Raw genomic sequence first — 72,089 nt, 5'->3', positions numbered from 1 at the left:
GCTTATTTTCTTGGCAAATGTTAGGATTTTACTTTTAAAATAACTGTAACATTCCTTAGCTTATGTGGGGTGCTGACTTTAAAAGTTAATACCTTGAAGCTTGATACTAACATTCAAAATTTTGTTTATATGGTGAAAAAGGTGTAGTGCCAATTGGTTGATTTTCTACTTTTTTCCCCCTGATGATTACTACAATAAAAGGAGCATTTTTATTAAAAAAAATCCTTAATTTAACTTCCTGGGAAAAAAATGTATGAGAACTAATCTAGATTGTTATACTCGCTTGTAACAGAAAATGTATTGGTGTCCTTGCTACATGGCATATAAAAAGTATTAAGATAAGGAAAATTCCGTGTGTTTTTCACTGAGTAGACGCAGTTTTGATTATAGGTCACACAGAAAAGAACTGTCCCCATCAATTCACTTTTTCATTTTGCATAGACTGTACATGAAATCCTGGACTGGTAGGAATAAAGGTAGAAATGCTGATTATTTGGCCGGTGATTAACTGTCATACTAACAAGAAACATCTAAAAACATTTCAAGAAAAATCTAGTAAATTCTTAAAGAGCATGCACACAGAACTACAAAGAATGAACAGCTTTCATAAGGTTCAGAAAATCTCCTTGCAGTAGCTACAAAAGAGGAGGACGGACATGAACTGAGGAATTTAACCACTTATCTCTGCTTCCCAAAAAACTACAAAAATCTTTGTAGCTGATCAAAACTTCTATCCTTCATGCACCCTCAGTAGAAGTCATTATAAAATATTACCACAAACATCCTTGTCTACAACTTGCTAACGTGCGACACTTCATACATCAGAAAGGCACATGGAAGTTGCTTTAACACCGGAGAAGATCAAGCCATAGACCTTGTGAACTCCAACCCTTTCTTCCTCTTGCCAGTATTTTCTGCATTAAGGTACAGCACTATGAAATCACATTTGGCAGTTTTCCTTGAACTGATTGGACTCAAGTGGCTCCAGGAGAATCTCCAATTTAACAAGTATTACCCTACTCAGTGATGGAGGTGAACCATGCACTTAAGAAAGCAGGAAATACATTAAAATAAACAAAAAAATAAATAAGACTTTTTGTTCTCACCATTCATAATATTGACTACTGACTGAATGCCTGATAGAGAGGATAAGATAAAGCAGTCTTTGATTGGATTTGAGTGGGGACAGCTCCTCCTTAGGTATTTCACACTGTTAGTGCAGGAGAGCAATGGAAAAGGACTGAATCATGCCCAATAAATACAAAAAAGCATGCTCAGGCAGGAGCCCTGGATTTGTCATAGGAGTGATTAGGAAAAAAAGCAGGCAGAAAATACATTCTAAGAAAAGCCAACAAGGATTTTCATCACTACTTCTCTGAGCACTTCAGCATTAAAATAGGTTTGCATAAGAGAATGGGAAATGGGAAAAAAAAAGGCTCCTGGGGTTACTAGGTAATGTTTAGATTGATAGAAGAGATTAGGTAGATATTCCTTGTATGGCAGTATTACCTCATCTCATATTTGATAGAGAGCAGTGGGAATATTTACTAAAACTACAAAAAGGCAAGGTGACTTTCTTGTCCGGAACTGAAAAAATGAAATTGAAAATGAAAAGAGAGAAACAAGATAAAACTTAATGGAAGCATTATTATGGCTTTGTCTAAATTGCAACTTTCATCAAATCTTGACATATTTGTAAAAACTGTAAAATATAGATCCAGACACAGTAGAATCAATAACAGAAATTCATCACTCTGTGCTATTCAAAGCACCATGCTGCAAGGTGTGTATTTATACACCATGACAGTACACACACGATAATTTCTGTAAATCAAATAGTTATATTCAAGCATAATTGAGTCAAACATGTCACCTCACATCTTTAATGCCCACTGAGTTGGCTTAGAGTTTTGCTGTTAGAGATAATTATTTATAAACCGATGTGTGTGTTGAGCATACAATGTGTAAAAATAGATACACTAACTGGAAACAATTCTAATTTACATTCTGTTCAATTATTTTGGTTTACATTTGCTGTGTTACAAATGGTCAACATATTTTTTTTCATTAATTAATTCAACTGGTCTTGCTTTTGTTTTCTGTTTTAACTAAACAAAGTCTAAAAAGTTTCCATTGTTGCTGTTGCTGTGTTTCCAAAACATCCCGTGGTATGTCCGATTCACTACATATTTGGCTATTTTTCATGTGCTTTCTTTCAATGTTCAGTCTGCATATCATGCAATGTTCTTTCTGGCATCAAATGTCTGAATTTCCTTCCTAGCCTCTCTGTTAATGGTTCATGGCACACTTAATTTGATCATGATACAAATATAAATATTAAATGTGTATATTACGCATACCAGATTAATCTTGCAGAAAAGTCTGGGGTAAATATGTTTCAGAAATGTTTACTTTCTTCAGCAATCTAATTGATTTAAAAACATATTTCTTTGGTTTTGTTTGTGCCTATTTGGTGTACGTGTTCCATAAATAGTTTTGTAAATGCTCTTCATTAGGTGAGTAGTTACAACTGCTAATTTTGATCAGATGTTCTTACAGTTGCCAGAAATGTAATGCATAATTCATATTCCATTATTAATCCCACCCTTCATTTTGCCATTCTTGCTGTTCTAGCTCGTGATCCTCTAAGATAACCCCCACTTATTTGTACTACAATGAAATGCCTCATGACCTAGACAGGACTAAAGTAGTGAGGCTAAGCAAATGAACCAATGTCTGCACAAACAGATCTTCTTTTGCTGCAAAAATTATCCAGTCAGAAAACAAAGCAGTGGAAAATGTAAATAATCATTCCATACCATTCGTAAACCATCTGCAGGTCAATTTCTTCAGTTATTCAGTGAAGAAATGAATGTATCCTTCAAGACAACAAGTATGAGAGACAAATATGATCTGCTCATACAATTCACATCAGGGGGGATTCAGCAGCAAACAAGACAGAATCAGGTAGGAATCTTGCAGGCTGATTTTTAATTCTTCAAATAGGGTTTAAATTAGATATAGGTAATTAATGTATTTTATACCTAGGACCAGAATTCACATAAACCAAGTTAAAAGTTAAAATAATCAATCAGTCTGTTGCAATGTTTTTCTGTTGTTCTATGTAGGACATAGACACTTGATGAACAATAATCTTTTTACAAAGAAATATGACATTCAGTTCAGAAAATAAGAATGCTTTGGAGTGTTCTTCTGATAGTGTTTACTGAAGCATCTGTGTTTTGTATAGTAAGTAATTTGTTACCTGTCTGTTTTTCAGGGCAACTTAGCAACAAAGTGCAGACATGAAAAATCCTGGCATTTTAAGTCAAGAAACAAATACACAATTTTTCAGGAATTAAATGTAAACACTTGTAAGGTCACTTTCAACAGAAGATACATTGATGAGACACAAAAAAAGAATGAAAAAGAACTTTAAAATATTACTAGGTCTGTAGCTAGCTTTCATAACAAACATTAGGGATTTCAGGGTTCCACTGTTACATAAAACTGCCTGTCTAGAATAATTTGCCCGTGTTTTTGGGAGAGCAGAGTGCTCCAGCACTCGTGTTGCTCAGTACATCACTTGTTTTGTTTTCCAAAAGTCATACAAACTGAAGGAAGTGACTGCATATATTCATATTAGAACTTTTTAAGTTTAAAACTTTAATGGGCGCATACCTTCTCAGCATCTACAAACCAAAAGAGATTTCTTCTCTATATGAAAGCTTATTGAAATTATTCAAAAACATATGTTGCAAACTTTTACTTCAACTGGAAAATGATACTTCTCTCCAACACTCCATTATCTCACAACTGAAGAAAATAAACCAAAGCAGGTGAAAAGTACATGGAAATTAAATATTAAAGACAAAAAATACATTTCTAATACAAAAATATAGTTGCCCTGAGGAGATGTTTCAAGAGTGAAAGTCAGTGTTTGAAAAGCACTGTGAAGAACAGCATGTTGTGAAGAGGGTTGTCAGAATGCAAATGTAGTGATAATTCAGGTAGTGTACGTGCTCTTCTGCCAACAAAGGGGGATATTTATGTTTTATCAGACATAAAAATACTCACTTGTCTGAACAGAAATTGGTTTTTTTGGTTGTTGTCTCTTTTTAATAGTGTCCTCTAGGCAACCTGGGAATGATAATATGTATTGCAATGTTCAATGGCAAACCTGTGATTTCACTGTTCAAGGGAAGCACTCTAGTTCAATAAAAAATGCTCAGAACCTGGAACAGCACACGCCACTGTACTGCAAAGCATAGTGTCACTTCTCCTAGAAGAGAAAGTAAACCCTACAACAGTTTCCTGTAGAAAAGAACAGTTCCCTAAATGACCACAACATTGCATTAATAAGGCTACTCGCTGCGAGGACTGCACATAACAGGTACAAATCAGGCTGACTTCCACAAGGGGAATTATCCAGCATTTCGTGGCAGCACGTCTCAGGCACCAATTACACGGAACAGAGATGCAGGAGCAATGCTTGACCCTCAAGCACCGTGCGAGCTGTTCACTGCTACCCTTACACAGCAAGAGAAAACTCAGCCCAAAGTGCTTGAAGGCATAACACAAGTGGTGGGTGGGAGAACAGAAACGATAAAGCTCTTTCTTCTTCATTCTTTATCCTGTCTCAAACACTCAGACTTAATGCTCCCAGCATACACCTGCTCCTCCCCTGGACTATACAGGAGTCGAGACATATCAGGGCAGCACTTCACCACAGTCAACTAGCGATGCTGCAGGGCACAGAGTTAATTTGGGGTAATCCTATACTAACAGGTTTATATGGCCTCTGGGACTGAAAGTAATAATATTGCAGTTTTACATGGTGTAGAGTGGATCTATCTTTCCTCTCCTGAGATTGAGAACCAGAATGTAAAGTCGGTCTCAAACCTTAAGTGACTAAAAAGTGGCTAATTAAGTTGACATTAACTTCTGATGACAAACTGATAAAGAAATTAAAAGTGCCTACTGTGAACTGTAATCTTCTCTTGCATGTATTCAGATTTGTTTTGGCAGCTATTTAATTGGAGAAACACTACCTTTTTTACCATATCATACACTTCTATCTCCTTCAGTAGAATTGTAAAATACGAATGTGTAAAAAGATGAATGTTCCTATATTTACTCTTTCCAAATGTTAGGTGCAGTTTGCCATGGAAAAGTAAATTAGCAATATATGAAGTTGTAGTATTTCAATAATAAACTAGAAGTGAATGAATAATTGTGATAGATTTTACATTAAATTGATTTATGTTGTCTGAAAAGCTAAATGCTAAATCATAAACAGGAAATTTTTAAAAAAATTATCCGCACCGACAACGTGAAATGTTATTTTAATTCTTCACTGAGATCCTATCTGCAATTACATAATTTTCAACAAAATCACATTTAAAAAATGTTTTCTACAGAAATCCATTCTTAAAATACGTCTTAGATGGAATTATAAAAATTAATCAAAATTTTTGTCTCTCAGTCTACATTTATAGGTTCTGTACTGAATTAATGGGCTGTGCAGAAAAAGTTATTAATTAACTTTCTTTAACATGGCTCATGAATAAGGGATGTGCTGCCTACAAAGTGCTGATGGAGGTGGCTAACTGGGGAAACATATAACTTACATAAATTCAATTCTTTGTTTTAAAATGTTCTAAAATTTCTGCACAGAGGAAAGGAAGGAAGGGAAATACAAGTGAAAATGATAAGTGAATACAAATACAAAGTGAAATCTTGTTATGAAAATATTCTATTAAAGTACTGTAACAAGTGCTGCTTTTTTTAAGAATTAAGGCTAAATCTTACTTATTCATAAAATCAGTTATAATGGTGTTCATGGGAATTCTACCATTGGATTCAGTGAAACTACAGGCTGTGACATTTCTGTTATTCTTAGGAACAAAAGTGCCATTTAACTCTGCACTACCATAGTCAGTGCCCTCATTGTTAAAGGACTAGTGAGAGGAGAAGAGAAAATCCTGAGAGGTTTGATGCATTAAGAACATTTTATCTGAAACAAAAAAAATGAACAAAAACCCATCCGAACTTTCTCTTACTATATGTCAGGAAGATTTGAATGATGAACCAGTGTTCACAGTCATTTCTATACTTTTCAACTTCAATATGTATAGATAAAGGAAGCGCACATGATCCCTTTGCCCCCAGAAATGTAAATTTGGAACTATCCTTGCACAAAAGATATTTGATCATCCACACTGTTTGTCTTCAGCAGATGCTTTTGTATCCAAGCCTGCTCCCATAGAAATCAACTGAAACTAGGCAGTGACTCAAATGAAGACAACATGGGTCTTCATTACATTGTTGGACAGACATTTTTTAATTAAATGAAGAATCTGTCTAGGGGTAATCTTAGTGATACGCATTTTTATTACATGACTCTGTACCAATATTCCTATTCTCAAATTAAAACTAAAATTTCTGTGAAAAGGAGGGTTTGCAATTTTTTTGCTTTTATTTACAATATTTAATCATTAACAGCATAGCAACAATTTTGCTAAAATCAACTTTATAACCCTTACTAGCTAATTACAGTCTGTCAATAAACACTGAAGAGCTTAAAATAGATAAAACTTGGTTTATATGCTGCTCATTGAGTATTTAGTGAGTTTTGTTCATTGAATTGATACCCACACCTTAGAGAATAAAAAGGTTAACAAATGGCACATTAGTCAAGTAATGTACAGCTCTTTCTGCACTTTTTAACATTTGTGTGTCCTCTTGATGACTTCAGCCTTTCTAAGACTAACAAGTGAATTTATAGTTGAGAAACAGCATGGTTGCTTCTGCTGTCAGTCTTTATTCATTACTCTAATAATAGGAGGTGTAATAAACAACATAGATTTACAACTGTACATTTTAATTATTGTTTCTGAAGGTTTGTGTATCAGGAGAGGTGATCACTGCTCCTTTCTGATTTGGAATTTTCTCCTTCAGTGCCAGACACTACCAAGTTATTCAGTAAGCAGACAGCTTTGCTCTTTTCATCAGTGATTCATGAAAGAGTTGACGGTGTGTTAAGGCCATCTGAGCTTCAGTCTAACAGTCTGATTTGTTGGCTAGATTTACTGCATCTTGATTTTCTTGATAAATTTCATGTGAAACCTAACACCATTTGCCCTGACAACATCTTTATCTACACAAATAAGTTCATACTGGTCCAGCTGCAAAGATAAGAAGATTTATATAAACCTGAGAATTTTGTAATGAAAACTTAAAAGTTTCACACGCAGAATTTTTCAATCCACAGATAAACTGTAGTTACATTTAGAAGTGATATTTTGTTTTTGGACAGTCTGTGTTAATCTTACACAAAGATATTAGATAATTGTATCTTGTTAGCATGTGTTACATACAAGAAGAAATGGAAAGTCCCTGCTTATTATACATAACCACTGTGACTGTAATTGCAAAAGACTGAAAAGAGATAATTTAACGATAAACTATTAAAAAATAAAAAGCAAGCACAGACTTGGATTATACAACAGATACAAAAGAAATGTTGTGTAGAAAACAGCTTGATTTCCTGGAGTGGACAGTGTATTAGATTGTTACCCTAAAAAAAATTTGTCACTTTTACAGCTAGTTCCTAAATTTAAAATGTGAATCTCTTGTTTATTTACTGAAAGTTCATGCTTTCCTGCACTCTGATTGAATATCATAATTGCATTTCTTCTTACACTTTATACAGAACAACAATATACTGTACAGCAACTGCAAATCTTTGAGATATTTTGTCCATATTATCCTGCCTTCATGTTTCATATTTATGATTTTAACAAATTCTGGACAACAGCATGCCTCATGATGTAACCTGTACATATACTGCACTTTCCTACACAAGAACATATGCAACACAATTTACATATAATTGGGAACCTAGAAACCATTTTCTAATTTACTTCAAATGCACATTTCTGAGGAAATTATGGTATATAGTACGATTTCACTTGGATAAAAAAATGTAAGCTTACTGTAAAATCAATCAATAAATAAACCTAGAAGTAGTTACCCCTCCTATCAATTAGTTTAAGTCATTTACTGTTTGGACGAGTGTATTAAGGGAAGGGTCCACCTGTGGAATATAAACCACAGAACAAAATTTTGTGGACCTATTAATGATAATCAGAAGTGACTGAAGTAACTAACAGACTGAACTGACTGAAGAAATCTGTTAAATGGATTTCAATAATGATATCAGAAGGAATCTTCGAATGCTGGGCATACCCATTCTAAGAGTTCTGTTGCCTTGTAACATAAAGCAGAGAGTGGAATGTCATTCTCTTGCTGATTTCACGAACAGCATCGCTGTGATGGTGAGACAAATGGCTATTTCTTTCCAGTTTCATAAAACATTGCAGATGACCTTGAAGAGGATGCAGGTTTATACTGGGATGACTGGTGTACAAAATTTTGAGGCCAATCTTCATTATGTTGGTGGGTTTCCTTGGATTTTAAGTTTAATGATAAGGTGCTCTGGAATTCCTGGGAAGAAAATGCCTCAGAGCTCTTGAATTGAAAAAGACTTGTGAAGAGAAGATATCGTGCATAGTAATTTTTAATAACCTATGCCTCTCAGGATGTCTGATGCTTGCTAATCTTTTTGATCATCAAGAATTAATTTCAAGGCTTTCAGGGAGAAAGCAGCAAGAACCATAACTGTGGTATAACTTATCTGAGGCACCCTAAATCTCAGAAGGATTTTATTCATTTTTTAAAATACAACATTGACAGAGATAACAAGCAGGGATAAGCAAATTCAAAGAAACCAACTTATTCAGCAGTTGCCTGGAGATACAGAATATAGACCGACCAATCTGAGTTGGTTATTTCACATGGTGAGGGAACTGCAGCTGGATTCCCAGAGAATTAGGCCATGTTCCGATATGGCAGGAAGTATGGGAATTTTTGGAAACTGTTAAATTTGGACGGATTTCAGAAACTAAGGGAGTTAAAGTCACAGTTCTAAGGCTCAGGTGGCCAGTTTAAATGAGCAACTATACCTCAGTTCTGATTTGGTTATAAACACTGAAAATTCTTCATGGCCCACAGCCTAGGATGGATTTGCCTCCTTTCAGAGCCCTAGAATATGTATCAGGAAGGACATATATCAGTAAGATGCATGGGATAAAGAGATTTAAAGATGCTAACAAAGACAGAATATTAATTAGTTCCCAGGGAAAAATGGAAGTTTGAAGCACCATACTATAACAGTGAAGTTGGCTACTTTACACATAAGCAGGGAAGATTTTCCTGGTGTTGGTCCTATCTTACCACTTGCCCTTAGTATCAGTGATCTCTGACAATATAATAAAGACCATGTAATTCCCTGCCGCAGGCAAGGGACATCTGTAAGACCCCAAGTCTTGAGATATGAGTCCACCAAGGGAGTTTTACTTGCACTTTAAAAATATACAAGACTCTGAAAATTTGCCTGCTGAATTATTAGAAGAGCCTTTGGTTCTTTTAACATCTTAAGAGAGAGCGTAAAGGAGAAGACACAACACACGTTTTCTCAGGAAGTACTTTACTGGTAAACTGCAGAAAAAATAAGAGTACTTGGCAAAAGTTTAAAGGGTAGCATACAACCAAAACAAAGCATTCCACAAACTATTGACTTAGCACATGCTAACACATACAACTTAGCTAAATCCAACCCATCTGGTATCCAGCTACCCAAAATATTAAGAAAAGAGATTGGAAGAAGAAAAAGAAGAAAAGAAAGAGAGATAAAAAGAGATATATAGCCACCATTCCTAGATCCAGTGTAGGTCCAGCTACAGGAGTCTAGAAAATGGTGGGTTCAAACACGTGGAGATCATGTGTCTTTGGTTTATCTACTCTGGCCCCTGTGGCCACCCTTTCCAGGTGGGACTTCTGGCCCACTGGCCACTCTGGGAGTCCGGGGTGAGGGGTGGTGCTCCCGCTGTGCCAGACAATCTGAGGCTGGGCCAGGGGCTCCTAGGGCTGCTATAGGCAGTGCTCCCGGGCTGCCTCATGGGTGTCGCAGGGCTGCTGTGTGTGTTAGACACCAGATCAGTGATTATTGGGTCAGAACCACCTTGTGGGGAGCATGTGTGTGTGTGGAGGGGGATGGGATGGGTCGAACCTCATGGAGGTGGGGTGATGTCATATCCCTCATGGCAGGCCCCTGGAGCCCACATGGGGAAGCCCCGGAACAGCTTTATACTAAAGTAAAAGTCCTAGCCAAGCTGGTGAGCTGGCAGCTCCCAGAGCTTGGAGTCTTACAGTGTGGGACAAGGCGTGACCTCACCTCTGTGAGATTCGACTTATTCCCTCCCCCCCTCCTGCACACACACACTTGAGTTGCTCCAAGCCAATATAATAATCCAGTGTGTCACATCACCTTTCACTAGACCAGATTACTCAGAGCCCCATCCAGCCCGGCCTTGAACAATCCTGGGATGGGGAGTCCACAACTTTTCCAGGCAACCTGTTCCAGTGCCTCACTGTTTCTTCTTAATATCTAATCTAAACCTACCCTTCTTCAGCTTAAGACCATTCTTCTTTGTCCTTCTCCCCAGTGTTCTTCTCATTCCATTCTCTGCCCAGACTATATTTGTGCTTGGGATTGCCACAAAACAAGCAAAGGACCTTGCACTTGCCTTGTTGAATTTCATCAGGATTACACAGGCCCAACTCTCAAGCCTGTCTAGGTCCCTCTGGATGGCATCCCTTCCCTCCAGCGTGTTGACTGCACCATGCAGCTGAGTGTCATTGAAAAACTTGCTGAGGGTGCACCTGATCCCACTGTCCATGTCACTGACAAAGATGTTAAACACTGCCAGCCCCAATACTGACCCCTGAGGAACAACACTAGATCTGCAGAATTAAAAGTTTGTTGTGAAAAAAGCAGGCTTGGAGATCTTAGGGTTAAAACATGTGTGTTGCACACACACCTTGCATATACTCTTGTTCCTCCATCTAAGAACAGGTTTCAGCCCTGTGGCAGTTTGAGCCACATTAGAAATCCAAAATCCAATTTCCAGGCTTCCCCACCACCCCTTCCCACATTTATCCCATCACCAGAGAGAAACTTTCAGGCCAGAGGCTTCTATAGGGGAAAGGGAAGCATATACATTTATTTACACAAATAAATATACTGTACAAACTAAAAGCAACTATATATATATATATATATTTTTACATTTCTATCAGTCCTTTAAGCCCTTCCTTTTAACTTTAGTCCAGGAAGAAGCCTTTCAAGGCTGATATGTAACCAGTCTCTCCCTCGTGGGAGTGTTCGGGGCCCGAACGCTCCCCCGTCACCAAGCTCCAGCTGTTTGTTATAGTTTTTCTTCTCACAAAGTCCAAGAAAGTAGCTTTGAGTCCTTTCTCTCCTGCTGCTGTGTGATCTTTCTCTCTCAGTCACATACCTCGGTTCGTAGGCTGTTGCAGTGTAGTTCAGCTTATCAAGCATCTGTGCCCTGGAATGTTGATTCCTCCTCGGGTTTTCGGCTGTCCTCCGTTTAGATCACAGCAGAGACATCCTCCGGGCCTCTCTTCGGTCCGTCTCCAATTTTGCCTGGGATTCCTTTCCCTAGCTCCGAGCTACTTTGTCAGCAGCCCGTCCACTTGGCTCTGCTTAAATGCTGAGCCTTAAAATCCATCCCCCACCAGTCTTAAATGCAGTGGGGGGGGAAAAGCCCCCTAGCCTTGGCCACAGGCAGCTCGGTCCAGCTATACACCATCTCAAGCGTCCCGCAGCTGCAGGGGTGGGGGGGAAGAAGGCCTAGCCTCCTCCCTCTTACCTCTCAGGTGCTGTGAAATCTCTTCCTTCACAGCACACACTCCAAAGGCTGCCTCTAACTCCGGCCCAGGCAGAGTTGGGGGGCCGCAGGGCTCCCCTCTCCCCTCCAGCTTCTGGTGCTGTGTATATATGATTCTGAGCAGAAGCGAACAACATGGACGGTGACTGGCTCTCCAGGGAACACTGCCCTGGCACCCAATCACCTCTGAGCCCCCCCGAATTCTCGGGGGGGGGGCAATTTCAACCCATGACAAGTCCTAAGAAAAATAAATAAAATATTCCAAATCTGCTGCAGAATGCATAGCCGTGCCACGAACAGAACCAGGCAAACACCTGATGGGAAACAGGTATATCCTCTGTTCCTTAGGCAGCATATCAACACAGACAGCAGTGTGTCACCCTGAAAGAAAATGGAGATTCTTTCCTATCAAAAGACTTCATCATATTTAGGGTACAGTTTTCATTATGGAAGAACTTCTGGCAATAACCATGAAGGAAAATGTTTTTATTCATCCTGATTACTGTCAGGGATTTTTCCATTGTGTAAATAGTAACCCATAGGTATTCAGGCATCCAAAGCTTTGAAACAGCTTTGAGAGCAGACAGCAACTGACTACTTGAATGCAAACTCATCATATAAACCTCTTGATAGTTATTATTCTAAGAAGCACATTGCCTCTGTCTTTGCCTGCATAGACTACAAAGTGCATGAAAAGTACTGAAAGAGCTTGAGAAGCTGATGGGGGAGGGAATGCAAATTTATTCAGAACTTTTTGAATCAGCAGAAAAGCACTGTGCTAATCCTAGAGATGTGCTTGTTTTTCTAAACTGTTGTAAATTTCCTCTTAAGATAGTAATAAAAATTTAACTTTGAATTTATCTAGCATTACACACAAAATTAGCAATAGTCTGTATACCCTTTGCAATTTTGACTGTGTTCAGATTAAACCAGATGGGACTTGCTGAAATGAATATTTTTGGGCCATAACAGGGTACTTTTTAAGCCCTTGCTTTCAGTGAGAAACTGTGCTTTCTTTGTTTGGACATCATATATGCCCAGTTTTTGTATTTGGTCTGAAAAAGTGGAAGAATCAATTAATTAAAAAAAAAAAAGGCAATTTCTTCCCCAAGTACATTTTTCCAGCAGCACATAAGATAGGGATGGCAACACTATAACATTTCACTAATAATTAGTCGTCATGTTTTAGCAGAACATAATGTAATAAACCCTATTTTTCTAAGGGTTTTTTTCATCTTTTTTCTTTTTAACATCATGTACTTTAGACTCCCCTTTTATTTCAGATATTTTATTTCAGATATTCTTTTCCTTCCAGATGCCTAGCGGTTAGGAAAGGATTTTCTTTCTTTTGATTCCTCTTCTGGGAAAAGAATTCAGCAGCTTGTTAGTTTCCTTGGTACTCTATATATAACAAAAGGTGCATATATGGAAGGCCTCATTTTTCTCTTCTTAGCTCTACTGCAAAGATGTTGGGAGCACCTGCAGTTCTGTTAATTTTCTTGGGTACTGAAGGTGTTCAGTAGCTCTAAGGATTGAAGGTACTGGGACCAAACAAATGTGAGAAGCTCATACTGGAACCATGGAGCTAATAAGGACTGGGAGTTCCAAAATAGATAGCAGAGAACTTACACACAAAAAAAGAAGTATTTCTTCCAAGTGAATACATCAATAAAGATGTGACTTGTTAGAAAATACCTTACTTCTCTTTTCTTGAATGGCCATGTTCACAAGCTCTCATTATATTTTGCAAACTGCAACATAAAAAGATTCTTTCCTACTCACATCTCTATCTCAGTCTGACTCCCATCACTATTACTGTTGCTAAACAATTAGTATAAAAATATTTTCTATTATTCTCATCTTCTAGGTGTATTCTCCCCTTTTCTTCTTCAATGCTGTATTTTATTATTTACTTGTCCTTTTTTTTTTCTGTGCACTAGTAGTTAATTATATTTTATATATGCTGGAAAATTCTATTAAAAGCACTAGGACTTAAAATAGAAACTTTTCTCTTTTTTATTTCATGGAAAATCTGCAAGTTTAATTAGGCAACCCATTGAGATAAACACATCAACAAATAAATTTCCCACTCATGAATGCAGCACAGACAACAAGAAACTGGCTAGGAAGTTTCAATTCACCCAGGTACCAAAGTATTTATACCCAACAGATTTTGGCTAGATAATAGCTTTCCAATAGAACCCAAGGATTACAGAGTGAACCCCAGCAGGGCAGCTGATTCTTTAGCACTGGGAAATCTCCCACTGGATTAGAACACATACATTTTTTCTTCAGAGTGACAGGCAAACAAGTGCATGCCAGAAAAATGCCTGAAGGAGGAAAGGGTTAATACAAAACTGTCCTCTGCAGGTAGTCATTATCTAGGCTCTTTTACACTGGTCTGTAAATAAGCTGGTCCTGATAACCTGCAGAATAGGAAGCACAAAAATTCTATTTAGTCTATAAGCCTCTTGTTTACAGTGCAGGTTATTTTTCTGTTTATACTTTGCAGCATCTGGACCCAGAAAAGAAAAAAAGTGAGCCTTGTCTGAGACTGCTGATACCAGGTATAATCTTGAGATTAGAAATATCAAGAGAAAGGGTATTGATACATAAGCATAGTACCTTAGAAAGAAGGAACATAAAAACTATTTTAAATAGCAATCACACAGTATAGGTCATAACTTTTTTAATAAAGTCAGATGTTCAACATTGTTTAATAACTGACATAAGGAAGCCATCATATTTATAAAGGAGATACTTATTTCTGAAGATTCAGAGGTATTGCAGTTTTTTCTCTTGCAGCTGAAAAGCAAACAGTGTACTTAAGGAATCAATTAAAGAGAGGAAACAACAGTATCAGTTCAGAATTTTCAACCTCTCTGCAATTTGCTTCCACTTAAGAACATGACTCTTCCTTCAGAGCAATAACTGCATAGCATCTGGGAGATTTCACAGGATCAAATAACTTCACAAGTCCAGACCAGGCAATGTTTTCCTGTAAAATGATGGATGATTGAAGTACATCAAAATGTGTTTGACTTAAAAGCTAAGATATGATAATAGGTTCACATTTTGAAATACAAAATTGAAAATAAAAATAAATATCCTTAATGCAAAGCAGGAAAAACACTTATCTAACAAGAAAATCAGGGAAAGTTTGTTTGGAAAAAACAGACACCCATAACAGGATGCATTTTCAAGTCATTTAGTTATTTCTGGCACTACCAAATGATAGCTTCCCCCCCTCCTTCATCAATAAGGATTTGTTCTTTGACTGAACTAGAGCAAAGAAATTAAGGATCACGACATACTCATTTTAGGCAGCACATTCTACTCCTGAAGCTAATTAACTGACTTTTCAAATGAATCAGGCCAGCTGGATCTGGCCATCATGTTGCATATGGCTTTTATAATCTCTATTTTAAATCCTAAACATATTTTATGAATCAACCAGTACAAGATTAAATTAATGCATATATTACATTTAGAAAAGGCAAATTAGTGCTAAATGCAGCAAGTTTCATCTCCCATCTTGGAAATCATAGAGATCTCTATGGAACTTGGGAAAATACATTGTTATTTAAATATTTCAAATTGCCTCTCTGTAAAAATACCAGTTAGAACAAAAGCTTACATTTACTACAGCTCAGTAGCTGGCAGAGAATAAAGTGAGTTTTCACTTAATATAAAATGGAGCTGTTAAAAAGTAAGGTTTATGGTGGGAAAACATAGCTATTCATATGAATGAGTTTAAACTTTATTTAAAAAATTTATTTTGACCATGGTTCAGAGTAGAAGCTGGAAGATGCTATGATTTTCTCCTAGCAAATTATTATTTGTGTGAAAAATGTTTATTGGTGCAGAAAAAGTATTACTGCTGCTTCTGAGTTAAACAGGCTAAGCTCAAAATTAGTGTTAGAAGAAAGAGTGTAATATAAATCATCATGGAGTAAATGTAGTAGCATTTCCTTGTTATATCCTAGGTCTATACTTGTAAAATATATCCAGACTGTATGTTAGTCAAATGTACCTCAGTTGAGCCATACAGTTGGAAAAAGTGCACCCTCTCTCATCATTGATCTTAATTAAGAAACAGTAAAGGGAAATAATAAACATTTTGGATCTAATTAAAAATTTCTTGAATTATATGTTCTAAAGCATATTAATTGGAAATTGTAGCATAAACAGCACAATGTTTGTTTAGCATTTCTAATATTCTTTTTAATTAATAAATAACTCAATGTTGTATAAAATGAGATTTGTTGCATATTTAATTAATTTATTTTTTACTGCCTATTGACTAGTAATTACCATACAATTAAAAGAACATAAAATTTACTGTTGCTGCTTTTCTGAAAATAAAAACATCTGCTGGGCATATGTTTATACTAAACGGAATGAATGCTTATACTTTTGCAAATATGATGAGAATAATAATTCCGCAACAGAGACTTTTGGTCTGCACTGTAATAAATAGACTGAAATAGCTTCATTTCACTGATGTAGCCTTTAGGTATCATAAAATATAATGCAAAAATACCTGCTCCTTGAGATAGCAAAGACGATCCAGAAGTATCAAAACTTCTATGCAAGGAGCCAGAACAACCTTCAGCTGAAAGAAAGATTAGATACTACAATCCCTTTGGGAAAGACAGGCAATACACTTCCAAATGGCTACACTTCCTCAGAACAAGTCCAGGAAGGTCAATAATTTTTTAGGGGTTCTGTTGTACAAACGTCAGTTTGCTAATTTTACCTATGGGATGGACATCTTCAAAACAGATTATATTAGAGACAAAAATATATGGAATGCTCTAAAGTCAGGGAACGATGTTGTTTAGTTGGTTTTCAGACATTTGTCCAATAAGAAAATGATACTATCTGTAGCAGAACAATTTTAAAGAGGGAAATAATGAATTTTAATAAAAAGAACTTTTATGAAATAACTGCATGGAGACCAGTCTAGATTTAAAAGGAGACTGACATGCCATTTTCCAGTGTAATAGTCTCTCTTGAAAAAGAATCTTCCATGTATTTGCTTTATTATTTTACTTACACCTAATATAGTTTTGGAAAAGGATATGCTCCAAAGTTTGGAAGGGCTGGCTGCTTTGTTTTTTGAGATTGCATACCAATGTAAGACAGTCCACCTCCACATAAAACTTAACAGGGCTTTGTTCTAGACTAGCACATATATACAAGGTAATAGTATTAATGCTATAACTTTTACCATATTAAATGCTTCTAGCTCATTCATTCTGTGCTTGTATTTTTCATAGTAATCCATTATACAGCTGTCTGGGAGCTGCAAGAGATTTAAGAAAAAAAGATATCAGAGTTCTTCTAGTTACTTTTTTTGAGAGAGAACTTTACAATTAAATATTTTTTCCTGATTGAAACTCACACTACAAAATGAAATCCGTGTTTTGTTTGTAAAATTAGCCCTTTTCTAAGGTTTATAATTACTTTCCAATAGCAGTTTCTCAGTTCTAATTTACAATAACTGTTCTTCAGACAGCATTTTGCACTGACATGAAATTCTGAGATACATTAATTATTCAGAAAGCTCCAGTCATTCCTAAATGACAATTACACAGTAACTGGAGATAACATTCTCATTTCCTTTCCCATATATCTTAACCCCTCCTCAACAGTAGTATATCTATTCTTTTGTGGCTGTGGAATGAGCTAGACCACAACTTAGCAGAAAAGAACGGCACTGACAGACATGTAGATGTGGCTCCGAGGGACAAGGGTTAGCGATGGACATGGCAGTGCTGAGTTAACAGTTGCTGCTCTTAAAAGTCCTTTCCAACCTAAATGATTCTATGACTCTATGACAAAAGACTACAAAAGCCAAATTGTTTAATACATTTTTGAACACTTTATTAGAAGAATCATCTGAGAGCATGTGGCTAATCCAGCTGCAAAGATGTAAAATCTCTGCCTAAATAGGAAAACAAACTAGGGAACACTTAAAAAACCTGTAAGTTTTCAAATGAGGTGTGTATTATGAACTTCATCCTAAGATAGCCAAGAAGGGACTAAAGGGACCTCAGAACTATTACTCATTGTCACTGAGAAGTTCTCAAAGAGGGTATGTCAGAAGGTATGTCTTTTGTTACAGAACACACAGTTCAAATTAAATGCACTGAAAAAATGGAACAAATAAAGAATTTAAAACCACTACAAGATAAGCAGATGAATTCGTCCACGTGAATTCGTCAAGAACAAATCACAAGTTGGTCTACTTCACTTGTAAGGAGGGCAAAAGGATTCACAACAGAGAAAAATAGCTGGTTATAATATATTTCAATTTCAGAAAGATTTTTGACAACATTTCACATAATAATTTTACAAGCAAATTTAAGAAACAAGTTTAATATTAAAGTACCATATGGTGAGTGAAAATTATTTGAATGACCATAACCAGACAGTAGTTACTAATGAGTCTTTGAACAACTGAAAGACCTTCTGACTGGAGGTCTATTATGGAATGCAGTATTTTCATTAAGAACTCAGACAACAGAATAGAAATCAGATTAATTAAGTCTGCTAATGTGCAACAAAAAGGCATTGCCAGAACTTAAAATAATTTTCAGAAATTGGAGCATTGCTTAGAAAAGAAGTCTGAAATGCTGCACAGAAAAGCAGAAGGGATTAGACTCAGGCAGAAATAATCAGCTGTTCAGGATGGGGAACACCAAATGACAGTCTGCGAGACATAGCAGATCATAAGCTGAGCAGGAGTCACAGTTGTGCTACTGCAAAAAACCAGCAATCACCATTCTATGATGTGTATGGGAGAGCAGCCTGCAAAGTGCAGGAAGTAATCCTTCAACTCTGGCAGTGGAAAAGCTCTAGCTGGAATACTGCATCCATTTTTGGGCATCAGATTTCAAAGAAAGAAATGAACTGTCTGAAAAAGCCCTGAGAGAGAAAAGAGATCAGAAATCTAGAAAACATGATCTAAGAAGAAAGACTCAGAAAACTGGAACTGACCAGGCTAAATTAGACAAAATTGAGAGTGGGCATAATAAAAGTGTTTACAAGGCTATCACCAGGAAGCAGAGAACACTTCGTTCACTATGTCTGCAGTGGATAGGGCTTGTATTGCAGCAAAAAAAAAAAAGCCAAAACCTTGAAGAAATCTTTTTCTTAGAGGTTAATTAAGGACTGGCAACATTGTTAGTCTCCATTACAGGAAGCTTTTGCAAGATCTGACAAATATTTTTCAGGGATGATGCAAAATTCTAACTCTGCCTTAAAACAACAGGGCTTAGAAAAACTTTCGTAGTATTTCAATCATATTTTTTTAATTAAGAAAGTACTTTTTCCCAATTGCAGATGCAAGGTCGAGTAGCTGATCTGGCAGTACAAATGTGGACTAACAAGAATTTTTTTTTATCTTATTGCTATTTTATTTTCTGTAGAGCTGTGCAAATATTTTAGAGGTTCTTTTTTTTCTCTCTTCCCCTCTAAAGAGTCAAACCAACTAAAATATATCAGTCATGAAATAAACAAAATAGTTTATTTAACCTCTGACCTATAAGCTTTCCATTTCAACTGCATATTAATAGGGTTTTAGTATAATGGATTTTTGAAATTACAGGCTATTTGGAATTAAAATACAAAGATCTATATTTGGAAAAATGTGATCATGAAACCTTTCTGCTTTTGCTTCCTTTATGTTCTTCATTTTTCAAGATGAAGCATTCAAATTGAAAGAAAACAAGCTGTGAAATGTTTGACAAATAAAAAGGGGGTCAAAAATGTCTCTTGGACATTGCCATACTCAAGTATGTCCTTTTCCATTCCCTCCTTGTTTATTACACATTTTGAGTGAATGCATCCTGCTGTCACAGATAGATTAGGTAGTATTCCAAACTGTGTCTCAGATAAAAGTTTGGTGAACTGGAAAAAAGAAAAACTGTCCACCAAAAAGCATTAATAGAGACGGGCATGAAAAGGGTAGTTAGCCATGTGGCCAATTTCTTGGAAGAAGACTAAAACCCAGATAACACTGGTTTTGGCTGATACTGCAACAGCTTGCTACCTGCCTTTGGTTCCTAAAAGGTACCCGACACAACCATCTGCTATCCTTCCAAGGTGAAGTAGGAGTAGATTACTGTTTGCATTTTCAGGAGAAGAACTGAACTTCCACATGCAAAGCAAGCCTCATTCATTCACTCAAGTTGTCCATGCAACTGTTCTTTGGGTTGCCATGCATTTGTGTAGCCAAAAAAAAATTTCCACATATATGCACTGAACTTTTTTCTTTCATTATGATGTTGAAACTATGAACATGAAAAAACTCAAATACATCTATCATGTATTTGTCTTAAGATTGATTCTGCACTCAAAGATCTAGCTTATGCTACTGACGCTCAAGATGTTACTGACACTCAAGTAACCTACATTTCATACGGAGAATTTTTGGTTAGTATTTCTTCCCTTATGTAGCTACAATGTCTCTGGGTGTTTATCAGGTTGTGAACAAAAACACCTCTTTGCACTGTAATGGTGGTATAATCTTCTTTTAAACTGATTTCTTTGGTTGCTCAAACAGCTGAAACAACCAAGCGAACCTAGCAAGGTCTCTGCTAAGTTAGTTATAACTATACCATATGCTGGAAATGGCACTAAAACTGTGCCATAGGACTGACTCATCTACGAGACTGTCAACAGAGCCCTGAGAGCACATGAGATACCATGTGCCTGAGCACACCCAGCTTGGACTGCAGTCCCACAGATATGCTGATTGAGCTGAAAAGAAAGCACTCAGGTACAAGGTATGGGACAATTAGTAATACCACACTTAACATCTCTTCAGAAAGCATTTTTTCAGAGCTCTGCCTTTTCCTAGACTGAACATTTTGACTGAATGAAAGTCTCTTTTACTGTCCAATGCTGTACACGCCCTACAGAGGAGAGACAGCCTAAGGATGCTATTCCACAGTCTGTTTAAACAGATGCAAATCCTCTGCTGCCTCAGAGGGACTGCTTTCCACTGCACTGACTGCACAATTCCATGTTTCCTCTTTCTTCTTGTACAAGCATTATCAGGAACAGTAAAAGAGTACATGAAAGCAGTAAGACAACCCTTTTAGCAGAGCAATGTCTTAGATCAGTTCAAAACACTTGGGAAATCATACCTTACAACAAATTTTACAACTTTTCCACGACTAAGGTAGTTAAAAATAATGCAATGTAATATAGTGTAAAATAACATAAAACAGATAATGAAATTACAGAATCACGGAATCACAGAATCAAGTAGGTTGGAAAAGACCTCTGAGATCATCAAGTCCAACCTTTGACCTAACACCACCTTGTCTACTAGACCATGGCACTAAGTGCCACATCCAGTCTCTTCTTAGATACCTCCAGGGACAGTGAATCCATCACCTCCCTGGGCAGCCCATTTCAATGCCTGATCACTCTCTCCATAAAGAATTTCTTCCTAATGTCTAAACTAAACCTCCCCTGGCACAGCTTAAGACTGTGCCCTCTTGTCCTACTGCTGGTTGCCTGGGAGAAGAGGTTGATACCCACCTCACTACAACCTCCTTTCAGGCAGCTGTAGAGAGCAATAAGGTCCCCCCTGAGCCTACTCTTTTCCAGGCTGAACAACCCCAGCTCCCTCAGCCACTTCTTATAGGACTTGTGCTCCAGATCCTTCACCAGCCTTGCTGCCCTTCTTTGGACCTGCTCCAGCACCTCAATGTCCTTCCTAAATTGAGGGGCCCAGAAGTGGACACAGCACTTGAGCAGCCTCACCAGTGCTGAGTACAGAGGGAAGGATCACTTCCCTGGTCCTGCTGGCCACACTATTCCTGATACAGGCCAGGATGCCATTGCCCTTCTTGGCCACTTAGGCACACTGCTGGCTCATGTTCAGTCTGCTGTCAATCAGTACCCACAGGTTCCTTTCTGCTTGGCTGCTCTTCAGCCAGTCTGTCCCCAGCCGGTAGTGCTGTATGGGGTTGTTGTGGCCAAAGTGCAGGATGCAGCACTTGGTCTTGTTGAACACCATACCACTGGATTCAGCCCGTTTATCCAGCCTGTTCAGGTTCCTCTGCAGAGCCCTCCTACCGTCCAGTAGACTGACACTCCCCCCCCAGCTTGGTGTCATCTGCAAATTTGCTAATGGTACACTCAATCCCCTCATCCAGGTCATCAGTAAAGATATTAAATAAGACTGGACCCAACATTGATCCCTGGAGGACACCACTAGTGATCGGCAGCCAACTGGATGCAGCACCGTTCACCACCACTCTCTGGGCCCGGCCATCCAGCCAGTTCTCAACCTAGGAGAGAGCACACCTGTCCAAGCTGTACGTTGCAGCTTTTCCAGGAGAATGGTGTGGAAGACAGTGTTAAAGGCTTTCCTGAAGTCCTGGTAGACTACATCCACAGCTGTATATATTCAGGTTAGTTCATGTCTTAATGTACTATACAATTTCACTACTGACAGTTCCCCAGTCTTAAGTATGAGGCTTTTTAACACTTTTTAAAACAACAGTAAAGTTAAACCACACAGTAAGATTCTTAATCATATGTCTCTTCCTTTGCAAACTGCATTTTATGATATTCCACTAGTCACTGCTAAGGAGAATTTACAACCCAAGGATAGTCAATGGTAAGCTAAGAGAAGCACATCTTCATCTACCCAGTGTTAAAAAAAAAACCTCGTCTGACAAAAAATAACCAATTAGTAAAAAAGAAAATTGTACTTTGCATAAACTCTGATTTCACTATTGTCTACCAGCTTTAAAACTCAAAATTAAATAGTCTGGAGTTTGCAAAAGCACAAAGTCAATGTAGCAAAGAGAAGTAATTTAGGAATTCCAATACAATTGAACTAATAGCACAATGTCTATCAAATATCTTTGGATTTATTTAACAGCACCTGTCAACCAAGGGAGATGGGAGAACATGTCCTGCTGCTTGACAGAGTACCATGTGATAAATCCCTGAAGGGAAGAGAGGCCCAAGAAAGGTGGTCAATATTCAAGGGTCATCTTCTCCAAGCTCAAAGAAACCAAGCAAAACCACCAGGGATCTCCTGGACAAAATCAAAAACAAAAAGGAAGACTATCAAAAGTGGAAGCAAGGACAGATAGCCTGGGAGGAATACAGACATATTGTCCAAGCATCCAGGGATCAAGTTAGGAAAGCTAAAGACCTCTTAGAATTAAATCTGTCTGACATCAAGAACAACAAGGAAGGCTTCTATAGGTACATCAGTGATAAAAGGAAGACTAGGGAAAATGTGGGCCCTCTCCAGAAGAAAACAGGAGACCTGGCTACATGAGTTATGGAGAATGTTGAGCTACTCAACAATTTTTTTGCCTCAGTCTTCACCAGCAAGTTCCAGCCACACCACTCAAGTCGCAGAAGGGGACAGGGACTGACTGAATGAAGAACCACTCACTGTAGGAGAAGATCAGGTTCAAGAACATCTTAGGAGCCTGAAGATGCACAGTGCCATGGGACCTGATGAGATGCATCTGCAGGTTCTGAGGGAACTGGCAGACTAAGTTGCTAAGCCACTATCCAGAATATTTGAGAAGTCATGTCAGCCTGGTGAAGTTCCCATGGATTGGAAAAGGGGAAACATAACCCATTTTCAAAAACAGAAAAAGGGAAGACGCAGGGAACTACAGGTTAGTCAGTCTCACCTTGGTGCCTGACAAGATCATGGAGGAGATCCTGCTGGAAACTATGGTAAGGCCCATGGAAAATAAGGAGGTGGTAGGTGACAGATAACATGGCTTCACTAAAAGCAAATTGTGCCTTCAAATCTGGTAGTCTTCTACAGCGAGGTTACAGCACTGGTAGGTAAGGGTATAGCAACTGACTTCTGGTTTTTAGAAAACTTTTTGCACATGTAAAACAGAGACTCATATGGAAACAATTTTTTCTCATACTTCTCTGGTTGTATTACACAGTGTCACCAAGTTTTAGCTGCTTTTTAAATATAACCTAAATAAATTTATGTATTAAAACAGTGATTGCCTTCTTTTTTTTTTTTTTTTTTGTGAATGACAAGGACATTTTGGATTATTCTGGAAATAAGCTTCCTATATGCTTACTCCCACCTTATATTTTTCCCAAGGCATCCGTTTTTGGCCTCTGCCAGAGACAAAGTAGACTTTTGGTCTGTGCAGAACAGCTGCTCTTTTACTCATTTCTAAACAGAGCTAGAAAACAAATTGTACATAAATTTCTCTGATTTTTGTTGTCTTTGAGAGCAAATGTTTAGACTTCATCACATTTTTAGCTATGTAAGTGGTTTTTTTTCTGAAGAGAGGAATTTAACACATTCTCCAGTATTGTGTAGGTATAGTCCTGACTCCACCGTGAAAACTGCAGGGTCAGAACCACTGATGAGGGCGCAGTTACAATTTTCCTCTCAGTAGTATCAGAATAGCATTATTTTTGTGCTGCTGCAGATTTCAACATAGCTGGGAAATAAAAAATAATATTGTTTACATCAGCATAAAATCCAGTCTTCAGTATGCAGCCAGCTGCACATAAAACGAGGAGAAACATAAGCAAAAGTGAGCATTGACTTGAATCAGGTCTTTAGCAATCACACAAATGTGCAGTTTGAAGCAGTGTTGACAGACATCTTTCTCTCAGGGCAACTTGCATTTGTCCAGACTCTTTCTAGCAAAAGGCAGCATGTCTAAAATCAGACCTCTTAACACAAAGTTTCTATGCCTATTGGTTTTAAAAAAAAACAGTGAATAAATTTCCACCAGCAGAGTTTAATCAATGATTTTGTAAACTGAGTATTGCACAAAAAATGCACTATTGCTTTTGGGTGACTGTACACACAGAGAGAAAGACATATTTTACTTTCAGCTGGGGTGAATGCATGATGTTGGTGCCTATTTATACAGAAGAGCAAACAAGTAACTATGTTTGCAAACAGAATTAAATATAATCCTTTTAAAATATTGCAAACTTAAGGCATAAGTCTTTTTCTTAATGTTGTAAGAATGTCATTTGAATTTATTTGCTTATTTGGTTTTGCTTTTTTCTCATAGTTCATGCTTGATGTGCCCGGCAAATTTTAAGTGATTTGACGTTTTGACTACAGATTTTAAACGCTAATTTAAGAAAGACTACGACAACATTTACCTTAAATATTTTACATACTTGCCACTCCTACTTCTTCTTTGATGGTACTGAATTTGTTAACCATCTGCCTAGTACTCTCTAGTGTCTCCATTGCACAACTTGTTCTCACAGCATGGTTGTGATCTTTACACATTGGTATTCCATGCCTAATGTTATGTTGCCATCTGTTGACCAATTAAGCAGTTGTAGTACTACGACAAGACACTCAAGAACATAAATAAGATCTCCAAAAGATTTGATAAGTTTAAAACTCAATTTTGAATTTACTTATTTTTCTCTATCTAGGAAAGTTATTTTAATACTTCTCCTTGACATTTATTAATTTAAAGGAAAAAAGAGGTATTAGGCCTTCAAAGGTCTTCAAAGGCAGCTTAGGAAGACTGTCTAAAGGCTAAACTAAACTGGAAATACATTGGAAACTAAGTTGTAAGAGAAACATACTGCACAGACTGAAATGCCTATCTTGCTATAATGTTACATTTTCAGTTTCAAAAGGTGTCCAAAAGGATCACGATAATATTGAAAAAACAACAAAAAAAAAGAAAATCAAAAGGGGTCAAAGTATTTACTACGTGATTCATGATTCATAATTTTTTGGATCTCTTTCAGTTTAAACTTAAATAAAAGATAAATAGGGAACATGCTTGTATAGTATAGTATTTCAGCTGGTCTAAAAGGATGCATGAGTTACTTTTACTGGGATGTATAGTATCAGCACAGGCAAAAAGTTCTTCATGCCTGCTTCACTTGGCATCTGAAAAGTATATTCACCTCTAAATGACAACATGTATAAAATACTGTATTATATTTTTAGCCTTAAAGGAGATTTGTAGGATTTATTTCAGAAATAACAGAAAGCCTTAAAAAAATCATGATTATGAGCACCATGTAGAAAAAAGGATTGGTTTTATATAAAGTCATTAGAATAAGGTAATTTTAAATCACAATATTTTAAAGAATTTAAACATGGAAGTCTGTTTCAAAAAAAACCCCATAAAACCCTGTCAACTTTGATGTTGTTTTTTTTTAATATATATAAACAAGCATGGACTTGCTCTATTAATATTAATATTAATAAAAATGATAATGCTTTATATTCACACAGCAATATAGGAAGTAAATCAAGTCAGTGGCTTAAACATTCCATTGTGGTGCTGACTTCAAGAACTTACAGGGATATAAGTATTTCATTTAGTCTCTATTTAGTGACTCACCTTCGAATCATCCAGTTCCAGCTTTTTCAGAGACCTTCTGACATAATCTATGAAGGAGGATGATTTGGAGAAAGTTTTTCCAACATGTCGATCGCTGAAAATACAGCATTGAGATGTAGGCTTTTATATATCCAACAACAGAAATTCATGTATTTTTAACTTAATTTTTAACTCGGGAGAAATAAATCAGTTGGACGGTTACTACTGCGAAGTTAGTAACAACTGCCCATTTTCCTCCTTCCACTTAAAACAATCAAGCTAATACTTGAAGTAATTTCTAGACACAGCAATTTTATAATTGTGTTACAGTTGTAGTAAGGTTATTATGTAAAAATTTGAAAGTTAGTTGAAGCTTGTTTTTAATTTCTTCACTAATATCTTTATTTCCCTATATGAATGACAAAATTCTTATTTCTGCTGACAGATGTTTCCTTCCATACTTCTATAATTTATTATAATGCTGCTGTAATTTATTTATCATTAACCGCTGGACTGAGCAAATGCCACTTTGCTTGTTACCTTGTGTTCTTATCCCTGCAATTTTTATTTCACTAAATGATGCCAGAATTTTCTCCTGCTTACAACTGAATAGTCTGCTTTTGTCGGCAGCCCAAAATGTGGTTTTTTTTTTTCAGAAAACATGTTAAAATAATGCATAAAAACTGGAAAAAAAATTACATAGGAAGAATCCCAACAGGCCACTCGAGTTTTTTTTCTCTTCTCTGTGTTTAAAATATCTTGGAGAAACAACATGCAAAGTTTTTGTTAGTCTGAATTCATTTTCTTGACTGTGTCCTAACATAATTCCTCTTCCAGCTGTGCAGTGTAGGAGTTAAATTTTCAGATATAGAATTTTCAGCTACTGAATAACTTAACAAGAAATACACTCCTCCCCACCCTCCCAGTGAAATATTGGATAGAAATATCTTAGTTTGAAACCTTTCCTTTTCTTTATTCTTAGTAAAACCCTACCTCCTTATCTAAAAACCAGAACTAACATCTACTGAGGTCAACAGAAAGACTTCACTCAGTGGCAGTTCTAATGTGTTTAGCTGTCAAAGACCCCCACTCACTGAGAATCTTTTCTGTTGTCATATTTAATATTGAGATACACCTGAACATTTGGGCTGATGCAGTCTGGAAATCAGTTAATGGTTATGCTGTTATGTCATTCTTATGAAGACGGGCATCTGACTCTTATAACAAGCTACTGGGGAAGAGATGTTTTCTGGATCTGTCTGGGATAGAACTTCACAGTAGCCCATACAGTGCTTGTGATTAGCTTTGTGATTAAAACAGTGCTGGTAACACACCAATGTTTCAGCTACTGCCAAACAGTGATTGCACAGTATCAAGGCCTTTTCTGTTTCTCTCTCTGCCTCTCAGTGAGTAGGCTGAAGGTGCACAAGAAGTGCAGAGGGAACACAACCAGGACAGCTGAACAGAACAGGCCATAGGGATATTCCATGCCATATAACATCATGCTCAAAAACAAAACTGGGGGTGGGGGAGGTCTTTCCAAGGTAGCCATTGCTTTAATTTCAAAAGTATAATCTTAATTACTTCCTTTAACAAATAAAACATCTATCTCACACTTTTTCTTTTCTCTACAATTTAGCAGCCGTGATTTTTTGTGTGATATTTTACGTAATTTTAAAATAAAGAAGTATTTCTTCTTTCAGGAATTTGACCTTTTGAAGGGTAAGTTGTCTGACTCTACATTTAGCATAAGTTTTGCGGGTATCAGCATTAGCATTTATTTTAGATCTGGAGTATATTGCTGAAGTGAATTTTTCCCCACCTCTCATGCCTTGGTTCACACTGTGGAATAGTATCAGAGCTCAAAAAATGGGTTATTTTCAAATTAAATTAAACTGGAAGGTGTGCTTCTGGACATGTTTCAAGTGTCAACAGGCATACATCCCCCAGAATTAGATAAAATCTAATCCAGCTACAACCACAAGAAAGAGTACAATGGAGATGTCAGATCCTCAGCAGCAAGCTTTCCAAATCCCATTCTACAAGGAGGCAGCACTTGCCAGGGTAGGCACAGGCAGTGAGTAGCTCTTTACAGCCATCATGGCCATTGAGCTTTCAGCATTTTTTCTCAGGACAAATAGAAATGCCTTTTCCCTTCTGCAGTATTAAAGCTGCCAGGACCTCTGCATGACAGGGTAGCCCAGGATTACACTGACTTTTTAGTAAATTTGCTGAGTGTTCTCTGGTGAAGATATGTTTCACCCATCTATCCAGTACTAAAGAGGACCTACTTCAGCTACAGGTAAAGGAAGGGCAATAAATTTGTGATATAGATTTAGGATGAGTAAATCTTTCCTGCATTTTAATACTAATGTCTATATACAAAATACTTTCTCTATAGAATAGAGGTGGAAGAGAATCAGATCTGTGGTTGGCATTCTGTGAATTCAGAGCTTCCTACCTTTTCGTAACACCATACATTTCTTCTATAATAACCTGAAGAACAGCTCGATAAAACAATGATTCTGTAGGCAGCTGCAAAAAAATTTACAACAGCAAGGATTTAAAATTGGCACTGAAATAAGGATTAGAGTAACAAAATCAGTATTGGCTTCCTTAATGACTTATTGACTTGAGTTCTTTACAGTCAGTCAGAACAGATTTAAGAGGACAATTTACTAACATTCTTGCATCCAGTCAAAATTATGTATTTGGGTCAGATTCTAAAATAACCATAAATGCAAGAAAAAAAAAGAAACTCAAACTCTGAAGATCAAAGGTTGATGGAGGGAAAAAGAACAGAGGAAAGCATACTGATCATGATCCAAATTCTAATATGCAAAATAAATAAAAATTTAGCTAAGCTGTTTTGAATACAAAAGGCATAATTCTCTAGCTGAATCATCATACACTGTAGTCTGAACCATGCAGAAAGTACTATGTTAAAAAAAAAAGAACATACTGAAAACTTCATATCTTTGTGCATGGAAGATCTGTTTGCATAAAAATAGCTAAAGATTGTCAATTAAAAATTTACAGGAAAAAACTACTAGGGTCAGTGGGCTTACATTTGGAAAGAAGTCTCTCAGGCTTTCCTTTTAAATACTTGCACAGTTGGTGTCCACCATCCCCTAAAGGATAACTTGCACAACAATAATTCAAAATATTCACAGGGAAAAAATATACAGGGATAAAAATGAGAATGATGATGTTTCTAACAGGTTCAAGCTTTTGTCATAACAATGTCTATTTTTACATTAGTTGATAAAACATTGGGATAGAGTGATCCAAACCGGGGTTATCAGAAGGACACTTGCACTGAATTTATTTACTAGCTGAAAGACAGTGAAGGAAGTTAGGAATGGTATTTTAATGCCTTAAATTTTAAGCTGTGCTTTTTTTCCTCAGACTCTTAATTGTCAAAAGAAAACAGATTCACTAAGTACAACCACAGCAATAAAAATGTGATTTCATGATGACACATGCTATCTATCAGGATTTGACGTAGTATATGCCAGTATTTTAGATTCCAGATATGCAGGAGTTCAATAAAAGGCCATGGATTAAGAACATTAAAAGGGGGAGAACACATTTTATCTTAGAATGGCTAAAATAAACAATATTACTTACCATTTGGCCAACTGCAACTCGCTCCAAAGCCTTTAAGAGTCAAGGAATTAAATTGCTGATATGTTTATTCTTTATCATAACATTTTATAAACACGTTGTATAAAAGTCAGAGGAGATGACATGTTGAAAGACTAATGGTGTGACATAACACAAGCTTGCACACTTTAAAGTGTTAATACCTTTAGGTACTCTTAATCAGCTACTCCTGTTATTTTGGTTTATTTACAGGAGAACTAACAACATCTGACTGTGTGGAACTAGATACACACAAAATTTGTTTGTTTTTCTTTGTCTTGTACCAGAATTTCAGAGGATTACTTTCAGTGAAAATACTACAAAGAAATGCATTTTTCTTGAGTCTGTTCCTACTGAAATACAAATAATTCACTTTGCATATTTGACTATTTAAAAGTAAACACTCATTCAATGTACAATATTAGTTTTAATCCCTAGTACTCAGATAAATTGAACTGTTGTATATAAAGTTAAATCAAATAAAACTTCAGAAAGACTGCAGTTTAAAATACTGTGCATTATTTTCCACTAGATTCTTCATACTATAAACGCTGATGTAGGTGCTAAAGACTACTTGATTTTTATGATCTATAGTGACAAAAAATGAAAAATAATTAGAAGCATGGAATATCCCTTTACAGTTGAAAAGATACTGTACCTATAAAATTTTAAACAAGTTTTAAAGATTGTAGTAGAAATAAAGACAAAAAACTCAGTAAATTATTTGATATTACATCAAATTAGACAGCAAACCAGAAATGCCTCACCACTTATGGGTCATTTTCCTTTAGTCCCCAAACTTCACTACACTAAATAAGATTCCTTGTTACTCAATCATCCACTCCTCCTTCTCCTAGTTATAGAACTAACCTTGTATTTCGGACTGTTCTTTAAACACAGTCCAAGTAGATGCAGTTCATTCGTGACTTTGGCCAACTATGATATTTGTCTTTTGCTGTGTAAGCTATAGCTCTCATACCAGCATGAATATGCTGCTGCTTAGGAGGTGGATGTGGGTTCTAACATGTATTGTATGGGTCTGAAAATCAAACTCTCACCCAACACCTTTGACCCTTGGCACATGAATGAATTTGAATGCTGAGTGTCACTGCTCAGCAGACTGAGTCTCTGCTGGCCAGCCTTTACCCCTAGAAAGATCGTGCCTAGAAGGCAAGGAAAATCCTAGTCATGAAAAATGCATATACAGAATTACACTCTTAACAGTAGAAGTATCTAGTGACACAAGAGAACTCTTTGCCTTTTGTGAATATTTAAACAAAAAAAGCTTTTAACTGCCAAATTTCTGTGATTTCTGAGAAATCTAAAATAGATATATATGGCATGAACAGTACCGTCTCCTGGGGGTCATTTGGTTACAAAATTTATCTTCCTAACATTGTTGAAAAACAGCCCAAACTTTTTCCAAAAGAAATGGAATAGGAGAGGAAACGGGTAATGTGTCAACTGAGGAAGGTATTGTATGACACAAGAAAAAGAGAAAAGGCAAATCTCTTTAGAAAGCAATTTTTTGTGATGTTTTATAGCAACATCTCTAAAATGAACAATTCTTTTCTTTTACTTTCCAAGGGTAACACATTTAAGCCTTATGAATACTAAACAACTGTCCTCCTATACTTTCTTCTGATAGCATTTAATTATCATGCTAGTTCAAGTTTCTGTAACCTCAATACATTAGCCTATACTCAGTCTTTAGTCTACACTGTTCTCTGTAACAGAGGTACAGAGCAAGCAGCAGAGGCTAGCCATAACCTGATGTGATTCATTATGATACCAGAAATGAAAAATTAATAAAGGGAAGGAATAGTGATCTTCTAACTAAAAGTGGTTAAAATTTTCAGTACCTATCTGTTTTTTTCAAATTAGACAACAGTTCATCAATCTATCTTGATGAGGCTAGGTCTTTAAAAGTATTTAATCTCTCGGTGCTCTGTTAAAAAAAATGTTTCCAGATTCTTAAGCCTCATGGATTTTAGAGCTCTTCTAGTTTTTGGAATGGGCAGGTTTGTTCAAGTTTTAAACAGTCAGAACATTCAATATTATGAATCATGAAGGCATTGGGGGAGTTACTGATTGCAATCCTTCGACAATTACCTTGTTTCCCCCTAAGTCCTTGGCTAGGAACTGTTATCCTGAGAGGTTACCTTGTTTAGGTTTCAGCAAAGGTTTGGCCTTTCCGTACAATCTTAAAATGCACTTCTGTCACTACTCATTTTTTCATGCCTTTAGCAAGCATAAAATATATAAAGCTGAAAGGTCAATACTATTTTTTTAGATATAATTTATCATGCTTACAACATTAATGATGTTAGTCTGTATAGTCTTGGATTAAAGTCATGGCTTTAGGATTAGAAGCCAAAAACAATGAATTCTATAACATCTGGACAAAGCTCTCAATAGGAAAAAGAGAAGAAGGGGAATCATACCAAGCATGCTGACATTCTAGCATTGCGTCCACACCACCAGCCTTTGTCCTTCAAGTACTGACACATGGGAAATCCCCACACTTTGTCGCAGCATTCTGCAAAATGGAGGAAAAAAAAAGGCACAACTTTTTCTCTTACTTTACAGAATGCACAATGGATTGGGCAAGAAGAACAGTAGTTAATGGTAGCAGAAACACTTAATTGTTCTCATCCAGTACAAAAACCTGTGGTGGTGCTATAAAAAACATGTTTTGCTGTAACACATGTTTTTGGTTTATGCTGACTTTCTGATAATTTCACATTTTCCAAAACAATTTTAAGTGAATGTAATGTCCTTTACAAAAATCCACTGAAAAAAACAAAGGGACAAGAGAAAAGTTTGCAAATCCTCCTGGCACCTCATGCTACAGCATGAGTCACAAGATATAGGCCAGGCAGTCACTCCATGCAGCAGGACTTCTCATTGTGTTCTTATTCTATCATAAACATCTTTTAAGCATCACACAGAACAATGTGTATTTGTTTATTCCAATTTCGAAAGACTGTTCTGCTTCAAGGCAGAATGTTTGTTTTCCAGAAAAGAGCAGCTGCAAAGGCTCTTGCTGTTTCTTCAAAACATCAAGAAGCATTTGCATCACAATCTGTGCTCAGTTTGTTTCAGTATCATTTATATTTTAAATAACAACACAATTCTTCATGTTTAACACTAATGCAAATGTGGGGAAACTAAAGTACAGAGATTACTTTATAGATGTTCTTAATACTCAGCTTTAAATGTAGTCAAACTCTAAATGTTTAGAGTTTTCATTAGCACATTTGTCAGCTGATTTTTTAGAATGCTGAATAAGAATTACTACTTTCTTAAAAAAACCCTACAAATTGGCTGGGATCCTGGCTTTTTAGCACAGGAAGGTGACTGGGGCATATTTAAGAATAAATCATGTAATGGGGTTAAAAAGAGGACAGCAGAAATAGAACTTCAAATTTACCAACAGTCTGAGATACATTTAAGTAGAATTCATTTAATAAAAGTTAAGCAAAGAAAAAGAAAAAGAACTATAAAGAACCCTCCCCCCCGCAAAGTCCTTGGTTTTCTAGTGCCCAGTCTCAGCTGATCTCTAGAGAGTAACAGCAAGCTGGTAATCTTCTGCACACAACCTCACACTTTGCTCCCTTTTTAGCCCTGAGGAATGTCAGAGGCTCATAGCAGGTGAATACTGATTTGAGTACCATGATTTAAGAACAGGATTTTAATTCTGAATGATTAGCAGAAGGAGAAAGAAAATTCTTTAGAAATAAATATGTAATTTGATAAAACAACTTACAATTGATTTCAGCACTAGGAATGTGCTAAGATTTGTAGGTGCCTCATGACAAGCTCTAAAACATTAATTAACTTTAAGTCTAATTATGAGTACATGAGTACATGGGTATTTCTATTGCAGGGATGGCAGTAGGAACTTATTAAGTATATTATTTTTCTTCAAAGAAAACAATGACTGCCATGGTTGCTATTGTATGATTCACACTAAAAATCCTTTCTAATACAAATGTTAAAATATTTCAAAATAAAAATTTGAAAACTGGGTTAGAAAGATGAAATCATTGATCTTTTCAAGCAAATCCCTTCTAATTTACACCGTCCTCCAGGCAAATTAATCATTTATGCAAGTTAAAGTTACTACCCTCTCAGCTACAATCCCAATATCAGTGCAGTGTACTCATGCATAATACTGAGGAATTTATGACACCTTTGAAAAAGATAATCAGGCAAAGCACCATCTTCATTTAAATTACTGAAACTGTAAAGTAGGAGAAAAAGCAAGAGAAACTCATGCTTCAAGTGAATTTTTTGTGTATATTCAAAGTTGACCACGCATCTACAATATTGCCTTAAGTTCTATTTAGTTTTTCATATCCAATCCACTCTCAAGCATACTGATGAAAACTGTAGGATTAATACATCACTATAAAGTTCATATATTTACAAGCTACATTTTAAACCCCTGGAAATTCTTTTAATGCCTGCAACTACTTTCAGATATACTTAATATTATATAGCTCACTAAATACCTTACTGTGCTTCCATCTGAGAACACAACAGCTGTTCTAAACTGTATAAATCTCCAAAAACACTCGAGAAACATCTAAAGTACAGGTATTCCATGGAAGATTTCACAGTAAACAGCTCGAGTGTCAACAGCGCATGAAGCAATCATGTTATAATTCAGTACAGAATCAGACAGAACTCCTTCCATGAACACTTAACAAAATGGGGAATTTTAGGTAATCATTTTATGAGCTGAACTGAAGCTATGCTGGGGTATAATCCTAGAATGTATTAGTTAAATTGCTATAAATTTACCTCCAAGCTAAATCCTAAAAAAGACTAAATCACACAAAATATTTCCAGGTACCTCTGCAGAACTCACCCAGAAAAAAGACTAAATCACACATCTAATAAAATAACTGCTGCAAATATTGTAATAAAACATCAGCAATTTTATATTGATGTTTCTATTTTTTAATAGTTATAGAAAAAATATATGACAGTAGAAGTAAGATAAAGGTAAAACCCTTTTAACAGCTAATAATTCTGTATGTTCACAGATGATTACAAGGAAATCCAAGAGAATAGGACAAGCTTCTATAATACCTTTAATACTAGCCCATCTATAGATTTTCATCTAAGAATAATACTACAACTTCTAGGGCGTTAACATGTAAATTTTACTTCACAAAGCTTTACAGTAAAATATGGTCTTTATAACACAACAGACCAACAGTTTTACTGTTACTAGAAAAATAAGCTTGACTCGAGTTCCATGAGACGACCCCATTCAGAAAGGTGTGGAGGTAGTGATGTTGGTGCAATGTCGTGCATGCCTTCTCCAGCCCTGGTGTCCCTAGAGGCTTTGTGGCTCTCTGAATCCCAACCCTAAACGTAATTGCTTTTGACTGATGATGTAAATCAGTGGGTTGAAAAGTCATTTTTCTTCTGAGACTTTTCAGCGGAAATTATTGTTTGTTACCCTCCTCAAATTTGTTCACATACATCCTACTTTGTCTCTTTGTATACACTCAGAAACTTCTTCAAGGTAGTACTAAAACACAAATAACCTTTTTCAGTCCTCCATAGCATCTATCTTCCATGACATCATAGATTCTCAGCCTACTTCTGTTATTCCAAACAAAGCAGATAAACTACTTAATTGCCTTTTTCCTTCATGGGAAAGACTAAGTCTTCCTTGGCCATATGTGCTGGTTTAAACCATTGGGAGAAATGAACCCAACTCAAGAGAGATTACAAGTCAGAGTTACCTATTTTAAGACACTGGCTATGGAATATCTGTGAAAATATACCTAGGAAACACATAAATCATCTGTACTCTAATACTCTGAAACAGTGAGCAATCTTTCATATTTCAGTGGAATGGAGTGATATGAAGCCATTCTGTTTGCATAAGGAATCCTTCAGAAAATTCAGTTTCAAAGTTTTTCCTCTGAATCCACCTTACTCAAGGCCTTTTCAGGTTTCACAAATCTGATAAAATTCTGCATGTGAAGTTTGACTACCCTTTGCAACCCTTTTGGTTCCCTTAATTATGTTCACTAGCCTTTAAGGCTTAAAGTTTATCCTGCAAAAGCTTTGCTGACTTCTTCCAGAGTGCATTGTTGAGAAGCTACTCTCCACAGCTTCCAGAGGGCTCTAGAACTCCTGTGCCCAGCAGTGACCTGACTTTAGAAATCCTTACAAATGCTGGAGTTCATAATTTGCAGTACTCAAGCCAACCTCAAAAAGAGCTATCACTGAAAGTACCTATACAACTACATCTATGTTTTATTTCAAACTCTCAAATACTTATAAATAGTAACTATTCAGATCCTTGTTAATTTCATCAATTGTTACAGTCTAATCACACCCTGTGGTTATTCTCCTGATGCTTACTGTTCTAACCCTAAAAATCATGAGCAGACTGAATTTTTCCAGAAATCTGCCATAATGGTTCATTATGTAAATAGGTGTATGTAAAAAGTCTCTAATAAATAGTAAAATCCTTACTACTCTGATGTAATTGACTATCCAATGCAGTAACAGGGAAGAAAAACCTCAAAGAATAAATTATTCTAATGGCTATGTATATTTTATCCCTAGAAGAATCTCTATATAAACAGACAGTTCTCCTTAGAGAGAGCCAAAGATAAAACTACTTAGAATTTTCCAAGAGCTTATTAACTGAAACTTAGAATTTGGTACTGCTTATAAGAGCAGTGAAATTTAAAGACAGGTGTTAAATGCCATTGCCTTCAACTTTTTTAAATTGAGTTGAAATTTGACATTACATAGCACCTCTTGATTGCTGTAGCTACTAGTAAATCAAAGCAAAAACTTTCATGATAGTAAGAGTTCACAATTATTCCCAGCATAATTGGAAACGTAGCCCCTTAACAAAACTTTCCAGATGAATTTAGTTTATTTATAGACATAGAAGGACACTGTATACTGCTTGCATTACCCAAGATTGTGACTGCTGGCACTACTTTCATCAGAAATGCTCCCAAAGTACTCACAGCAAGTCCAATGGCAACCTGAATCAGGAAATCTTGTAATATCTTTATTATCTTTAGGATATATGAGAAACGTAAAATCCCCCAAAATTAAGATAACCAAGGTGATTCAGCAGCCCACCAAGAACACTATAGTAACATTTTGTTGATATTTTGTCTACTCACTGCCTCAGACATAAATATTATGTTAGGCATCAAAACAGGTACATTTTCTCCCTACCAGTATCAGTTAATTCCAGTTAATATGAAGTGAAAAAGCAATTTTTCACTGGTCTCAAACAAGACTGATCCTGGTATTAAATCTTAACTGCCAAACAACACACTGCCCAGCCGTCTCAGGTTATGGCAACCAACAGTCCACAGCAGCTCTTCTGTGAGGTGGCTCATCTGCTTAAAGTACGCTTATGAGAACAACCATCTGAGTTTACATTAAAGAAGCAGTAAAGATGGAAAATGTGCTACTTAGGGGGAAAGAGCTTTGAGCTGGACTTGCCACAACCTTGACTTTAAGGGTACACAGCTCGAGACAATAAAAAACTTTGAAGGAGGGCAAAAAGATAATATAAAATAGAGCAATGCTATTTTTAAGAGTTTTTAAAACTTTGAAGCCACTAAGTCAAGACAAAATAACTATAAAATGCTTTATAACAGAATTTCCCACTGTGTCCTTGCAGGCAAAACCTTGCATACGGGACTGATTTCAAACAAATAAGTGTTTTCCTGTGTTGCAGCAAATTCTGGCCAATTCTCTTTGCTTCTTAGGAAGATCTCCTATCCATCACTGCATCCTAATATTCAAACTAGTCTCTCCATGTAAAGCTTCTACAGGTCTCTGGAATCTCTGACTGATGCCTAGATCATCCAGTAGCTTCCCTGAGCTTAGTGTCAGAGCCCGGGCAAGTGAAGTACTACCTACAGTAGAGATTATATTGGCCCAAGGACCACACAGGCAAACTGGAAATACACAACTGCACGTGACCAGATGGGATGCATTTCAGGATGAGAGAAATGACCGCTGTCACATGAAGACCACACTCTATCACCTTTGACAGGTCATGTCTATCAAGGGAAGTTCCCAATTACAGGAAAAAGGCAAAGACCACACCCACCTTCAATCTGACCTGAATAAACTCAGTAAGTCTCAATAAGCTCATGGAGAAAATTTTCCTGGAAACCATGCCCAGGCCTATGAAGAACAAGGAGATTGAGAATAGGGGGCAGGAATTTACAAGGGACTGATAAACTACTGACTGCCTTCTGTGTTGCAGTGACTGGTTCCATGAAGTAGGGAAAGGCACAGTCATAGTTTACCTTGATTTTAGCAACTCTTTCAGCAAGTGTCTTTACAGAAAAAATGGAAAGATATGACTCAGACAGGTGGACTCTAAAGGAGGCAGAAAACTGATAGTACTCTGAAGCTTGATAGTGAAGCCTGCAGGCTAAGGGATGTGATTATTCCCCCTTTTTAGAACCTGTCAGAGTATCTAGAGTGCTTCTTTGGGCTCTCCAGTCCACCACTATGACTTACTGAAATGAATTTATCGGTGGCAAGAAGACTAAAGGGCTGCAGAAAAGGTCAAGGAGGGATCTAACTGCTATTTTCAACTACATAAAGGAAAGGGAACAGAAAAGATTAAGCTGGACTTTTCTCGGTGGTGAAAAATGAAAAAGACAATAGATAATGCACAAAAGCTGCAAATTCTGAATAGATATGAGGAAAAGAATTTCACGGCGAGGGCAAACATTAAAATGGATTGCTAAATCACTGCCCTTGTAGGTATACAAAACACGAATGGACAAGGCCCTGAATAACACACTCTACGTTTGCCCTGCCTTGCACCATCATCCAGTCCAGATAACCTCCAGAAGCCACTTGCTAATTAAATGCTATGATTTGGTCCATTTTGGAAGCAGTACCAAAATTCACTCGCATCAGAGAGCTGCAAGAGAAATTAGTTTACTGCTTGTACAAGTGAATTGTTGGATCAATATCATCTGATTAGTTACAGTCCTCTAGCACCCCCTAGAATGCTTTGTCAGTTTGAAATCCATGCACAGGTAGAGCAGACACATGATATAGTCTGAACTCTTTCTCATTTTTCCTTTGAAGAAATTTTAGATATTGTCAGTCCTTGCACTCTTAGCTCTCCACTGCACATTTATAAACAAGCCACACAGTACATGACTTAGCAGGGGAATACAACAGCATTAGAATATGCACCCTCATAGTAACAGTACCAAAAAAAAAAATCTATTTTTTTCAGCATCACTGGCATGATGTGTTCTTTTCCAAGAAAAAAAATACTGTAATTTTCTTTTATTCTGTCCAAATTTTTATCCTTCAAGCTGAGAAAAATCAAACAGCTAGAAATTCCAACATGCAATTTGGCTTCGTTTCCATACTGCTATGAAACTGCAGTTTCTTTTATTACAATGCGTGTATATCTGTTTGTTTGAACTTAGAACACCTGATTCTTTGGTGGTGTCTGAGTAATAATAATCTGGTACAGCCTTATGCACTGGTCTGGAAAACATAATCCTACAGCTAGAACAGGAAGCCATGTCCTCTTCACAATAATAAGAAACAACCAAATGTTTCAGATACTCAGACTCAAACACAAGTACATGGAAAGTTCTTAATTTCTTAAAGCTTTGGTGTAAAAGGAATTGTATGATTTTTTACTAATTGCATTTCTATGACTTAGGGACTTCAATTGTATTTTCCTTTTGGTTTTGGAGTGAGCTGAAGTATTGTGAAATAACTAATACACTTCAAAAACACTTTAAAATTGTTGCAGAGCAAAACAAAAACAACATGAAAAGATTATTAAAGGAAGTAAGAGCTAGCATATCAGTCACGATCAATCTGGAACAGACTGCCTGAGCAGCTAACTGTTAAAGAGCAACAGCTGGGTTTCACCTGCCTTTCTCTCTGTGAAGTTCTCTGAAAGAGCTGAAATAAAATTTGCCAATCCACCCCTTTCTCGGGTTTGCTTGATATAATGATCAGGTTCTAGGACTTTGGCATCTGGTCATTTAGGCAGCTCAGCTATGTACCACTTGCCTCAGGAAAGCCAGCTGCTTAAATGTTTATCATTATGCAGAATTTCAGGTAAAAGAACTTCCAAGTAAAAATACCAGCTTTCTATCAAAAATGAAAAACCTTCACATTTGAAGGAAAATTTGCCTATAGTGTGAATCCCAAAATAATTTTCAGATTGTGTCCCCAAGAAAAACTGTTATGTATGTACATGATGGTCTAAACTGGCAATGACCCAGATCACAGCACCAAAATTGGTGGTTTTTTGAGTATTACCTTACATTACAAGAACTTAATTCTCCTCATAGTTGTATATGTACAACTCAATATAACGGGATGTTGCATGTAGACACCCAAGGACAGAGTTTGGTACAAAATATTTTGAAAGGAGAGAAACATACTGGACCAAAAAAGCCTCCACATTTATAAGTGAAGCAATGGAATAAACCCAGCTGTATGCATAACCACATAAAAGCATTATGCATTAATGTCCCTAATCTCAGTAAGAATATTAGGAATATTGGCATAACGGAAAAGCTACAGGGCATCCGGGAGTGAATGACCCACATAACATTATTAAAACAAGTTCTAAATAAGCCAATGGAAAGGAAAAAACACAAGGAGGTTTTTAAAAGGTATAATATTCTCAATATGCAAACTTGCAGCCACAAGTTAAGCTCAGAAGATTTACCTTCTTGTTTTTCAAATTGTTCTGACAACAGATGGTAGCAGCAGCCCACACTGCAAACTGCTTTGACTTCAGGTTTGGCAGCAAAAATACGTAGTGTATTTGCAGCCAGATCTCCACAAGTATGTAGACCCACCATCACACAGTCCTAGAAAGAAGAATTTAAAAAAAGAGGCAATAATAAAGCATCTCCCTCATCAACTGAAAGAGTATGAATAATAACAAACTCCAAAATCCGAATAATCTGCAAATGGTTAGTGAGCTGTAGGGCAAAAATACACAACTCCACAAAGACTCCTGCTGTTCTGTCCTGGAATTTTTCAATATTCATAAAAGGTCTTCAGTGCTAAAAAAACATGGTGAAAACCAACCATGAGACATGAGAGGTTCAAGACTATGAACAACAGCTGCATGGAAGGGAACATCTACATGTTGACTGGACACAGACCATTTTCTCTTGTCTTTCCTAGCTGTCCTGTTCTTGTTATTAGTACCATTGCTACTTCTTTTTCTTACTTAAGATTTACTGCTGTAAATCTGGATGGACATATCAATGGAATTTCTGCACCTTTAAGTTGCTGAAATCAAAACTACTTCCTAAATACAGATGGAAGGTGAAGAGCAGGCTTTGTTATTTCCAAAACTGTAGTACTGGCACAGTTTCTCAGTATGCCTGCTCCTGTTCAACGAATGGCCATTTTGTTCCAAGGTACAAAGGAAGAACTTCAGCTTCAGATGCTCTGTTCCTCTGTCCATTCTATTTCCTGCTTTCTTTTTTCTGCAATTTCCCTTTTCCCTCCATTTCTCCATCAAAATTTTCCCTCTTCTCACTATTCATAACAACATATTTCCCTTCTGGCATTATTAGTTGGAATCTGCACGGTAAACGTGGTGTTGCTTTGAATTTCATCCATATTTATTAATCACAGAATTACAGAATCATGGAACGGTTAGGGTTGGAAGGGACCTTAAAGATCATGTTGTTTCAACCCCCTGCCATGGGGAGGAACACCTTCCAGTGGATCAGGTTGCTCAAAGCCCCATCTCATCTGGCCTTGAACATTTCCAAGGACGGAGCATCCACAGCTTCTCAAAGTAACCTGTTCCAGTGTCTCGCCACCCTACAGTAAAGAATTTCTTCCTAATACCAAACCTAAACCTACCCTCCCTCATCTTAAGGCAGTTCCCCCTTCTCGTATCACTCCATACCCTTGTAAAAGTTCCCTCTCCAGTCTTCTTGTAGGCCCCCTTTAGGTATAGGAAGGTGCTATAAGGTCTCCCCAGAGCCTTCTCTTCTCCAGGTTATCAACATGAAATTAGCCCAGGGTCAGTCACTTGGGATACCTGTCTATCTGATTTTCTCACGCATCTGTATTACATAGTACATACATGTGCAAAACAGTAAAACCTCCCCTTTACTCTTTCACCATAAAGAAAGGCAGTGTTATAGGATTTCTTCTACTTTTTACATCATACATATTACATGCTAAGTGGATACAAATGTAAAGGCGTATGTTTCATCAACAAACCCTGCTGCTCAGGGTGTCTTTTGCATACAGACATGAGCTTGCTCCACACATTCTCAGATACTCGGTAGCATTTATTTGCCCAAGTTACAGGACCATCAGCACAAACCTATGGTCCTGAATCAGAGATGAATTACACCCTGGAATATAGTAGTTTGGTTACTACTGCACATAGGCATGTTTTTATCATTCCATAAAAGACAGAATGCATCTAACTCAACCAATGTACATTAGTTAGTTCAGGCGTAGGAACTAAACATACAACCACAGAGCTCCCAGACTTGTATCACTGTCTTTCGGCAGCTGAGTTTGGGCTTGTTTGGGTAGACACAAACTCTGCCAGCTAGTAAATTACTAAATTAAATTACTCTGGAAAGTCAAAATAAAAACGCTGTTTACAAACTCTTCATCTTGAGTACCATACACAATAAATTCTCCTATGCCTTCCCAGTTTGACTGAAATTAGAAAAATCTTTTTTAGTTAGTGATAGTTGACTTAAGAAGTTAGAAAATTCAGGAAAATTGAAACTCTAATATATATTCATATACTTGATAAATATAACCCCTTACATAATAGATTTATTTTATCTATAATGACAGTTGTAAAATAATTAAATGTGCCAATATATATGCTGTTAATTTTGACAGCTGATTATTATCTACCTCATAAATTCTAAAAGCTGCTTCAAAATAGTCCCAACACATATATTAAAATAGAAAAACAACCTGTATTTGCTAGACGTACTTCTGCTACCTGGCTGAAAACCATCTTTGTGCCAGAATATTCGTTTACACCACAGATAGCACCCTGTGTACACCCAGCAAACATTATGTACATATGAAAATGGCAATAGAGACAATGTACAATCTAAATATAGTAAATATGTATAGTAAAATAACCTCCAGATCTGTTACGATGTCACTGAGTTCTGTTTCTGCAGTGATGCAAGAGGTTAAGGGTAAATAGAGGTTCGATTCACTCGACTTTGTTGCTTTAGTTTTGAGAGATGTCTTTTTTCTTTGCACTTTTTCCTCTTCACAGAGTTCCCCCCAGTTACGATGAGATGAAGAAAAAACTTCTACAGCATCAGCAGGCAGAACATTTAGAATAGCAAGAACCTCTTCAGAAAGTTTGCCCTCATGAGATTTTGTCTGAGGCATCAAATCAGCTTCAGTTTCTGTCCTGGTTTCAAATGTACCCATTTCTGTGAAACCACAAGAAGGAACTAAATCTTGCATAATCACTTGGTCCCGACTTTGAAGACTTTTGGCATTATTTAAGAGCTCTTCATTGATCGTTTTAGATTTCATTTCACTTTCCACTGGCCTGTCATTTGTCTTTTCCAAACTCTGGGTTTTGAGGTTTGCTCTTCCTCGACTCTGATATGCTCTCCAGTGTTTCTTCAGTTTTCTGTTCCTTTCATGAGCACCATCTGTGTTGGAGTTGGAGGAGTCAATTCCATAAACTTTTAAGTTGTATTGCATGGACAAAAATGAACTCAGGTAGCCTTTTCCAGAACCTATATCAATCACCTAGATAATGGAGGGGGGAAATAAAAAAGAAAAAAAAATTGCTATAATTATGAGCAACAAGGCACACTTCATATGCAAAATAATTTCCTAAAAAATTAAGCATGGATTGAATAGCTACATTATCAGTACCATCCTTCCCAACTCAGTTAGCTCTTTTGCTTTGTTGGTCCACCTCCTGACTTTAAAACACAGAATTAAGTCTTAACTGATTTGGTCTAGAAAAAAGACATTGCAATGCTCACGCAATGTACATCCTGACTCTTCTGAGAAAGATTCTCAGTATATTTTTTGACACCAAATTTCCCTCTGCTACAGAAAATAAGCACAAACCACCAGGAACTCCATCTGCCCTTGCTAAATTGGATCAGGATATACAGTCAGCAAATCAACCACTCACAGTATTCAGCTTTAGGCACTTAATTCCTATACCAAGGAGCCTACTACCACTAAGTGTACAGGAAAAGAGCATCTTCAGATTCCGTGCCTAATGTAATCACTTCAGATGTCACCTAAGGACAGGTGACATTAATACCCCCTTTTATGTCAGAATGCTTATTTATACTGCTTTCCCACTTTGTGAAAACAATCCATGCAGCTTTGTTTAATGTGAAGATGCTTTTGTAATAAAACAAAGAGGCTCATATGTCACATGTACTTACCACTGCTATTCTGGAGGAATGAGTGATAGCTGACAGTTTAGTTTGTCTTATAGTTGATACCATGTGCTAGTACAGTGACTGATCTAACATAGAAAGGAAAACCCCATACAGCGTATTACCAGAAACAACAGTAACCTGAGACCTTTCAGTACATCATCACAGCTTTACATTATGTATGTTTTAATTTGTAATAAATACAAATTACAAATACACAATATTTTATAAGAACTGGCAGAATGACATTTCTCTAAGGAAAAAAAATTATAATGTTCACTTCTGTCCAGGTATCTACCAAAAATTATATTGACTAGATACAATGACCTCTTTGTAGATGTTGCTGAAAAGTGATGAAAGTGTTTGCTTCTAGAACATCTCTGTCTTGTTCTTGGTCTGTCAGACATTCATAAGAAAGCTTACACTGATATCTCTATGTACAAATTGCAGCATACGCTACACAGATCCATCCCTTCCTAAACCCAGCCAGCACGGGTTTAAGAAGGGCAGGTCCTGTCTGACCAACCTGATCTCCTTTTATGATCAGGTGACCCGCCTGGTGGATGAGGGGAAGGCTGTGGATGTGGTCTGTCTGGACTTCAGCAAAGCCTTTGACAACATCTCCCACAGCATACTCCTGGAAAAGGTGGCAGCCCACGGCTTGGACAGGGGCACTCTCTGCTGGGTTAGGAACTGGTTGGAGGGCCAGGCCCAGAGAGTGGTGGGGAATGGTGCTACATCCAGTTGGCGGCCGGTCACTAGTGGTGTCTCCAATCAGTGTTGGGCCCAGTTCTGTTTAATATCTTTATTGATGATCTGCATGAGACGATTGAGTGTACCATTAGCAAATTTGCAGATGACACCAAGTTGGCAGGGACTGTTGATCTGCTGGAAGGCAGGAGGGCTCTGCAGAGGGACCTGGACAAGCAGGAGAGACAGTCTGATTCCAACAGGATGAGGTTCAACAGGACCAAGTGCCAGGTCCTGTACTTTGGCCACAACAACCCCATGCAGCACTACAGGCTGGGGACAGAGTGGCTGGAGAGCAACCAGGCAGAAAGGGACCTGGGAGTTTGAATTGACAGGAAGCTGAACATGAGCCAGCAGTGTGCCCAGGTGGCCAAGAAGGCCAATGGCATCCTGGCCTGGATCAGGAACAGTGTGGCCAGCAGGGTTAAGGCAGTGATTCTTCCCCTGTACTCAGCACTGGTGAGGCCGCAGCTTGAGTACTGTGTCCAGTTCTGGGCCCCTCAGTTCAGGAAGGATACTGAGGTGCTGGAGCAGGTCCAGAGAAGAGCAACAAGGCTGGTAAAGGGAATCGAATGCAAGTTCTATGAGGAGAAGCTGGGGTTGTTTAGCCTGGAGAAGAGGAGGCTCAGGAGAGACCTCATCACTCTCTACAACTACCTGAAAGGAGGTTGTAGCCAGGTGGGGGTCGGTCTCTTCTCCCAGGCAACCAGCAGTAGGACAAGAGGGCACGATCTTAAGCTTTGCCAAGGGAAGTTTAGGTTGGATATTAGGAAGAAATTTCTTACAGAGAGAGTAATCAGACATTGGAATGGGCTGCCCAGGGAGGTGGTGGATTCACTGTCCCTGAAGGTCTTTAAGATGAGACTGAATGTGGCACTTAGTGTCATGGTCTAGTAACCATGGTGGTGTTGGATCAAGGGTTAGACTTGATGATTTTGGAGGTCTTTTCCAACCCAGTTGATTATATGATCCTATGATCTTAAAGTCAACTGCGTAGTTTTTTACCAGGTAAGAATACTCAATACAGCAATAGTCTCACTGAATGAGAAACAAAGACTTATTCTTATTACTCTAATTATTACTCTAATAAAAAAGATTTGGACAGTCATGGAATTAGAAAGAAAAATTTGAGCCAATGTCACTAGCAACTACACAGAACAGTGGAGAACACATGCTATTAGGTAAAATTGTTTACCCAGGCTGCATATGGTTTTCTCATCTGCAGTTATCATGTGATATTGCTGTATATTTGTAATCTAGGTATGCTACATCCATCTGTACAGGAGTGGATTTAGTGAAATAGAATTTATATAATCTAAGCATACTTCTGAAAACTACATTTATTTGTCACATTTATCACCAATATTCTCCTCTGTTCAAACCTGGTGAGACTGCATTTGAAGTGCTGTGTGACTGCATTTGAAGTGCTGTGTCCAGTTCTGGGTTCCTCAGTACAAGAGAGACATGGAGCCCCTGAAGCAGGTCCAGTGAAGGGCTACGAAGATTAAGGAACTGGAGCATCTCTCTTACGAGGAAAGGCTGAGAGATCTAGGCCTGTTCAACCTCAAGAAGAGACATCTGATAGGGGACCTCATCAATGTCTATAAGTATCTGAAGGGAGGGTGCCAAGAGGATGGATCCAGGCTCTCCTCGTGGTGCCAAGCAAGAAGGACAGGAGGCAACAGGCAGAAACTGATGCAGAGGAAGTTCCACATGAATACGAGGAAGAACTTTACTGTGCAGGTGACCATGCACAGAACAGATTGCCCAGAGAGGTTTTTTGGAGTCTCTCTCACTGGAAATATTCAAGAGCCGTCTGGACGCAATCCTGTGCAAGGTACTCTAGGATGACCCTGCCTGAACAGCAGTTGGACCAGATCACCCTTTCCAACCTTACTCAGTCTGTGATTCTATCATTTAAAAAGGAAAGAAAATTGTTCAGGGAATGATTTTACCTACTCTTTCATGTAAAAGATATTACAGTTATGCAGAATATGCACACCTCCACTTCTTGAAGTTTTTAACTATTTCTGTGAAAAGCAGCATTTGGACACAAGAGACAGCTAGTGAATTATTCCTAACTCCTAAGTGTGACCTCTAGTGGCTGTAGATACAAGCTGCAGTTTGGGGAAAGTTTCTTTAGTTGTTTCCAGGTAAAAAGAAAACACTAATACATTGTTAAATTAGTACTGGGAGAACAGTTTTTAAAGGAAAGGAAAAATTGACTAATAATAAGCAGACAATGATCTTGTACTGAAAAGATAGACTGCATTACATTATTCCCTGCTCTACCTTCCCTTGATTACACAGGGAAAGGTAATCAGCAATCTGTAGCATATCTGTCAAGCATGAACCTTTAAAATGAAAATTCCATGATATAATAAACTCCAAAGGTCTTGTCCACAGTGAGCTGGGTACTATGTTTAAACACAGTTTCTGGCACAGTGCAATCAAGAACTCTGTCTCCAGAAGCATTCCAACATTTCCCAGCACCAAATCACAAATGTAATGGATGCTGATGCAGAATTATATCATCCTTAAATTACACATTGCAAGTCTTGCTGCACATGCTGCAATTTCCAAGGAAAACTTTGACAAATACATTAAAGAAAAGAAATGTGCACTTAAGCAAAGAGGAATCAACACTGGCTTCTTTTCAGAGTTTAATCAAGCATTTCTTTAAAAAATAAAGTTCCACTTGTATGATAGGAACAGTGCTTAAAGGGGGCAGTAAACAACTGAAAAAAAACCCTTTAGTTATTTTCCTTTAATGTTTTAATTCAAATCATGAAACAAGAAGTGATTACAATGGTATTAAAATTTTTGCTTTTATTCTTATTTTACTATTTATTATACTACACTATAAAATATCAACAGAGAGCAATATCCTCTACCACCCATGACACATCATGGCTATGGAGGTGAGATGGAGGGCATTTTTCAAGCTGTCAGTGATCTGTAATATCGGAAAGAAACACCCTGAGGGCATGTGCTGTTGTAAAATGTGTTTTCATGGCTCCAGATTTTTTAATTAAATGCCGCATATATTTTGTTTTGTGAGAAGGATAGAAAAAATCAATAAGGAAAAACTCTCCTAAAACTTTATAATTGCTGTATTCATTTTAAGTTGAAAGGAAACCAAAACAAAAGGATTTGCTTTTTAAAGACTGAGAAGGAAACTTTTCTTTTTTTCTCAAGGTAACAGGAAAGCTCTTTTCATATATTAGGGATTTGTAACTTTGCACAAATAAATGTTGCTATGGTGTATGTCTAAAATGGAAAAAGTTAATATAGAGCAGTAGGCATTTCATATCCAGTGATATACTGAAATATTTTTCATTAAATGTTACAATTTTTTCAAAAAATAATCCTATGTAAAAAGATACTCCAAGCCATCTGATAAAAGTGCATTATGCCTGCATGAAATTGCAGCATATTGACATATTGACATTATATTTAATAATGATCGGTTTGAGATTTTATTAGTAACCAGCTACATTGAAACTCCAGTTAAGTTATTAAGATGGCTTTACTTTTTTACTTTGTGAACACAGGTTTTTCTTTCCTTCCTGAATCTCACAGGAACTATTTAAATCTAAATGAAAATGCTATATGAAACACCATCTTACAGCAAATGCAGAGAACATTTAATATTGCATTATAAGCAAAGTATACTCTCCTACAGCTTTTTCAGCACATGAAAGTCTTCAATACTTGAACAACTAATACTTGCCTGAAACAAAAGGTCGGCGAGTCAAAAAATATGCTTATGATAGAATAAAAGACTTTCACAAATCTGCTGCTACTCTATTTCTGTTCTTTACAGAGCACATCCACTTTAGGAGGGCACCCACACCTGTCACTGCAGCTGGCCCTTAAAGAGCTGCTGGAGAGATTGCCTTCCATTGCTGTAAGCAATCACAGATGCTCACGCATTGATTGTGTCTCATCCAGTAATATTTGGCCTTAATTGCAGCTCTCTATTTACTTGGTAATTCCAGTTATAAGAAGACTCCCTAAAGCTTTGCCTTCATCAGTCATACCTCACAAAACAGATGGTCGGGACTGAGGTCTAAGGTATGGAATCTAACAGAAAGTTTAACACGGCAAAAACGTATAAGAAACCTATATGCATGTAAACTGAGGAAATGGTATTGGTGTACTTTTGTCTAATAGAATGTGAAATACACTACTCAAAAAAGTCAAGTATTATTGGGTTGCTTGTGTTTTGTCAACAGATCCATAAATAAAACTCTGCACAGTTTTAATGAAACAGCAATGTAGTGCACTGTGCAATCATAATTACATGTTAAAAAAAAAAAAAGATTAAGTTACAATCAAATTTGAGAAAGGAATCCTGCAATTCTTCACCATCCAAGGAAGAACTTGCCATCTGATGTATGAAATGGCCAGCTTATACAGTAATTGCTGGGTGATAATGGTGTTGGGTGTCCAGTTGTCACTGGTGTTCTACAAAACGTATTTCATACATACTCTGCTACGCAAATCGCTGCTTAACTTTGTCTCTCTTCCAACTAAAAGGGTCATAACTAAATTCCTAATTGACAGATCTCAATTCATGTTAAATAAAGGTCAACAGTATTAAACAATAGAAAATAATTTAAATCTTGTGCCAGAATAAGATGACCTTTCCAAATCTCTCAAGATACCCTGGTATCTATGTGGCACTCTCGTGTGCCTGACATAAGGCAGCTCTCCTACTGACGCTTACGGAAAATTGCCAGCAATATCATACTGATAAACAAGGCAGTACTTGTCCATAGCAAAAAGCAGTACAGTTTTTTGCTGCTCAACATAGAGAGGATGATCATAATTTCTTAAAATTACTCATGAGTGATTATGAGCCACTTCAAAGGCAGCGCCTTTGGAACTACACATTTGTGAACAAAATTGTCTTTCAGCTTGGCCCTAATGGCTCTTCTTTAGCTACAATTATGTACAGGAAAAATAAAACCTGCAGTGACAGAACATCAAAATGATGTATTTGCATACAATAAGGAGAATAATTCGAAAGGTATGTGGTAACATACAGTAAGAAATGCTTTCATACCTGCTTTATACCACAATAATTCACTATGTTGTCTACCAGCTCTGACATCACCTGCACTTCATGTGATTTCTTATTATTCATAAACTCATCTGCTTTGATACCTGTAACAGATTAAGAAAATAAATACACATTAACACAACCTATAACAACACAGACTTGTGACCAATCAGGAAGAAAATCCCAGCTAACATATGCTACAGTGTTCATATTTTCAGGATAGTAATTTTAAATTAAAACTTCACTAAATTATTACAAGATTAAACTTCTGAATTATGGATGAATTAGTAAAATTCTACACACTGTAAAACTCAGGGGTTTTTTAAGACGTAGCATATCTAATACCTGACCAGATATTAGACAATAACTACTACTATAAAATTGTGCTATTTCTCCCTGTCCCTTAAAAAATATTTATTTTTGTCTCATTTATCACATTTACCTTGACATAAATGAAATATAAGGGCAGGGACAATTAATAATCACATAGTACAGCTTGTTAATGCTGCGGATTTGCTTACAATATCAAGTAGGAGATACCACTAATAAAAGTTATGAGTGATGCTGGGAAAAGTCAAAGGAAGATGAACCTTCCTTTTCTTTATTTAGCCTATGGGTGGGTTATAGAATTGTTATGCCTTTATAGTAGAAAATCACTCATTTCAGTGTTGCTGGAGAACGTGTTAACGAGATGGAGTCAATATTTATCATGGGTTTACTGCTTGTGGACAACACCAAGCATCCACTTGCTAATCTCTGCGCCACCCAGCTAAAGTAGGAGCTCAGAAGTCACTCCCTTGGAAGAAACCCACACATTTCTCTCAGGGGACTAATGCTACAGTACACTTGGATATAGTTAAATTGATGGAAATTTTTCTGAGTGATGGTAGAAGAAACTGGATCATTACTGATGAGCATGCACATAGAAAACAGGACTTTTCTACATGACTAGGTGGATTAATATACTTTTCCATTCTCTGCTTTTTGCACAGTATGTGTTCATCTGTCCAGAAACTGATCATTAGGCAAAAACTACGTTCATTCCTTGATCAGATCATGCTGGGAACAGAGCCAAGTATGTTACTTTTTTAAAAGAGAGTGGGGAATTGAACTGAGCTCATAAGAAACCCAGTGTTTTCTCTATTTTTCCCAAAGCCCACAGGATCTCTCATTTCTTAAACATCTGGGGTTTCTATAATAAACTGTTATGACAGTACTTAAAATCTAATATAGACTCTATGAACTGACAAAAGAAGAAATAGACTAAAAGACTTAAACAAAACAAAAAGCAGAAACAAGTGTTTGTCATTTCACTGAAGATTCTCCTGAACTTTAAAATTGTGAAGACCTACACAGCATCCTAAAAAGCTTTTAATTTGTAAGCATATCAAATTAAAGAAAAACAGACAGGAAAAAAAATAAAAAGAACAAAGGTCTCTCTCTCTGTTTATTTTGAACATTTTTGTGTCTGGACAGGCTCATCAGAAGAAGCAGCAGAATCGGAACAGGAAGAAACAGACATTTAACTTCTTGACAGAAATAAAAGTTGTTTGACTGGTCTCCAAAGCAGAACTGTCACTTTGAATGATGATCACATGTTGCACCTTTACTCTTTTCTATATTATGAACTCAAAAGACCGAATGGGGTAATGCTAGGTGAAGTATTATTTCAGAGAGTACTTAATCCAAATTAAGTATTTCAATAATGGTAGAAACCCAGAAACATGATCCAACTTATATAAACCGAGGTTCCAGATGAAAAAAGCATAATTTGTTGATATCTACATATATAGATTATTTATCATCTTAGCTAAAGTTTGTTAAACATTGTTCAACTTCTTTTCCTGCTTTCTGTAGCATGAACACACTATTTAGATATTAGTTCAGGGAAAATGATACTGTTTGCAGAAAATTATGGATTTTTAAATAAATTTTACTGTTGTTGCATTTTCTGGAAAATTCTGATAGATTTTTACATTATTTTGAAAAACAAGCAGACATATTACAAACTAATACAAAAAAAATATCTGGGGACTGTTTTATATTGCCCAGACAATTGAAAATTTGAATTAAAAAAAGTATACCAGTTTTACACAAACTGGGTAAATTCCTTCTTCTATCATAAAATTACTTCCTTGAAAAAAAAATACTATACATGTAGATTTCCTTATTATGTGTATAACTGATGTAGGCAGAACAAATACTAATTTCAAAAAACATTAGAAATTTAGAGAACCATCTCCTTTAGTGATGAAAAAAATGAAGTTCAAATACTTTACAGAAGTAACTTGGATACGATAAAGTAACAGAAAGCTTAAGGTTAGTAGTTTTAGTTGGTACTGAAATGCTGCTCATTTCCACTGTTAACCCCTAGCACAGGTACCTGTAGAGAGAGTACTCTCAATCCAATCTTCACTTCCTATATCAGATATGAACCCTCTAACAAAACAAGTTTTCCCTGTTGGCTTCCTCCACTTGGGCCGGGCTCTCCTGGACCCCGTGTGCTCAGTGCGAGCAACCTGATGGTGCAGTCAGGACCATGGTGATTCCCATTAGGAAGCAATGGGGAACACCCTTTAGACTCAGAACTCCATTCTGAGTAGTTGTGTCCACAACATGCTTACAATGTTCATGCTTACCAATTATTCCGAGGAAGAACACCAATATTTCTATATTAAGCTTGTGAAGAAGTTAGAGAACTATGTAAGTATGCAAACTGTGGGAATAGGCTCAAAAGCCTGTTTGTCTTAGAACAAGAAAACATATTAAAAACATCTGAAACATAAATGGAATTATCCTGAATATAAGCACGGCCATCATAAAGTTGCCAATTTTCTCAAACTTACATTTCTCTTGACTTGCACACTTTAGCGTGTCAGGAAAAAACCATATCTTCTAAAATGCAGAATTAAATCCAAAGTACCTAAAATAGCTTAAAGTTAAAAGATCACAACTTCCATTTGGCAACTTGCATGTTATGAATCCATAACTTGGTATTTTGCTTCTGCCAAATGAGTACCAAGAACTTCAATTAAGTTAACTGATACTTACTGCCAATTCAGCACAAAGGTTTTGAATTATAATTCTATTGTATACATTTGGAACATGTTTTATTTTTCCTATGAATTACAACTTAGAAGTACTGCAAAAGCAGAAGTCCCAGTCCCAGTTACCCAACCAAGCACCACTCCTGCAACAGAGAACAAAATATTCAGCAATTATTTCTGACGCTCCATTTTGCATGACAAGAAGATGAAAGAATCCTTGAAATATTTGCTAAGAAAGTTGATCCAGGTATGAACTTTATGAGTATAAGGTAGAACTACAGAATTACAAAAAATTAAGAGGAACATGGGGAATGAGATCATAATAAAAATGAAAGCAACTAAAAAGCAAGTGGGGAAAAAAAAAGCAGCATACAGTTGTAGAACTAGAAACATGGGCTTTAGATGAACTGAGAGCATAAGGAAAGAAGCCAGAAAGTAAGACAAATGCACAACAAATCATTCAGACTATCTTAGCTATGGCATTCTAGTACTTCCACGGAGCTAATAATGGAAAATGGCAAAATTGGAAAGAGATCACTGTGGAAAATGGGAGAGATGCACAGCATTTATATAATAGTGCTATCACTTAGGATAAGACACGTCAAGAGTTTTAACATATTATAGAGATAAAACACACTCAAAGGCAGAGAGCTGCTCAATCTGTCTCTTAAAAACTAATGAGAAATCTTGAAGACAGTGACAAGTCTAGAGAGACTGAGGACTCCATGAATAGCACATTTGCGTAAAAATTACAGCAGTCCAAGTTAGGATAAATGACAGTTTATCACCTGATTCAGAAAAAATAATCAGGGGTAAACCTCCCAGTGTCCAGCTGGATGCCAACTTGAGAGTGTTTTAATTCAATTTTTTTAACTACAGAAAATTAAATTAGTCTAGTTTTATCACATATAATTGGTATTAGTCCAAAACATACACAATTAAGAAAATCTTTTTTCTTTTAAAACATCATTTTTCATATTTTAGGGTGATACTTTTAAAAAAAGTGAGAGTAGCAACTATGATTCTTGCTACTCAGGGAGAAGACAAACAAAGAGAATTAACAAGGTATCTCAAATAGTGATGTGCCCACTTCCTGACCCATCCCCTTTAAAACTGAATCTCAGGATGGATCTAGATACTGAATTTTCAAATTTTAGCAAGAGAATCCATTTTCTAAATAAAGACAATGAAGAAACTATCTAGGAACAAATGAAAATGGAAGTGAGAAGCATGTAGGGAGAAAAATCCAAACAAACCACACTTAAAAAACATGACTTGCAGGACTATAGAGAATAAATAAACATTAAAATACAAACATAAATATACCTGTTGCTCCTTGGCTGTTTCCTTTCAATGCTTCAAGTACATCTTCTAATGGGGTACACACTCCAAGGTTGGACAAAGAATAATACTTAGCAGCCAGGGCAAACAAATGTACATCAATAAGTTTCTCAGAGTTTTCACAAAATGCACTGGAAAACATGTCATCATCTGCAAATAAAAGAAAAGGAAACAGTGCTCAACAGCTCTCTAGTAGTGCTGACAGAGAACTACAGGTAATTCTTAGTATACTGGGCATTTATCTTGCTTCAGTAAGTGGTAAAACTCATTATTTTTCTCCATCTGTATTCACCCTTCAGAACTGAGGTCAAATTTTAGTCTTAGCTGAACTAGTGTAAATGTGGAAAAATCTATTGTTTTAGCAGAGCTACTTTAGTATAATTGACAAGCTAATTCAGTCAACATTATCACTTCTTTTGTTTACAAACTTGCTCATTATATGTTTCCTAGTCAGCCCCATCTGCCAGTATATGCTACTAGATTTTTTTAAAGCAATGCAGCTGTTTCATATATGAAGTGTTTTGATTTACAATCACTCTATTCATGTACTTTCCAAGCTGCTTTGTAACGGGTGAATCTACTGGGAGAGTTAAATTAATTTTATTTCCAATCAGATGTGGGCCAAAGTTAGATTCCAATGTGTATTTTGTTAGATTCATGATGAAGTATTTCAGTTTGGTATTACTTAGCTCTTAGGTTCAAAAATCTACATTTATTTTTAAGTGAAACGTATTAGTATGATTAATTTATTAATTCTGAGATTGTTTTGTATTGTCTAATTCCTCCTTATTTTAATTAAAACTATTTGTGAATTCTAGATAGTTTTGCTAATATTTTTTATATATTTGTAATTATTTAAAATATCTAAAAGGTAACCAGTCCAGCAAACAAACTTTTATGAAGATTTGGAAATCTCCTGCTTTGTCTTTTGCGTCATGGGTAGATGTTGAACAAGTATATACCCAGCACAGCAGCTTTCTTGAATCTGGCATGGCAACAGATAGAGCTGTTTGTACTGACCTCAGCTCTAATGCTCTTAATTGTCTTGCATATATTACAATTCACTGAAAACATTCCCAACAGTGTCGACATGTTAATTTTCATGGTATGACACTACAAAGGCATGAGTGAAGCAAACAAATTTTGGATCTAAGGAAGAATAAATACTGTCTAAGCTATAACCACAATTAACATACTTTCCGTGTCTGCATGGCACTTAGTCTACTTCACTCCACTACAAAATCAAAAAAGAAAGCCACCTTTCTCTCTAAACGACTGCCTTATTTGAACCTCTGAACACCCAGTAAATTTTAGGTAGTGAACCCTTCATGAAGCATAAGGGTCTAACAGGATACTAGAGACCAGAAATAAAGAATGCAGTTCTTTAGGCAGAAGGGGCAATTTTGATTCCTAATGTCTCTTCTCTAAGATATACTACAGAAAGACAAGAAATTAGATGTGTGCATTTTGAAATGACTGAAGAAAAATAAATCCGGTTTCTGACAATACTTTCAAATCAAGCAAATAATGGAAGAGACCAGTGCAATGGGATAAGATAGTCAAACACTTTGACCAGTATAGAAAACCATTAAACCGATAACCTTGAAGAAATTTACCCTCATTTTTCCCATCTGACCTTCAAATAGCTCACCAAAATCAACGACAGAGGTAAATATTCTGCAAATTAGAGTTCACGATATTTAGCAACCCAATCTTCCTTTCACCTTAGTTCCTGCTGATTCCACTACATCACAGAAATAAAACTTACCCTGAAACTTAATAACTTTTCTAGGTTAAAGTCTGGTTATTGAAATTGGGAGTTTTCTGCTTCTTTTGCCAGAACTCGTGAAAAACTTATAAATCCACTACTTGCTTGTTTTCACTTTTTCAGCAGCTGACACAAAATATATTTACTATCCTTACAAACCACACTTAGGTGAAATTAAATGCAGCAATACCCATGTTCTATGACTTCCTTGAACTTGGTTATCTAGTGGAAGAACATGAACAGAACTATAAGGATCTCATACAAGATCACTAATGTATTACCTGTAATAATACTCCTACTAAAGTTAAATTGTTGTCCCAGCTTGCCAACTAAAAGAAAAAAACCCCAACCGTATTAAGGTATCTGAAGCCTAACTCCAAGCTACAGGATGGCAGCTGTCGAACTACGCATTATTTATGAATATTAAAACCAAAAGTTTTCTTGAAACGTTTCCACGCTGGATGCTCAAAAAAGGAAATCTTGTATGTCTTTTAACCAGTCAATCTGTATATTTGCAAACAAATCTTCAGAGGAAAGAAAAATATGGCCAAAAATTGGAATTACAGTACAAACAGTAATTTACAGTAAAATATGAAAATACTTAAACACACATTTGTCTGTGCCTGTGTCCAATTTACAGCAATGACGCGATAAACAAAATGCAATATAGCAAATGTCAGCTTTTTGATGTATAGAAATATACACCCGTTTTCTGAATCTAAAAAGGGACCATTAATTTTCCTGCAGGGAACAACTCAAAACAAGGATTCCATCCTTTACATGGTCATTATGATGAAATGCCATCTTATGAGTGTTTGAAAATATTCTTTGAAATTGATTTACAGAACATGTGATGTAATGTTCTGCAACATAATTATCTTTTTTTGCATATAATACTGTACCGGGAATTATAATTTCTTGTTTGCTAGCTTCTAAAACTACAATTCAGCATATGTTTGTCAAAATCCCTACAGTAACATAAAACATTGGCCAGAATAACAGCTTTGTGCCAATCTGCAATGATGTAACTTTTTAGTTTGCAGAGCTGTGTGAGTATGAACTGAAAATTTCACATTTTGAGATCAATTCTGTCAAATATAGTTTATGTTTCCCTATAATTTAACTTGGGATCCCTATTAGAACAGATCCTTGAAAACTTTTCATAATAGTTTGGGGATTGCATATGTATAAATGTAAAACTTCTCAAACTCTTAAGGAGCAAAGGTTTTACCATGTGAAATAAAAATGTAATTTACACCTATTTTGAGTAAGGTATTTGGGAGTGATGACCACAAATTCATTTGAGCATGCAAAATAAAACTATCCCTACAGCCACACTCCAAAAAATGTAGCTCTCTGCATGGTAGCATGTTATGAGGGCCTTTTAATACCCTTTTCAAGGTAATAAATAACTAAAATTTAGATATCTGATAATTTTGAACATGGAAGAGTAATTTATGTTTATGTTCGGTTTCGAAATCTCTAATGGTTGGTTTCTGATCTCTACGTTATTGAGTCACACTAGTGCACTCAAACTATGACACTAAGTTTCTCCATCTTAATTTTAATACAAATATAAGTAATGTTTGCAGGTATCTTCACTGAGAAACTCATATTCTACTATTAAGTCTTTTCATCTTATGACTGGATGGACAGATACCATTCAGTCAAATGAGTACGGCATGAACCACCAAATCAGCAAGAACATGCCCATTCCATTACAGTGCCTGCTGTTAAAAAGCATATTATAATTTTAAAGTTAGAAAAAGGAGCAATTCTTTTTTTTTTTTTTAATTAGCAGAAATAATCCCTGCAGAAAACACAGAAAAAATTCTGTATTTTAGCCACAGCATGCAGGCTTCATATCCTTCTAAAAGGTGTGCTTCATTTTAGCCATAAATTGCCTCTTTTGTTTCAGTAATTTCTGTAAAATCGATTTTGAATATAGATCATTATTTTTTAATCTGATTTTAAAATCTCTAAAGCATACTCTGCCTTTCTGGTTCTTATTCTACTCTACAGGCCACCACATCGGAGTTTGAATACTTTCATGGGCTTTTCCATAGAAATGGGTAAGGTCAGACTAATTTTCAGTTAATGTTCTCTTTTTTATGATTTCATCTAATAATTAGTTTTGTTCCAGCCTCTATTTACATTCAATTTTATGTTCTGTCTCTGAGTCAGTTCTGACTCTGACATTACCTGTCAAGAACATTAAGTTTGTCCTTGCTGCTTCCCAATACTTGCTTGCTGACCGGACCACTGCCTTGTTTCCATCTGGCTCTTGAAGGTAATTTATAATCCAGTGTCTTTTTCATGCACAAATAAACTCTGTGGGTTTTCTTCCCAGATACTTCAACCCTTTAAAAATGAGGCTTACAGTTAATATTTTGAGAGGTCTCTAGATCCAACAGTGAAATGCTGCAAGTGATGTAGCAATTCACAGTTCTTCAATCTCCTTCCAAGTCCAAATCATTATCTTAGCCTGTCTTCTATGCCAAAAAGTACACAGCTCCACATGCTACTTTCTGTGGACCCTTCTAGTATGCTCCACATGCTTTCCCGTCTCACGTGCCATTTAACACAGCGTTTCAGTGCTAATGCAATGTGACAGCTATCTACACTCCATAAGCTTTGGCACAAAGCAGGTTTTTCTCCGCTAAGTGCTTTGTCAGAGATTTTACCTTGGTTTTGAAACTGATCTCTTTGCTTGGGCTCAGTCCCCCCAAATACCACAGCTTTCAGATCCTTTATCCTCATTTCTGTGCTCTGCCTGAAAGACTATTACTGGTGTGTTTCCCTTCTACTCGGACTGCAGTAAATTCAGTAACACAATTTCATAGCTGGCTTCCTCTTGAGTTACGTGAAAATTACTAAAAATATGAAGTGCCTCTTAAATAGATCTTGTCTGAAGTAAAACAGCTGTCTTCCTCTGCCAGACACTCATTATTGCAGATAGGTAGGAAAGCAGTGTTTAAGCCTTTTCCAGCTGTCCTCCACATCTCCAGTTTCAACATCTGACTATTACACCTTTCCACTCATGCGGAGGTTTTCTGTTTGCTTTGGGTTTTTTGGGTTTTGTGCGTTTTGGGGTTTTTTTGTTTTTTTGTTTTTTTTTAAATTTTACTTCTATTCTTTAGAAATTAGTCAGAGTGAATGAGTCTGACAGTTTAGAGTTTTCGTTTCGTTTCTAAATGAACGGAATGAAATTTACAGAATGAGACCACAGTCACAACTGCCACTACTGCGACACTTCCGCAGCGCAATTCCCACCACGACTACGCTTCCTCCGGACCGCGACGGGTCCAAACACCCCCCGTTTCCCAGGAAGAGCCGAGCGCAGCCGACGCCCCCTCGCTCCCGCCCCCACTCACCGCACGGCGCCGCCGCGCTGTCGGAGGCCCCCGCCAGGGGGCGCGCGAGCGGCCCGGCCGCGCGCAGCGCCTCGAGCACGGTGTCGGGGGGCGGCACCACGAGGCGCTCCCAGAGCCCGCGCGTGAAGAACTCCACGGTGTGCGCGCGGCACAGCGGCAGCGCGCGCCGCACGAACCTCGCCGCGCGCCTCAGTGCGCGCGCCGCAGCCGCCGCGGGCAGCTGGGGCGGGAGCGCGCGCGCCGGCCGCGACATGGCCCCCTGCGCGGCCCGGCGGGGCGGTGGCGCAGCTCCGTGACGTCGTCGGGGTGCGCCGCGACGGCAGCGCGATGGCGGCGGCCCGGCGGGGCGGGCACGGAGCGGCGGCGGCCACGGCGGGCGCGGGTGCCTCAGCGCCCGGCCGAAAGCGGCGGTGGAGGCCCGTCCTGCTGCGCAGCTTCGTGGGCAGCGTCCAGGAGGGTGAGTCGGGGCCGAAGGCGGTGCCGAAGGTGGCCCAGCTCCGTGGGCCAGCTCCGAGCTGGGCCTTAGCTACGGCCTTAGCGAGGGTTACGCCTGGCGGAGCCGCGGGCCCGCCTTGCCCGCTGCCCGAGGGGTAGTTCCGGCCATCGGCACGGGGCCAGGGGCTGCAGGGCTGGTGGGGGCGGCCAGTGTGAGCCGGAGCTCCCGGGGCTCGGGAGTGCAGATCCCGTAGAAAGCTGTACCCTAAAACATACTTGAAAACAGGTTCGGACTACTGATGTTTATGCAGATGTAAAGACGAATAGGAAAAAGAGCATTTGCCTCAGCAGCACTTTTCTGAAGTTGAAACTTTGGAGAAAGAATTAAAAAAAAGTTATGATTAGTTTGACTTCCCTTTAGAAACTGTTTTGTTAGTGAATATTATGAAAGCCAGTAGCTCTTAAGACTAGTGCAATAAAAACATATTAGGAAAAAAGCATGTTTGGCTTAAACTTTGGTGAGTTGTTCTATACTGACGGACACTGAAACAACCATTGTTGTTTCCTTTAAGGCTAAATGATTCTATGATGTAGCATACCTCTGGAGCTGTAGAAAAGCTCGTTCTGAACACGTATAGAAAGAAAGTAGTAGCAATAAAATACTGTTTAAATGCAAAGATGTAATTAATTATTAATACAGCATAATACAGAGATTTAGTGACTTTTTGCTGTGTCACAGCAGCTGCTGCTGACAGTATTACTATCAGTGTCTTCCTGAGACTACCTTTAGGAGCTTATTTTGGAATCTGTTTTGGCGTTTCTTACGAAGCTGTCTAAAGTAGGAAAGAAGTGAAATGTTAACACATCTTTTCACTGGATTTAAAAAGCATTGGCAAAGGTGTATAATGTTGAGCAGGCATTAAGGAGCAATGTCTGCAGTCTTCTCTCGGGTTTAGGCAATAATTTTCAGTAATAATTTTCAGCAAACTTCAATGCAACAGTAGGGAATTATAATTAAAACAGTCATTGTTTCCTTGAATTTATGACTGGTTCTTATTAAAATTGACACACGTAGTGGCTTTTTCTATTTTGTAAAGAAAACAGATTGTCCTGACAACAGTTGAATGGTTTGGTACCGTTTGAGCACAGGTGTATTTAACTCACTTTTTCTTATGTTTTCAGGACGAGGATTTGCATTTCGGAGGAAACAAAAGATCGAAAGACAGTACAGGAGATTATTGAGAAAGGGAAGAAAGGTCCATTCCCAACAGGATGATCAGTTTACTGATACCTATCCAGAGCACTTGAAACATCTTTACCTCGCAGAGGAAGAAATGCTTAAGAAGCGGAGGCACAGGACACCAGAGGATTCAGCGTTATCAGAACAAAAGCTTAATAAAGCAGAAGAGTAAGTTTTTAAAATATGTCTTTAAAAAGAAGTAATTGTTTCAATCACTAAAGAAATACTTTAGATCTTATACTTTACATGGATTTGAGTATGGTGATGTGCTTTACTGAAAATGCCATTAGGTCTTAAATATTTTTCGTGATTGTAAGGAAAATAAATGGCAATGCAAGTAGCTTTGAGACGATGAGACATCATTGCACAGTATTGCCACAAGGTGGAGATAAGAATAAAGCAAAAATTCTTCCTTTTTTTTCCAGAAAAGGGTGGTATTTTTAAATGAAATTGCGAGCAAATACATTCTCTTTGTTTTTAATCTGAATCTCCTTGAGGCTGATGGCTGCTTTTCACCTTTTTGTAGTGCAAGTGATAGAGTAATCAAAAACTTTGTTAGTGAACAGCCACTAAATATCTGGCAAGGCTTATATTTTTTAAGTGTGAAATGTGTTTGCTACCACACTATTTATGTAATGGCTTTGTTGTAAATCAGAAAAAAAAAGTTACAACTAAATAACCCAAAAAATCCACTCAAAGTAGTGGGACAGTAAATGCCAGACAAATGGCACTGGTTTTTTTCTTCTTTTTGCTTTGGTAAAAGTTATATGGGCAGTCTTTTATATTGCATTCTGGAAGGAACATAGTTGCAGTTCCTTATTGCACAACATTAAGGACAATACTGTACCTTTCCAGTATCTAATTTCAGAATGTTAGTATGCCATCTCATTCAAGAAGAAACTTTTAGAAAGGGGTTGTTACTACTGTGCTTTTTCACCTTGCCATGTCAGCCTGACTTCTCTAGCAGGCAGTCTGCCGACACTGGCTGTCCTTGCATCTCTGCAGCTGCATCTGTGTGTTGGAACTAGAAAGAGATAATACAGCTCCAAGCTAGTGCATTCGGGTTTTCTAGCTCTGACGAGGTTGCATGATGGGGAAAACTCTTTACGTACTCTTTAAACTTCATGAAATATCATCCATGTGAAGATCCAGCAGATAAGGTATGTGTGTTACTAAAGTTGTGTGCAGTTCAGTCTTTGGTACATTTTGCATTGAAGGAGTTTAGTTTGTTGTGTTTTCATGGTGATTGCTCACTGAATGGTATGGAATGGTGTTGGGTATCAAGTAAGAGTGCTGCAAACAGGTCTACTGCAAACAGTGTAGAAGGATGACTCTTCGATGTCTGTATTTGCAATTAACTTCCCTGAATATGCAAAAAACATTGGAAGTGATTCTGCAGTGCCTGTGGGATATATGGTTATATCTGCTTGATGATAATCAGTGTCTGAAGTACATGTATGTTTTGTTACAGGTCAGTTGTGACTGAAGGGAAGTTTAAGAAGAAAACATCCAATCAGAAGGCAAAAGAAGAGTACGAGAAAATAAAGGCTGAGCGTGCTAGGAAGAAAGAGGTAAATCTTAAACAAAGTTCTTTCTTGACTGTAGACAAAGGCTGGATTAATACCATTTCTACCTGTCAGTGTCCCACAGAGGACCGTAGGAGAAGAATACAGGCATTAGGACTCCTTCAGTGTTTTTCAACTTGACAGTAGTATTCAGGCATGCAGGCATGCAGAATATCATTCTCTTTGTTCTTACCATTTTTGTCTTGCAGTTGCTGTTAGCAGGATTTTATTACGTTAGTTGGTACATCAAGAAAAGCTTAGAGCTCTATCTGCATATCCCAGTGGATTATATTAGACCACTTAAATATTGTAGAAGGGGAAGTAATAACAATACCATCATCTCGTGATGAAAAGTTAAATATCCATTCTATTTCTTATGGCGTTACCATAATGCATTTTACCTTTTGATGTGCTTTGCCAGCAGTGAAACAGTTAAATGTAATAGTATCCATGGCCAAAATTTTTAGTAATTCTCCTCATTCTAATTTAATGGGAATTATTTTTACAGGACATATTATAATATTATCCTTGTTGAATAACTCACTTGAGTTATTGATTTGAGAGATCCTTATTGAACTGGTTTTATTCTTTCCCAGTACATTGTTGCACGGTAAAGTGGCACATAGTGCAACTTGCAGAAGTTGTGTGACTTGCTGCTGACATACTAAATTTCAGTAACTATTATATAAGTATATAGCTGGATAAAACACTCTATTTCTTTAGTTTAGCCGTATTTAGTTTTATGCCAGCTGATCCTTTTGTGAGTCTGGGTGAGTTACAAGGTTATTCAGCTGATAGCTGCTTTTTTGAATGTTAGCTACAGATCATGCCAATAGAAATGAATGTTATGACCAGCTTATTTAGAGGGAATGGGAACAAGTAAAACACCAGCAAGACTGCAAGGAGTTTTCTTTGAGCAGCTCATAGAAGTTGCCTGAGGGGAGTTGTTGGCATTTTTAGTCTTATTCAAGATATTTAGGCAAAACAGCGTGGCTAAGTGCCACAATAATAATATCATTTATGTGGAGTACTGGCATGATTATCACATACTTTACCCTCATGTATGTTAGCAAACACTGCATTTGCTGTTATTTCTCTTGGGAAGAGAAATAAGCTTAAAGACATAGTTTTGGCCTCCACAAAGGCCTTTTTTGGTCTAAAAAAGCTAGGATTTAGTAAAGATCAGGAAAAAATACTAATGTAAGTAGCAACTGTCTAGATAAGATGAACGTTCTTGCTTTGAGAAAGCATTTGGTTGGTAGCTTAAATGGATGTTGTTTACAACAGTATGCTGACTAGTGGTGAAATTATTAAATAGGAAGTGAATTACAGGTAAGTTAAAGTAGATGCTGCTCTGCTTTTTTAAAAAAATAATAAATTATATTAATTGTTTTGGTAAAATAACTGCAGGATTCTGAATGGAGAGACATTATCTTTGCATATTTTTGGATCTTTTTTTGTTCATTTATTTGGCTGGTTATTGGTTCTTTTTCCTGAAACCTCTTAGATTTCTGTTTAAAAATATTTTTTTGGGTTATTTCTGGTTAATTTTATATTCTACGTCAGGGAGCAAGTCATACTAGAACTTGTACGTCACTGGAGCTATCTATGCCATGGAAAACAAAAATATAATTGCTAAATTGTGATTTGTTCAGGCATTCTGCAGAAACATCCACCTTTGTGGTCATCGTGGCACTGCATTTCAAAGACTAAACTTTATGAGAAAAAAGTCTTCCAAATGAACTGAACCTTCAGTCTGATTTGTGGCGTATTGCATATTTGAGTTCTATCTGTCTGTCCCAGGCCATTGTGTCCAGTATTGTAGCACATCTGCACTGCCGAGACATTTACACGGGAGCTCCTGTGTCACACTCTTTCTGCCTTGCACTCAAGAGGAGAAAGTGGGGACTTTTTTGCCTCTTTTTCATTTAAGGAGAAAAGTCGAGGAGTATATTTTGTAGAAAGGAAGTAGTATGCATCGTGGCAACAAACCTTATTGTAGGATGCTTTACTGAAAAAACTTGACTCTTTTCTTGAAGCTTTAGGCTATATAGTGTGTTTTGATTGCAGTATATGCTGAAAGAGCATCCTGATTATGCTTTTAAGTGTAATGGTGTTTCTACTGTTAGTACAGTACCTAATTGCCAGTATCTATACAAAAATAAATTTTATTGCTTATAGATAGCTTCACAGTCATAGAAGGTATGTAATTGTTTCATAATCATGTATCTTTATTTAATTTCAGGAAGCAGAAAAAAGAAAACAACAAAGAGAAGAAGCTCAACGGTTGTACAAGCAAAAGAAAATGGAAGCTTATAAAATATTGAGTAAGAAGACTAAAAAAGGGCAGCCAAATCTAAACTTACAAGTAGAGTTTCTTCTTCAGAAAATACAGCAAAATACCTAAACTTCTGCATATATTTGAGTTACCTGTGGACATTTTATTGAATTACTTTTAATAAATAATGTTATTTTGCTTCTATACTACTTGTGTTATTGGCTTGATTTGTCTCATCAGTCCGGTAGTGATATATTCATCCTGAAAATATGTATTGTATGCTGAGAGTAAGAGAGAGATCTGGTACCTTGAAAATAAATGGTCTGGATTTCTAAACTTAAATTCTATTAGCTACCTAATATCCTGGATTCAAAATCAATAGGGCCTGGTGCTGTCTGAACATGAATCTAACACTTCCTGCAATTGTGACTACTAAATTATACTTACTTGGGAGGACTGAAGTGATACGTGGGACATATTTGATGTCTCACGAACTGCTGGTTGTAGGAGCATGTCTTGTGTGCTTTTGGATAGGGTTTGGCACATGAAAACAGAGAACATATACTATACTTGGATGGCTATTATTTATCATTCTCCACAAAGAAGAAAACTTACAAAAGATCCTAAAATGGTTTGAATGTAAAGATCTCATAGATTTGACACATACTTTTTGCTTGGTGATTTTTGCTAGCTATGCTGTATCAGATAGATGGGTTGAGGTTTTGGTATACTGAGTGTATCAAGTTTAAATCTTTGCTCTTTGGAACATCTTTAGAAAAAGATTTCTTTTAAACTTTGATTTGTAGATGCAGTTAGTGATCTTTGACCTAATAAAGTGAACGCATTCTTCGTGAGTCTAATAAGTTTCCAATAAAACAAGTAAATTATTTTCCTTAAGTTTATACAGAAGAATACTATTATACTTTTTCCTTTATTTCAGTCTACTTTGGCAGCCAAGAAATAATACTGAGGTTTTTTCTGCGTATAATAAAGATTAGTTAGGCATTAAAGGAATATATTGGAAGAAATTTCTTCGGATGTGCTTCATAATATTTGCGGTATGTTTACAGTATTGCAGTATTATTTGTAGTATTACATTATCTCATTTAGAAGTTGATGTCAGCTGCAAAAAAGTCCTTATTTAAAATGCGTAGGAAAAATAGTTTTGAATTGTATGACAAGCGCTGTTAAATGAGGAATAGTTCAGGAGTTTGTGTAGGCTGAAATGTTACTTGTGTCAGTATCCTGAAACTTTTTCCACTTTATCTTGTTATACTACTTGCAAGGCTTTGAATCCTCATGCTGTAATGTCATCTGGAAAAACTACACGCAAGGCATAAGTTAGTGCACCAACAGAAAGTGTGGGAGCTTTTTCTGAAATGGGCATGTCTGTTTTATGAGAAAAAGGAAGTGTAAATTTAACATGCTTATTGTGTTTTAGACTGTTCCCTCTCTGGTTTTGGTCTGGGTTTTCCTGCTTTTTTTTCCCCCAATAATTGTTGTAATTGCCAGTTTCGAATGGTTCTGAGCTGAAATATTAAAGAGCGGAAATCTGTGAGACTAGAGAGTCTAGTTTGATTCTTATCATTCTAGGCTGTCAGCTTTTACTTTAAAAAATGAAAACAACAAGTATTTGCAATTATTAGTTATGGGGATTTTTTTATCAGGAGGGCAAAAGACTTAACATGTTAGCTTTGTGTTCTTTCTGAATAACATGAGACACCTTCCATGTGAATTCATGCTGCTTCCGTTTTTTGGTCGCATGTGTCTGTTACTCTGTATGATCTCTATCATGTTGAAATGTAAAAAAGAGGATTTGTCCTCTTTTTCACAGAAGAAGTCCTGTTGCTGTTCCTTTTTTTTTTTTATAGTCGCACACTCTTTAGCAGTTTGTTTTCTGTTCTCTGAAAGCCTGCAGATCTCAAGTACTGATATCTTTCCAGTACATCATCTGAATTAGATGAAGTGGAAGGGACAGAGCTTCACAGTTTTACATTTTATTCTTGTATATATAAGTTGTGTAATCAGTGAATGCAGGCAGCTTTCCAGATCTCTCTTTTTTTTCCCCCCTTTCATTATAGACCAGTGAAATGGTGAATCAGAAATAAGGAAGGGAAGAAAGTACAATACATTCATATTTTCTTTTTGGTTCTGAGGAACAGAATCTGAAGCTTTCTTTGCTCGTTTTGCAAATAACTTCTTGGGAAATCATAATAGTAACTGAACTAGATCATCTCATTAAGCTAACTTTGACAGCCCAAGGACTTTCTTACCCTGTACCCATCTCGAAAGAATTTTTTTCCGTGCCACTACTAGCAAAAGTAAAACCTTTGAAGTTTTTAATATTTACATTCAATTTATTTTATTGTCCATGTAAGTTAGATCAAATATAATGTAAAATAAATACACTTCTTTTCAAAACAGAATCTTAAATTGAATACTTAAGAATTAATTTTTTAATTTGTTCTTAGTTTCAAGGATGCGTTGTCGATTTGTGTGTAGAAGTATCTACCAGATTGGTCAGGCTGGTGCTGTTAAGTGCTTGTTTCCCCAGGAGCTGCATATGCTAATTGAGTGTTTATATTAAACAGTGTTTAGGCTGATATATTTTATGCTTCCTACCTACACCAGTTTTGGGTTTCTCCCTGATGACAGGACTGCTCTGTTTTTGTTGAGGATTTTCCAGGGAGGAGTGGAAGAAGCTGCCCTTCACAGATGGCCATCTCTGGCAGGAAATTCATCTGGTCTCAGCATGTAGGATTTACTGTGCACATATGAACTCTGCATTCAGTGTGCACACAGTACATCTGATCTGGCCCAGACTCACCAGATTTATGGCAGGAAGCTTTATGGCTGATCTGCACTGGTACTGAGCATTTGAAGCTTCCAGAAATTTTACTGTGTGTTTATATATACAGGGGACAAATTTAGCTTTGTCAGCATTCCTGAGTGTTGGCAACACAGCATTCAAGTCTGCATCCACACTACTGGGTATTTAACAGTTATTTGAAATTGTTAGGTCATCAAACGTCACAGACAACATTATTGGATACAAAAAGTCCATTAAGACCAAATATTTCATAACCCTATATGTTAAGAAATTTAAGCTAAGCTTATTTTTCATAAATGCAGTTCCTTTTGCTTCAATGTCCTTTTTCAGTTTGCATCTTATGTCCTGAGGATAGTTAAAAATTCCCAAACATTCTGTGCTTAGAATTATGGAACATATATCTACTGGAGGTAGAATGTCTCCTCTCAGATATAAAACTGTAATATGTGATAGTTTGTATTCCACTGTAATAATGAATGTGAGATTTTGTCATCTGAGAGAAATATGTTATAATTTCTGTTTGTGAATACAGCACATACGTTTAATTCTCCAAAGACAATACAGTGAAAGCTTTTTTTAATGCTGTTTTGATTTCTCCAGATAATTGTCCATCAATAGAAATTATAGATATAAAATACATAAGTTCCTTCTATGTCACAATTTTTACTGATATTCATGATTTCTTTTCCTCCTACTTATTTAATTTTGGTGGAGTTTTGTAATTTTTCCTTATAGGTAAGATAAATAAAGTTGGTATCTTCAGTGGAAAATGGTATTTGGATTTAATGTAGTAGACTGGGTTCCTTTTAAAAGAACCTGGTATGCATGAAAATACATTTAGTAGTTGATAAACCAACACACATTAAAATATCAACTTATTTGTGGTGTATTTTTTATAATTGTTGTATAGGTGTCAATACACTGGATTGCACTGCAGGTCTGAAAACAACACTACTTAATATGCACTATGCTCAAGATTAAAACAAAGGGGATATAATTTACACACCCACATTAACACCTGTAAACACTGGTCTGATGTTCAGGCAATTCCTTAAGATAGTCACTTTTTATTTTAAAACTATATTGTCTTGTCCAGGTGGTAGTGGTTACTGTTGTCAATGTTATTTTAAAACCAATTGTATACATCATTTTGTGCTAATTTCAGTTTCTGAACCTGCAAGTGTATGGGCTGTTGCTCCTCAATCCTTACAGTATTATGCTCTGAAGGCAGTGGAGGCATGCTGATAAATTGCCTTTGCACTAAGAGCAATAAATCATGCCAAAAATTACAAATATTTTGTATTTAACAATTATTTTCTTTGGGAGTGCAGAAAGGGAGCAAAACACAGTTACAACACACACAGGAACACCTTCCACTTCTGCATTTTACTTTGTAGTAGAGCAAGTTATCCAATTTTCAGCTGCATATGTAGGGCCAGGGCAGATCTTCCAACCCACGTCCTCACTTGCTGTCCCTGTTCAGAAGAAGCACACTTAGGAATGGGCTTCATCTTCAATTGCTGGGGCTTAAGCACACGCTTGAAGTTAATTATGTAGAGAAATAAAAAGAGAAAACAGAAAGCTACCTCATCCTTCCTTTGACCTCTTATCCTGTTTGGCTGTTTTTTTCTTTTAAGTTGCAGCCTAAGTCTTGGGATTTTTATTTTTTTTTTTCTAGCAGAGTAGTTTTTTGTCTGTTTTTTGTTTTGTTTTGTCTTTTCTTTACAGGGAGAACCAGAAGAGGATCTGGGGAACTACAGGCTTATCAGTTTGACCTTGATGCCAGGGTAGGTCATGGAGCAAATCATCCTGTGCTATCACCCATCAAGTCCTGCTTGACTCACCTGATCTCACTCTGTATCAAGGGGATGCACTTAGCAGATAAGGGAAAAGCCGTGGATGCTCCCAACCTGGACTTTAGCAAAGCTTCTGACATTGTCTCCCACAGCATTCTCCTGGAAAAACTGTCTTCCCATGGCTTGGATGCGTGCACTGTTGCCTGGATGAAATAACTGGCTGGATGGCTGGGCCCAGAGTGGTGGTGAATGGAGTGACATCCAGCTGATGGCCAGTCACTGGTGGTGATCCCCAGAGCTCAAGATTGGAGCCAGTTCTGTTTTATATCTTCATCAGAGACTTGGATGAGGAGATTTAGGGCACCCTCAGTTTGCAGATGACACTTAATTGAGCAGGAGTGTTGTTCTGCTGGAGGGTAGGAAGGCTCTACAGAAGGATTTGGACAAGCTGGATCAGTGGGCTGAGTCCAACAGTATGACATTTAATAAGGCAAAGTGCAAAGTCCTGCACTTGGGTCACAGCAACCCCATGCAGAGCTACAGGTTGATGGAAGAGTGGCTGGGAAGCAGCCCAGCGGTCTGGAAAAGGACCTGGGGTTGCTGGTCGACAGCCAGCTGAACATAAGCCAGCAGTGTACCCAGGTGGCCAAGAAGGCCAATGGCATCCTGGCCTGGATCAGGAACAGTGTGGCCAGCAGGACTAGAGAAGTGATTGTCCCTCTGCACCCAGCACGGGTGAGGCCACACCTGGAGTACTGTGTCCAATTCCTGGGCCCCTCAGTTCAGGAAGGACACTGAGGTGCTGGAGCAGGTCCAGAGAAGGGCAACAAAGCTGGTGAAGGGTCTGGAACACAAGTCCTTTGAGGAGCGACTGAGGGAGTTGGGGTTGTTTAGCCTGGAGGAGACTCAGGGGAGACCTTATCGCTTTCTACAACCACCTGAAAGGAGGTTATAGCCAGGTGGAGGTTGGGCTCTTCTCCTAATTAAAAAGTGACAGGACAAGAAAAAACAGCCTCAAGTTGCACTAGGTAAGGTTAAGATTGGATATTAGGAAAAATTTCTTCACCAAAATGAATTTTTCATGGAAGCTTTAAATTTCAAGTAAGTTCTGAATATTGTTCATACCTTCAACATTCACAACTGATGAAATGGTAAGGTTTTTTGACTACAAGTTAGATGTTTAATAATCAGCACATAATCATAATGAAGACTCTTTGCCAAATTCCTTGGTTCTGAAAGGTCCAGGTATTCTACAAAACATATATATAGTCATGACTTTCATGGTAAGACCCTTAATTTTTTTATAATTTTAACTTTTTGAAGATGCTTGGGTTGTATTGGAAACTCTTTTACAATAGGTCATCGCCTTCCTTGGATTTGGATTCACAAACCAAAAACATAGTTATGGTGACGTTTGGATATTTATTATTTCAGGAAAAACTGGTAACTGAAAAGCAAAAAAAATAAAAGGCGGAAAACAAAGGAATCAGAAGTGATCTTAACCTGAAACTGTAATGTGTAGGTGAGATTGTCATAACTTTTTATTTCCTCAGAATGTCATTTGGCAAATGTGAAGTTAAGCTACCTCAGACCTTTAGCAGCTGTAAAAAAGCTGCACTACCAGGAAAAAAACAATAAAAAAACCCCAAAGCAGGAATAGCTAGAAACATTTCTGTCTGTCAGTTTGCATTGGGTATCTCAGAACAGAGTAGTCTCCTAAAAACGTAAGAAATTTATACAAAAATTCTTCAACTCGTGGTATAAGAAATGTAAGAACAGATGACTAGTGTATGACTTGTTTGCGGTTTGAATTTTTATCTAATATGTTTGGGCTATTATTCCTACTCCACCAAAGTCTAATGTGTACTGAAGACCACAGACTTTTGCATCTGTTACCAGTTGCAGATTAATTACAGCCTGAAAAGCTTTTCATTATCCTTTAATTTAATTGTCTTTTAGTTTCAGTTCTATGGTAGTATAAATAAATTGTAAACAGTTTTTTTGCAGAGTAGCAGGGCTATTGTATGTGAAAGAGGCTTATTCTGGAGTGGTTTTGGTATAAGATATAAAGAAGTTATCGTTATTAAAGTAGTGGGGAATCAGAGAAGTGTATTTTCTACTTCTCTTAACACGCATGGAGGAAGAAATCTTGTTCTTATTCTTAGCTTGGGACAAAAGTGTTTCCCTAAACTGTGTTTTCTTCTTTGATATATTAAATGTGCACTTCCTTGTAGGCTTATATTGTTTAATGGATAGTGACACCTCACAGAAAAGTTGGAGGCCTGACAGGAAAGACTGGGATGGAAAGCACAGACAGTTGGAGAACTGGTAACAATTG

General features: G+C 37.1%; 2 protein-coding genes across 2 annotated transcripts; one reads left to right on the top strand and one right to left on the bottom strand.

The window, feature by feature from the left end:
* Positions 1 to 14,485: 14,485 nt before the first annotated feature.
* METTL25 (methyltransferase like 25) lies at positions 14,486 to 59,654 on the bottom strand. The gene is given in 14 exon segments (XM_017804478.1): positions 14,486 to 14,811; positions 16,357 to 16,428; positions 17,047 to 17,121; positions 26,183 to 26,276; positions 28,623 to 28,696; positions 29,792 to 29,821; positions 32,251 to 32,345; positions 40,551 to 40,695; positions 42,974 to 43,606; positions 50,081 to 50,181; positions 54,451 to 54,615; positions 58,436 to 58,470; positions 58,472 to 58,594; positions 59,608 to 59,654. Coding segments are annotated over 13 exon segments (1,698 nt in total). The 5' UTR covers positions 58,552 to 58,594; positions 59,608 to 59,654; the 3' UTR covers positions 14,486 to 14,712.
* Positions 59,655 to 59,917: 263 nt separating this feature from the next.
* Positions 59,918 to 65,467, top strand: CCDC59 (coiled-coil domain containing 59). Its single transcript, XM_017804570.1, has 4 exons — positions 59,918 to 60,064; positions 61,225 to 61,450; positions 62,754 to 62,853; positions 65,093 to 65,467. The coding sequence occupies exons 1-4, from the start codon at positions 59,935 to 59,937 to the stop codon at positions 65,252 to 65,254; spliced, it is 618 nt and encodes a 205-aa protein (XP_017660059.1). The 5' UTR covers positions 59,918 to 59,934; the 3' UTR covers positions 65,255 to 65,467.
* Positions 65,468 to 72,089: the final 6,622 nt, after the last annotated feature.

The sequence above is a fragment of the Lepidothrix coronata genome, unplaced genomic scaffold (genome assembly GCF_001604755.1).
Source record: "Lepidothrix coronata isolate B3197 unplaced genomic scaffold, Lepidothrix_coronata-1.0 Scaffold9, whole genome shotgun sequence".
Lineage (NCBI taxonomy): Eukaryota > Metazoa > Chordata > Aves > Passeriformes > Pipridae > Lepidothrix > Lepidothrix coronata.
This window is presented reverse-complemented; position numbering and strand designations above follow the sequence as displayed.

What these genes read in the sequence shown, in the direction of transcription:
- CCDC59 (XM_017804570.1), top strand. Translation starts at nt 59,935, where the DNA reads ATGGCGGCGGCCCGGCGGGGCGGGCACGGAGCGGCGGCGGCCACGGCG. An exon ending in CGTGGGCAGCGTCCAGGAGG is followed by an intron (nt 60,065 to 61,224) that starts GTGAGTCGGGGC and finishes TTATGTTTTCAG; the next exon opens with GACGAGGATTTGCATTTCGG. An exon ending in AGCGTGCTAGGAAGAAAGAG is followed by an intron (nt 62,854 to 65,092) that starts GTAAATCTTAAA and finishes ATTTAATTTCAG; the next exon opens with GAAGCAGAAAAAAGAAAACA.